A 70,112-nucleotide genomic window follows, 5' to 3' on the forward strand; every position below is an offset into this window, starting at 1 on the left:
TAAAGAAAATTTGCCTTCTTATACTTTTTTACACACAATTCTTACTGTAATATGTTCCTCCAGAATATTAGCGACAGGTGTTTGGGGCCCTTCATAAACCACTATGCTTCCAATTAAATGTTCCCCCAGAAGTTTCTCCAGGTTGCTTCTGAGTTCTTCTCTATGTGAGGAAGACAGCAGAGAGGACACTGACACTGTGATGACCGCGAGTTGCTTGCCAAATGCATTTGCTACAGGGCTGCCTTCACGCCTGCCTGGCATCTCTCCAGGCATGTCGTGATCCTGTCCATGATCACAAGCGGGCAAGGAAGTGTGTATTTCTCCTGCTCAGCAGTGCAGTTAACAACAGAACAAAAAAAGTGGGAGATGAATGTCTCTGCTGTGCAGTGTTGAAACCAGCTCTGCTGCATGGATAAAGCTCTGCTCATTCCCCTGGAAGATGTGTCTGGGGCTGAGCAGGGGCTGGTTTGGCAGCAGCATCAGTGCCCCATCCGTGTGTCTGAGGGCAAGTGGCTGTTTGCTGCGCTTGTGCTGAGCTTGGTGCGGTGGTCTGAACTCCACGGAGTTACCTGCAGGGTGATTTTTGCAACTGTAGCTTTGAAGTGAAAGGGCTGCAGGGAGCCTAAATCCTGAAGCAGGCCCCCAGGGGCCTCTTCTGCTTGGGCAGTTGTGCTGACTCCGCAGCCTTTTGCACGCTGAGTGCCTGTGAAGGAGGGAACTGTGCTGTTGCCCTGAGAATCACTGTGTGCAGGGCACACAAGTGCTTTTCTTGCATGTGAGCTTGTGTTTGGGGTGATGGCCTCCCGCTTGCACAGTCTTCAGCCTCCTGCAGAAAAATGTTTCAAGGAGGGCGCTGAGTCTCCCTCTCCTGCTGGGCGGCTTTGTGGCCACAGGGCCGCAGGGCTAGCGCCAGAGCTTCTCTTCAGTTCAGAGAAAGCTTGCTTGGTCCTGCCTAGGAAGGGGAGGGATGCCTACATGGACACACATGAGCTTACATGGCCTCTACTTGTCTCTGAGTTTTGTGGGAGCTCGATTAAAGTAGCCCTGTGGTTGGTACAGAGCCCTACTTTCACCAGCATGTGCTGGACAAATCCTCTTAAATTTCTTCCTGCATTTCTTCCCGCCCTGCTGATGTCAGCCCCTTCCTTTTGCTGGTCTGAGCGTTACTGTGATCACAGACTCGCCATCAGTCCCAAGGCAAGGCAAGGCGGCTTTACAACTGAATGGATGCCCTAGTCCGTAGAGAATAGGGATGCCTCCAGCAGCTGCTCTTAGGCACTCGGTCTCTGCAGGAGCTACAGGTTCTCCCAGCTGGTACCCTCTGGACGGAGCAGCCCCCGAAGCCCGCAGCTGTCTTCTGTCTAAAGGAACGGGTGCGCTTAAGTGTGATGCCTGGCAGGCTGGATTCTTGAGTTTATTTGAGAAAGAGAAACCAGGAAGAAAAGAACAGAAAACAAGCAACTTGTAGCAGCTAGCTGTACTTCGCCTGGCTAGAGGCCAGCATGCAGTTGTGCGTGCTGTGTTCAGCCCCCGCGGGACTGCGCCCCGTGGGCGAGGGCACTGCCTGCGCGGGGGTCACCCTCAGCTCCCGGCTCACCTTCCCATAGGGAGCAACGAGCTGTGGGCTGCGTGTGAGCTGGGGTGCCCAGTGTGGGTGCATGTCCCTGCAGCATGAAAGCTTTACACAGCTCTCAGCCCCGGAGCAGGGAACTGGAGCTGCCTCCTGCTGAGTCTTTCAGCTTTTTCTTCCCCTCTCTGATACACCTGTCTGCCCTGGTCCTGGTGCAGCCCTGTCCGTCTCCTTCTGGCCTCCCCCAGGAGGCCTGTGGGTGGAGGTTTGCTCTGTCGCCCACCTTCTGGAAAACACCCACTTGTTCTGACGACAAGAGAACCCAGGACATGCCCGGCTGTGTGCTGCAGCTGCCAGGGAAGCGATGGCATGCAGAGGCTGTCGCTGTTAGCTGACCCTGTAGCCTGATGACAGCATAGAGGCAACGGATGACGTGCAGCTGATGTCACTGCCAGCCGATTGTGACCCGCCCCTTGGTGGCAGAGGGCCAGCCGCCCCTCCCAAGGCCCAGGCTTATTGCGCAGCCCTGCGTGGTGCCGTGCTATCCTGTCCTGCTCCCTGCTGGGCACGGTCGTCTTGTCCCGAGGTACCCCGTGTACCCCAAGGGTGCTGACGATGTCTTGTGCCTGGGAGAGAAGGTCCAAGCACTGCTCAGGACTGGGGGAAGTAGCTGCTTACGTCCCCGATCTCGTTTTGTCTGAGGACTTGAGGCACGAAACCGGTTGCGTTCAGAATTTTCATGGAGTACTGCTCTTTGCAGATGTGTCAGGTGGGTCAAAGGCTTGTGAAGGGTGAGCGTTGAGAAGAAGTGAGAGACATGAGGCATTGGGACTCCTCGGGCCTTTTGGAGCCCTGGTGCCACCTCTGGTGGAGAATGGATCAGAGGAGTTCTCTTTGCTGCTGACGTCTTCCGCTTTGGCGGAAGTAGAGCTCAGAGGTAGCTGACGTCCCAAGGAGCAAGGGGCTCCAGAAGATGAGGGGACTGGAAGAGGCCAGGAGTCGGCTAGCTGAGCTCGGCGGAGGCACCCAGTGCCAGGCAGCCCTCCATGGGCTGCAAGAGAGCGTGGGCCAGGGGCACCTGCTCCAGGCTGTGCGGTGTGGGGGGACACACGCTGCCAGGAGCAGCGGCCAGTGCGAGAGTGTTGGTTTCTCTTGGGCGGTCAAGGCTTGTTGTCACCAGCCAGGTCAGGGCGAGATGTAATGTGCAGGCTCTCTGAGGTGGGAGCATGAAGCTGGCTGCCAGGTCCTTGGGCCATGTAGGCACTTCCTGATTTCTGTGTGCCTGTGTGTCCCTGTTCTAGGTTTCACTGCTCTGACAGAGAAGTTTAGCCAGAGCATCAGCATAGAGCAGGGTGCAGATGAGCTAACGCAAACCCTCAATGACTACATGGGTGACATTCTGGAGGGTAAGTGCCGTTCTGCAGGACTGTCTGCGATGGGGCCATGAGCCTGCTCTTTGGGAGAGGAGAGAGGTGTGCTGGGCAGCCTGCTGCTGCCTCCTTGTGCAGGCTGGGCGTTTCTGTGGGCCCTGAGGACCACCGAGAGCAGCTGGACTCTTGCGATGGAGGAAGCTTTTGCTGGTGTTGGGGCCCAGGGGAGTGGGGGGGCATGCAGCCAGTATCAGTGTGCAAGTGACATGGGGACGCTGGTGCTGACAAATGAGTGTGTTACCTTCCCTAGCTCCCTTTTGCAGGGCCCGGTACTGCAGGCACCAGTGCTGTGGTCCCTGTGACCAAAGTAGAGAGGCTGCAGCTGTGCTTTCCTGAATTGTGCCCCACAATGCACTGCTGCCCTTGTGCTCCTCTGGCAGCAGAGTGCCTTCTTCTGCGGCTTCCTTGAAGAAGGCATAGAGGCAACTCTTCTCTTTCTTTTGCCTGCAGAGCTGCTGGGCTTTGGAGGAGACATCCTGAAGTTTGCAGGTATATCTTTCTAAACGAACCTTAGCTTTGTCTGCTGCCACTGAAGAGGCATGCTAGGGAAGAGGACAGAGTGAGCGGCGAGCTGGCAAAGCCCAGAGGGGTGGCTCTGTTGGCACGCAGGTGCTCAGGGGGAGCTGCCATCGTGGGCCCCAAGCTGGAAGCTGCAGCGGGACGGCGCTGATGTGCAGGGGTTGAGGGGGGGGATACCCTGGGAGCTCAGGTTTGAGGCAGCATGTGAGGAACGAGGGGTCAAGAGAGCCCTTGCATCTCTGTGCTGAGCGGGAGTGGCTGTGGGGATGCCAGTGTTGCTGCAGACCCACTGCGTGCCCTGGTCCTCTGCCAGCATGTCTGCTGTTGTAGCTGGCCTGGAAGAGGGGAAGGCGTCCCTGTGCGCAGGGTGCTGTAGTTGAGGAGGATGCCTTCCCCCAAGTGCATGTCCCTCAGCACGCCTGCTGGTTTCTGCTGTCTGTGCAGGTGGGTGCAGGTGAGGGAGTGTCAGGTCTCACCAGAGCCTTCCCCCGTTGCCTTGGTTTCCGCAGGGGATGCTGTGCTGGTGCTGTGGAGAGCGAGAGAAACGCAGCTGAGAGACACCATCAGCCTGGTGTTGCAGTGTTGCTGGCAAATCCAGGAGAAGTACAGCATCCGTGACACAGCCGTGGGTCTGAAGCTCCGAATGAAGCTAGGTACGGGGAGTACTGGGTTAGCTGCGCCGTGCGAGGCTCCATGGCCCTGTGCAGTGCTGCAGGGTGCTTTGCCCCCTGAGGCAGAGTTGTGATGCCTCCTGGGGCCAGTGGAAGCCTTTTGCCTGGAAGGCTCTTGTGCGTTCTCAGGCAGCCGGTTACAAGCTGCCTGCATGCACCCTGAGCAGATGGCCAGCAAAGCTGCTGGTGTGCTGGGCCTCTGCGGTAGGCAAGCGCAAGAGGTGCCCTGGCCCGTGAAGACTTTGTCAGTGTCAGCTTCATTTGCCTCTTTCTAGACGCCCATTTCAGGCCCTCTGCCAGGAGGCCCCCGCTTAGGACCCCCTCCCTGTCGATACTCAAGCTTGACTCCATAAAGAGGGATGGGCACCTCCAGCTGAAGCAGTTGAGAGAAGGAGCCTGTCTTCAGGGCTGAGCTTCAAACTGAGCCTGTGAAGAGTTGAGCGGCGCGAGGCTGCGCAGGTAAAAGTGCTCTCTGCCTCAGCTGTGCTTGTCTCTCCCCAGGGATCTCTGCAGGGCACATGTCCCTGCTGACTGTTGGAGACAGAAAGGAGCAGCGCTTCCTGATCCTTGGCAAGGCCGTGGGTGAAGTCTGGCAGGCCCAAAACCTTGCAAATGCAAGTGAAATTATCCTGTCAGCCAGCTGCTGGGAGCTCTGCAACCAGAACCAGGTCAAGAGCAAGAGAGCGAAAGGCCAAGGAGTTGTGAAGGTGGGTGAGATGGCCTCTCGAGTGGTTTTGAGTAGCTGGAGGTGGCGGTGAGGGAGGAAGGTGTGAGGAGGCTGAGGAGATGGACGTGGAGGGAGCTGTAGCTGTAAAAGGAGGTGGGCAGCTGTAGCTGTTGCCTTTCCAGCTGAGGCTTAGCTCTGGACTGTGCTTGCTGGGTTTGAGGTGGGGTCAGGAGGGACTGGCAGGATTTGGCCCTACTGGTAATGTCCTCTGTGGGTCATGGAGTTGTTCTGGAGACGGGGGAGATGCTTGGCCGATGGCTGCGCAGCTCGTGTGCTGCCGATGCCAGTGTTTGTCCCGGCGCAAATCCAGCAAGGTGGCCTTGACACACGAAGATCTTCTCCCCTTCTCTGGGAAGTGACAGCGGAGCGTAGGAGGGGGCCTTGGGACTCTTGGGGAGGCCGATGGCAGTGCTTTTGCTGCGTGTGCCTTCAGGTTACAGGCATGCAACGGCTGTCTGTGTCGGAACGTGAAGACCTTTTGTCCAAGTTCACGCGAGCCCGGCTGAACTGCTGTTCTCCTGAAATGCCAGGTGAGTGCCAACTTTGCCTTGTTCTGTGCCTGCCCAGAAAGATGGGCACTGGCTTGCTGAGGGGCCAGTGAGGAACGGCCTCTGTCCTCTCCCCCTTGCAGTTAGGTTTTGTGCCTTGGGCCCTGCTGTGCTCCAGCGGAGGCACTGGCTGCTTCCTGCTGCTGCTTCCAGGGGACTGCTGTGGCTGAGCACCTGCAGGAAGAACACACGGGCAAAGGGCGAAGAATTTTTCTCCCTGAGTTGCAGTGCCAGCCCCTGCTTTGCAAGGCCCCCGTAGCCAGGCTCGTAGCGCCATCCTGCCAGTGACCGCCTGTATTTTCCTTGCGTAGGCATCCTGAGACCTGCTGTTACCTTGGCCCCTCATCGTACTCTGGGGAAAGTGCTGAGGAAGTACATCCCAGCAAGTGTTCTGCGCAAGGTATGGCCACAGGTGCTGGGAGGTGCCTTTTGGGGAGAGGGGAGAAGGAGATGTGCATTGCAGAGAGGGAGTTCTCAAGAAAGCAGACAAGGCAAAGAAAATGCCCCCTTCCTTAGGTGAGAACCTGGGGAAACGGGTCCACTGTGCTACACATGCCAGGAAGCTGCCCGCTGTGTGCTCCTGCACAGAGAGACGCGGGCGGCGGGAGGTGGATTGCCCTCTGCATTTCCTACTGATGTTGTTGTGGCCATGACCCTGTGATAAGCGAGAGATTCCTCTGGAGTCGCGACAGCATTGCTGAGGGTGGCCCCTTGTGTGCATACCTGCAGCAAGGTGTGGTGTTGTCGGCAGACATTTCTCTGCCTAGTGCTTTCTTGTCCGGTTCTGTGTCTGTCTTGCGAAGGCTGATGCCTGCTTGCACTGCGGGGAGGCTTTCTTCGTTCCTCTGATAGCACCTGCTACTGGCCCTCTGTGTGCTCTGCCTTGGTATCTGCTGCAGGCAGTAAGCACCCAGGGAGAGCGGGCCGCTGAAGGTGCCCTGCTCTTGTCTTCCAGATTGACGACGGAGAGCCCCTGGCGTGCTTATCCGAGCTGCGGCCGGTCACCTGCCTCTTTGTGAGGCTGCAGTTTGCTGCCAAGGTCAACCTAGCCCAAATCTGCAAGGCTATCCAGGACAGCAGCGTGCTGATTTCGGAGATCCTCCGTCCTCACAAGGGTGAAATCAACAAAATCTCCATGTTCGATAAGGTGAGCGTGGGGGAGCAGTGCCCCCGCGCCCAAGCGCGGGTGGCAGAGCGGAGGGAAGCGGCTCTGTCTGTAGAGCAGTGGGGAAAGGAGAAGCAGCTCTGCCTCGCTGCTGGGATTGGTACCTCTGGCCTGGGGTTGCCCTGAGGCTCTGCTGGTCTGGGCGGAGGCTGGAGCCTCAGGGCAGGAAGGGTTTGCTGCAGGCGTTGTGGCAAGGTGTGCTGCCTCTGTCCTGGGCAGGGCTGCACGTTGCTGTGTGTGTTTGGCCTCCCTGGAGGAAAGCTGCCCTGCGAGAGCGTTCACGCCTTGGAAAGCGCGATTCAGATCTCCACCGCCTGCTCCACAAGGCCGAGGAAAATTGAGTGAGTGGGGAGGCATGCTGCCCGGGACGGTACGGGGTGAGGTGGGCGGTGGTTTCTCGGAGAGACGTGCCCTCCAGCTTGGCCTCCACCGTCGCTGGGGGGAAGGAGGCCGTGCCCTGAGAGGTGGCAGATGGCCCTGGGGTGCGCCCCCCATAGCCAGGGGAGTTCCTGCAGCCACCACAGGCCACTCACGGCCCTGGAAGGAGCCACCACGAGGGCAGCGGCCTCCTGCGGGCCAGGGGCAGGCGCTTGCAGGTGCCCGGCGTGTGGAGCGGGACCAGGCCGCGGCGCCTGGCCCGAAGTTGCTGTCGCTGCAGGCGGGGTGCAGAGAGAGCCGCCTCCCCCCCCGCCCGCTGAGGAGACGTGCTGGGGCCTGCTTGTGTCGGGAGGGGATTTGGGGCACGTGGCAGCTCTTGGGCCTTAGGGGAAGGGTGCCAAACCGCCGGGCTGCTCTCCGCAGCCCCTTCAAGCTGGGGCTGTCCGGCTCCTGAGCTCTGCCAGTCCCCGAGGCCTGCGCTGCCGGGGCGGCTGGCGGTGCGCGGGGAGATGGGGAAGGGGTGGAGGGGGGCAGGCAGCACTGTGCACGGGCGCTGCTGAGTCCCTGCCACTCTGCCTGTGCGTCAGGGCGGTGTCCGTGGGGGTCACCAGCGGGACGGCGTTCTGCGGAGTCGTTGGCCACCGCGTGAGGCACGAATACACAGGTACGAGGTGTTTGTCTGTGGAGCGGGTGCCTGGGCTGGGTCTGTGGAAGGACAAGGCAGAGTGCCGGGGAAGAAGCTGTGGGCCATGTGCGCTGGGCTGGGACGAGGGCCTGGCCTGCGGCCCGTCAGGAATGACAGAGGCTGAGCGGGTCCCACTGTGGGGCGGGGGAATGGGCTCCAAGCCTTGGCGTTCCTCTCGGTCGTGCTCAGCAGGGTTTGGCTCTTGCCTGTGCTGGCGGTGATGCAGCCGTCAGCCTGGCAGGGTGGTGCGGGTTGGTCTCCTGGGTCCGTCAATGCGTGCTCTCTCTCTGCGGCAGTCATGGGCCAGAAGGTGAACCTGGCAGCACGGCTGATGGAGCACTACCCTGGGCTGGTGTCCTGCGATGCAGCGACCTACGCGGCCTCCAGGCTGCCCCAGTCTTACTTCAAGGAGCTGCCGAAGGCCAAGATGAAGGGGGTCGGCGATCCTGGCACTGTCTATCAGTACCTGGGGATGTCGGAGAAGCTGTGAGTGTCCTCTCTGAGCAGGCTGGCTGGGGGCGTGGTGGCACACAGGGTCCAGCCTTGGTCAGCAAAGAGGAGTTGTGCGGAAAGAGACCGAGCTGCCGCCCTGCCCACACCTCCCACCCCTGTGGCTGAGAAGATGGAAAGCCATAGCGTGGCTGTGCTTTTTGCCTGTTCCCCTTGGGGCCTGTTGCTGTTGGGAGAGTGGGAGTGATGCAGTAGGGGTGGAGAAGGCTCGTAGGTGTCTCTAGGCACAGAGTGGCCTGTCAGCCCCTGTCCAGATGGCTTCCAACTGTACTTTCTGCTCTGTGCTTGCTTGGTTGCGTGCAAGACTAATGCAGTGGTATTTCTGAACCACCGAGGGGGTTTTCTCTCAGCTGCTTCTAAGCAGGAAGCTCTTGGAAAGCTTTTGGTCAGTGCTGTTCCCCTGGGAAAGCGTGGCTGGCTGGGACTCACTTCCTGGTGGAACTTGAGCTGTTCCTCTGGGACAGGCTTTGAGGTTCTCTTTGGATGACGTTTTGAACATTAGCATTGGCCGTCTCTTTGAAACTACAGAAAAGCTTGAGCCCAAGATGCCAGGCGCTTGGTGTCTTGGCCAACTAAATGACCCTTGTGCTCCTGTTGCACGTCCTGGCTTGAACCGAGAGCTTGTTATTCCTCATCTTTACCTGGATAGCATCTGTTGCCCTTCTATAAATTGCTTCCTGTGAGCAAACCACAGGGAAGCAGTTTGCAGGACCAGAGGCTTGTTTTGCTTGTCACGCGTGGTAAAGCAGTCTGCTCGCCAACGGTCCTCCCTGGGTTCTTTCTCCTGTCTTTGCTTTTGGCCTCTGGTGCTTGCGTGTTGATACAGTGTGCTGTTGCAGTGTGGCCGTTGGGCTTGTTTGTGCCAAAAGTTTTGCTGGTGCTTGTTTGGTGTTTGCCCCCTCTCATGGGTGAGCATGAACTTTGGCAGTGGGAGCGTGGGCAGGATACCATGGCGCTCAGAAGAAGAGCGGTAGCTGGGAGTGCATCCTCAGCTCCACGCATGGCTCTCCATCCTCAGCTTCTGCCTGCTTCATTGACTTTTGTTTTTCTCTTCCTCTGCTAGCATATTTGGCCTGGATCTTATGGAGGAGAGGTCTGCATATGGCCCCTTGTTCGGTAGGTGAATGCCTTGCTCTTCTGAACACCAGTTTCTTGCCCTTGGTAGCTGTTCAAAGCAGTCTGGGAATGGAGAAGGTTTTGCGAGGAATGGTGTTGCCTGCAGTGGCCATAAGGGTTTGGTGCATCCCTTGGCTCGTAGCTGGTTCATAGGTTTGGGGTTGGGCCAGAGCTGGAGGTGGGAAGCAGGGTGAGGTGCCTAGTGCTTCCTGCTGTGCTCCACAGCTAGCATGGCGGGAGCTTTCAAGCATGCAGTTGCTCCCAGGCTCAGGGCTAAACTGATGCACATAGCTAGGATGAGGAAGGAGTTTTCCTTCTGTCTGTCTGCCTGCCAGCGCTTTTTTGGCGGTGGGTTCTCTCCCTTGTAGTCCCGAGCATTCATTTCTTGGCAGCACCTGGGCATCTTCCTGTGAGGAGTGCCTGCTGCTGTGGAAATGCCAGGGCACACAGGATGCCTGTAACTGCTGCTGCTGTTGTCAGCTGTTTGGGGGCTGAAGATGTTGCCTTAGCTGCAGGGAGGTGGGAAGTGTTCTGTTGCTTGTGGTGCACGGAGGAGATGTTCTGCATCTCTTTGGGCCCTAGGGGCCTGCAGTGAGTCAGACTGTCCCTTCTGACCTTGCCCTGGGTGACTGTGGGGAGTTGTGGGAGGATGCCTGAGGAGATCCCTTGCCTGTGGGCAGGGAGGCAGGGAGGGAAAGGGGGCATGGGAGTTGTGGCGTGAGTGAGGCAGGGAGGTGGGCCTGTCAGTGCTCTAAGGCAGGCCTGGCTGCAAAAGTGTAGCTGTTTGGGTGGGAAGGAGCCCTGGGTGCAGGCAGGCTCGCAGGGGCGATGGAGGGAAGGTGCTGTGGCAGCAAGAGGGAAGGACGCCCACGGCTGTTTGCTTTTGAGCTTGCTCCAGCAGCTTGCTTTCTTGTCTGCCTTCACAGGTCGGGAGAAGGAGATTGCCCTCTTTGAAAGTGCCTTGGAAGCCTACGTGGCTCGTCAAGAAAGCCACATCCTAGCATTTGAGGGCATGCTAGGCTCTGGAAAGAGCCATTTACTCACGGAGCTTGCCTCTTTAGGCCAGGCTGCTGGCCACAGGTGAGTGTTTTGGAGAGCTACCTGTGGGACACTTCCCCTGCCCATCCACTGATGTTCCTGGCATCCTCGAGCCCCTCTGCTAGTGCGCCTGGCCCTTGGCCTGCAGCATCCCAGAAAAGCCTCCAGGAGCCCCTGGTTAGGAGCAGCTGCATGCTCTCCCACTCCCTCTTGAGGGAGCTAGAGGTGGCTTGTGCAGTCAATGCTGTTCCTCTTGCATCCTTGGGCCAGGCCCAAAGGGAAGGAAAGTGCTCAAGCTGTGTGCTTTTCATGCAGCTTGAGAGCAAAGAGAAGAAAGCTGGGGGGCAGGGGCTGCCTGAGAAACGCTGCTTGCCCTCGGGCTTTCATCCCAAAGGCCCACTGGGGCAGCAAAGCCTTCCCTCCTGTGGTGTAGGAGGCAGATTGTGAAGCTGTGGAGTGGAAACACAAAGGCCCAACTTGCTCGGTCCTTGCTGCTTCAGCTGGCAAGTTGCTGTGCAAGGGGGGGAGTGCTGAGCGCTGTGGAGACACAGGGTCTGGTGGTGGCTCTGCCAGGGGCTTGGCACGAATTGCCCCTCTGTGCCCTTTCCTTGTAAGAAGAGGGAAAAGCTTGGCCCTCTGTGAAGCGCTCTGAGGTGTGTGGATGAAGAGTGCGTCTGGGGCTGTATGTCCAGAGTTCCCTTGCTGTCAGCCCTGGATGATGTGTCTCTTCTCTCCTAGTTTTGACTTGGAAGTCTGCAGCTCTTTGCATGCCTTTCTGAGTCTCAGTCCCTTTTGCTTTTGCATGGCAGGGTAGTAGCCGTGGAACTGACGGAGCTAAACCTGAAGCAGGTCCACTCTGCTGTCCGTATGGTGCTGGCCATGGCCCTGGGCCTCCAGGCCTGTAAATCCTGCGGTGCCAGACAGCTTGTCCTGCAGGCAAAGCTCCAGGGGCTGATGCAAGAGAGCAGCTACTGCCTCCTCAATGAACTCTTCTTCGTTAAGGTGAGAGGCGAGACCCTCTCTGGCCCTGGCAAAGGGCTGCTTGTGAGCTTTTGTCATTTGGAGGCTCTGATGGGGAGTCGCTCCACTCGCTGGTGGCAAGAGCAGGGGGATATAGCACAGGATTCTGTTCCTGGGTGCAGCGGGGGGGCTCCCTGTTGGGGGTGAGCTCAGGTGCCAGGCTGGTGCACGTAGTTCCTGATGTCTTGCTCAGCACCCTGGAAGGGGCTTTGAAGAGCAGCTTGGAGGTGGGGCTGATGACCTTGTGTTGAGCTGACTGCTGCGTGAGTGGTCTGCTCCCTCCTGAGATTCCCATCGTGAGAGAACAAGCTCTTCACTCCTCCCACCCCCAGGAGCTCTGCTAGAGACCCTCAGGCCTCAGAGGGCCTCTGTTCTAGGCACCAGGTGATGTCTGCCCTGTGTCTCCTTGCAACTGTGATGGGGAGAGGGATGATGCTGAGGCCAGGAGAGGCATTTTGCTGGGTTGGTGTTATGTGGTGGGTAGGTGTGCTGAAAGCCCCTGAAAGGCTGTTTCTCTGACTGTGCTTTTCTGGGCAGTTTCCCCTCTCGAAGGCGGTTTCCCAGATGAGTGGCACTCAAAGGCAACTGGAGCTGGAGGCGGTTTTGAAGAAAGTGCTGCAGAAGGTGAACTATTCTCTCCATCGTGGGTCAGAAAAGGAAAATAGCCCTGCAGGTGGAGGGTTCTGGAGGCGAGTGGTGGGAGCTGGCGGGAGGACGATGTACTTGAGTCATTGTCCTTCAGAGCCTAAGCACCCCTGCCCATACCCCTGATAACTTTCCTCCTGTAAAGTTGGTGGGCACATGCTTGGGAGAAGCAACTCTGTGTTTCTGTACCACCTTGCGCGAGAGACCTTGAAGTCTCAGAGAAATTGCAAGTCATTAAGATTCTGAATGCCTAAGTAGCTGGGGAGAGGAAAGGGACTTCACAGTGTTCTCTCTCTCTCGAGAGAGAGAGAGAGAGAGGCCAAAGTTGCTCCTGTGGAAGCTACTTGAGAACCCATCAGAATGCACCCAGAGCAAGCTGTTTGTTTCAGGCTGTTGAAGAAGAAGTCATCATATTTGTCATCGACAATGCCCACTGCATCGACTCTCTCTCCTGGAGTCTTCTGTGGAGTGTGCTCAGGGATGTCTCGATCTTTATGGTGATGGGCTTCGCTGCCGGTCACTGTAGAAGACAGAGGCTTTGCAAAGCTGCAGCAGACATCCCGAAGTTGCAGAAAACAACCTCTGTTCATCTGGGAGGGCTGAAGGCTTCCGCTGTGGTGCAGAAAGCCTGCCAGGCCCTTGGAGTTGCCAGCATACCCCAGGATCTAGAGACGTAAGTCGCAGGCAGGGCCTCTGAGCTCTTCCTGAGCACTTGAACCTGTGCAGGGAGCAGAAGAGAATGAACCCCTAGAAAAGGCAGCGCAGGGCTTCTGGAAGGGCCAGTGCCTCTAGCCAGTGTCAGATGCTCACAGTTGTGAGCTGCGAGTGGGCAGCTGCCCAGGCACAGAGCATAGGAGGTGTCAGGCCGCCTGTGTTGCGCTGGAAGGCAGGAAGGAAGTGGTCCTGCACCCTGGCATGGCTGAGGTGTGGCAAAGGCGTTTGTCTGTGTGGCGGGGCTGTGGGGGTGATTCGTTGGGGCCTAGGTTCTCCCTGGTGCCGGAGAGGATCTAGGCTGCTGGGGACAGGAAAGACGAGGCTTACTGCTCTGTGCCTTGGGCTCTGTCCACGATGGTTTTCCTGTGGATTCCAGCAAAGGCTGTAGCTTCTGGGTGGCTCAGATGCCAAAGCCAGTGGGAGTCGTGGCCCTTTCAGAAGTGAGGTGGAGCTGTGGTGAAGACGTTGCTTCCTGCGTTAGGCCTGAGTGGCTCAGCGCCCATCTGGAATGTGTGTATGTGCCTTACTTTGCCTGTGTCAGTGAGTGCTGGATCTGCTCCTTTGCAGGTTCCTGATGCAAAGAAGCTATGGCATCCCCTATTACTGTGAGGAACTGCTGTGCTACCTTAACTGCCACGACTTGCTCTTGTTCCACCCACTGGGGAAGGAAGAGAAACGAGAGGACAAGTGGGAGAGCCTCTTCAGTAAGCACCTTTGTGGCTGCCTGCCTAGCGGCTGTGGTGCATTTTCCACAGCACATTCTTGCCTGGGGGTTCCCCTGTGACCTAGGAACAGTCAGCTCTAGCAGCCATACAAAGCTTGGTGTGGATGGGGTGTGGGTCTGTACATGCCTTGCTGCTGGGACAGCCAAAGGAGAAGCTGGGGAATTTTGGTGTCTTTGAGAGGCCAAGCAACGGTGCCGTGGCAGCCAGTTTCAAAGGAGGAGAAGAGATGCTGCCTGGCACTAAGCTAAGCGCTGCTCTTGTTTTGAACCTGTATGAAGCGGGGTGCTTATTCTGGCCCAGTACTGTGAGTCCCGTGGCTGCAGTGTTCCTTGTGCACAGCCACACGGCTGGACTGATTCTATCAATGCCCCCCGGTGCCAGCTGCTGTAAGACCTGCTGGGGGATGAATGCTAAAGGGTTGAGGCTGGAGGGAGCTAAAGGATGTTGGGTGGGGAGGGATTTAGAGGAACGGAAAGAGGGCCAGAAGAGTTGAGTGGGTTAGCGAAAAAACCTGAAGGCAGGGAAAGGAAAATGGATCCCTGGAGTCAGCAATGCCTGGTCCGCCGCTGAAAGGAGAGCTCCTGCTGGGCCCATGATCTTCACGATATGGGTAGATGTCATTGGCGCACTTTACGTTCCTGCCCACACCCTAAGTGTTTGTTGGTCAGAAAAACCGTCTTCATCAGCAGGTGGGCCGAGGACTCAGGCTTTTCTGAGCCCCTGCTGTGCTTCTCCTCTGCCTCGTAGGCCAAAGCGTAGTTTGAAGCATGCGTCAGGAGGCAGGGAAGAGCAATTTCTGTCCCTGAGTGCAGTTGCTTAGGAAGTGCAATGTCTGGGGTCAGGGCAGGTGAAGGCAGAGCAGCATGACCGCAAGCTGGCTTTGGGGATCCTCTGGTTAAAGAGAGTGAGAGATTAAACACAAGAGCCCTGTTAGGCACAAGCAGGGCACATTTCTTTTGCCTGTAGCATGCCCCATGCGGGGGGGTTTTCATGGGGGCCTCTAAAGTGCTGCTGTCTGACCTGTGGAAAAATCCCTTCCTTCTCACTTTCAGTCCCACTCCAAATTCTTGGGCTGCACTGGAGAACTCTGCTCTCAAGCAGACGCATGTGTGTTGTTTATTAGGCATTGGAATGTGCATGTATTTACCTTGGCAAAAGGCAAAAAGGGTCCCTTGCAAAGAAGCCTGTCACCAAACCCACCCGGAGGCGAGGGACAGGCCTTGGAAACTTGAATGCCAAAGTGTGAATCCCCACAAAGGTGCTACTAAGTGAAGAAGGCAGTGGTAACACCACCTGGAGATGAATGCCAACCAGCTTGCCATGGCTCTGGCAGCAGCCCTGAGTGACCTGCCCTTTTGGATGAGCACTGGCAATGTGCCTGGCTCTGGAACGGTAGCAACACTGCTGCTTTCTGTCCTGAGGTGTTCCTTCCCCAGCTAGAAAGTCTGGAAGTTTTGACTTGGGAGTGTTTGGGAAGACTGCCTGGCAACAGGAAATGTTGGGGAAGGGCTCTGGAAGCAAAGGTATGCAAGGGCAGTGTTTTGCTCTTCTTAGCGACCGTGTTGGGGGCAGGCCGAGTGCATCTGCCCACCTAACGCAGGCCTTGTCCTAGCTAAGGTGGCTTTGGTAATGTTTGCAAGCAGGAAGTCATGACATGAATTGTCTCCCTTTGCTAATGGCTTTCTCCTGCTCCCTTGCTCCACTCAGCTTCTGTAATGGAGGCTTCAACCACTGCAGCAACGTGGAGCTCCAGCACGGGGAAGGACCGCAGGGTGTGCACCATCAGACCGGACGTGACCCTGCAGAACACCATGCTTCCCCCCACATTAAAAGGTGAGGGGCTGAGCCCCGCTGTGGCAACTGGCGGCGGTGCTGGGTCCCTTTCCCGAGGCATGAGCTGGAAACTCTGGGCATCCATGTGCTGCAGAGGTAGCCCTCTGCACTCTGGGACTCTGCTGGGAAGGTTGCTCTGGTCCCATTAGATTTTCCATGGAGAAACATGCCTGTGGCTGTGCGAAGTGGTTTTCCCCTCCTGGGTGTGGCCCACCTGGGAGCGTGTTGTCTGCTCTCAGTGAAGAATAGGAGAAAAGAAGTTCTTGGGGCCACACTGTAATGTTTCGCTCTTCTCCGCGAGAGCAAATGCATTGCTGGGGAGTATTTGACTTGGCTCTGATTGAGCTTTGAACTAGGCTTCTCACCTTACTGTTCTGTTTGTAAGTTGTCCAGCTCATGCTGCTCTCAAGACACTGAACAGCAACCACAGCCATCTTGTGAATCTCTCTTTGCCTGTTGTTTTCTGGGCTGGCCCAGAAATCCCCCTTTCTAGGGGGTGCTCGATGGGAAGCTGTGAATGAGCATGGCTGCCCTCTAGCTGAGCCCTGGCAGAATGCAGGTGGCAGAAAAGTCCGAGTTTCCAAAGTGTTCTTGTTGCAAGAGCTGCTTTGTCAAAGAAGGGAAAAGTCCTGTGTGACCAAGTGAAGGCAAGGGTTGTGGGGAGCTCTGAGTCGGCCTCAGTGGTGGGGGAAGGGCTCTCTGTCTGTGTGCCCTGTGGGCATAAATATACCCTAGAGCTGGCAAGCCGCGTCCCGGGATGTATGCATGTGTTGGATGGTGCCCTGCTCATCCGTGGTGGGGGAGCGTTCGTTTGAGCGTCTCTGCTTTCCGACGACCTTGTTTCCTGTGATTTGAGTAGGAGCAGAGCCGTCTTGAAGACATGTGCCCTGCGTTGCGATTGCCCAAGGGGCTGAGTCCCTAGGAAAGAAGGGGAAAGTCTACCATGTCGGGTGTTGCAGCTAATGCAGTCTGTGCAGCCTGAGCCTGGGGAGTGGGCAAGAGAGAGAGCTGTGGCTTGTTTTGGACAGGGATTGCGCTGGCTGAGCTGGACAGCATGAAGCCCTCGGAGCAGATGGTTCTGAAGTGTGCAGCCATCCTAGGGCCGCTGTTTAGCACCGAGCTGCTGTTCCACATGCTTCCCGGGTGGAGCAGGTCCAAGATGAACAAGGCGCTGAGTGACCTGGTGCGATGCAACATCCTGAAGTGGCTGAATGCTGAAAAGGTGGCAGAAGAGAGCAGTGTTCCCAGCAAGGGGTCAGGCACCTCTCTGGAGGAGGAGAGTGGTAAGTGGTGGTAGCAGGAGCCCGGGAGCCCTGTAGGCTCCTGCTGCTGCCCCCAGCTATGTCCCTGGTGGGGCTCCCCAGAGCACGCTGCACTGCCCCAGTGGAGGTGTGTAATGCTCAGGGCACCGTGGGTGTTAGGGATAGGTTGTTAAAAGCTCTGACAAGTCCATTTCAGATTAGCCTGTGCCACTAGCTTTGTGCTGGAGGGCAATATTGCAGTGAGCTGCTCTGAGTCCCTCTGCTCTCCTGCCTGCAAACGCAGCTCACAGCACGTGCAGGGAAAGGGGTATGAAAGCCCTGACATGCTTGCGCAGCCTCCCGCAGTGTGCAGATGCAGGATTTTGTGCGGTGGATTTTTATTGCCCCCTAGCCCAGGGGGGAGCATAGGAGGCTGGGAGTGCCTTGCAGAGCGGGCAGAAAGAGCTGGCTGTGTCTTGCTTCTGCTGCTGGCAGCATCCCCAGCTCCCACCTGGAGCGCAGCTGCACACACTGTCTGTTGGCAGGGAGAGCAGGCTAGCAGCCTGTTGCGCTGGCCATGCTAGTCTGAGGAAGGCAAGCTGGGCCCTTTCGCTGTATGGCCGCGAGGTTCTGAATGCAGGAGAGCTGGTTTCCTGCCAAGGATGCACTCCAAGGCCTGTCTTTCATTGCGCAGCTGTGGTGTCCCTGAGCTCTGGCCCCAGCTCTGGCTGATGGGAAGCCCCGTTGCCTTTCAGATGCCCAGAAGTCATCCATGGACAAGACCAAGAAGATGGCGAGGCTGCAATCTGGTGTGCTGGCCTTCTGCGCCCCGCTGCTGCAGGAGGCTGCCTACGAGTTGTGGCCGAAGGGACAGAGGGTGGCCATGCACCGCAAGTGTGTGGCCTTCCTGGAGAGGCACGTGCACAAGTGCCAGTGCTGCGGCGGAGGGGACTTTGTTGCCTTCCACCGCTTTGCCATCGGCAGCACCCAGGAGGCAGAGAGCTGTGAGGACCATGGCAGCGACTGCTACTGGCGCAGCTGGGAGGCCTCGCAGGCAACAAGCGAGGAGATGAAGAGGGATGAGCTCCCCACCACTACGGGTACGCTCTGTGCCGTGCTCTGGAGCCTGGGCCCTGCCCACTGTTGTTGCACACGTAATTGCAGTGTTCCTCTATCTCAAGGCCTGCCTGCAGAGCCATTTCACACAAGCTTGGGGATGCTTTCAGTGCAGGGCAGCTGCATTTGTAGGACTAGTTCAGTTCTCCACTGAGCACAGGTGTGCAACGAGAGACATGATGTGGCCACTGTGTAGAGCCTCTCTGCCCTTGAGTGTCCTGCTGCGTTTCCCCAGAATTACAGGAGAGCAGCCCATCTCCTTGCAGAGACCAGAGCCTCGGGGTGCACCCACGGCTCAGCAGGCTGAGGTGTATTTACTAGTGCATCTAGCACCCTTGGCCGAGCTGGGCTAAGTCTGGAGAAATAGCAGCCGCGCAGTGAAGGCAGATCTCAGGGGAAGGGGCCGGGAAGGGAGGTGCCGTCAGTGCCTTTGGCTCTCCTCTCCTTCTCTTAGTGCTCCAGAATGGCAAGAAGCAGCTCTTTGTGCATGTGCAGGGAGGAGGTGTTTAACCCCGTGCTTTCTTTGCAGATGCTGCAAATGGTGGGCAGAAAGAGAAGAGTTTCTTGGAGGAGACTTTTCGGTGAGGAGACAAGGTTTTGAAGATTATTTTTGAAGGCAGTGGGCTGAGGGTGTGCAGAGGGGACAAGCGGAGTCGCGCCAGCTTGGGCTGCTGGTTGTGACTCTGGCTTAGGAAAGAGCAGGCCCCCAGCTGTGGGAGCTGGCTTGAGATGGCCATGGAAGTGAGCATCTTTGAGGAAGCCTGTGGGATCCCAGTGATGCTGGTCACTTTAGAGTGGAGCAGCCCTGGCTTTCTAGCTGTTCGAGAGCAATGTTGCAAGCTGCGCAGAGGCAAAGCAGCCCTTGGGAGCAGGGTGGCTTGTAGAAGGTGACCGAAATGCCAGCTGGTCTCTCTGGCTGCCTAAAAGAGCAGTGTTCCTCCAGAGCAGGGTCAGCAAAGGCCCCAACAGGATCTGTGCTCATGCCTCCTTGCTACAGCTGTAGCCAAACAAATAGCTTGCCAGCGCTGAAAAGGGGAGCTGTTGCTCCTCATGCCAGTTCTGCCCTGCCTGAGCACACTGTCGGTGTGCTCTGGGGCCCCAGGGCTCCTCCCCCGAGTGCCCAGTATATTGGTCGACATCACTGCACTGGCAGGGAACGAATCTTGCCAAAAAGTGCCGTGTCAGTGAGTTGTCCTGGCTTTGCTTGCCATTAGGGGAGAGCCAAAGGTCTTGAGCGAGGAGAGAAGGCAAGAGTGGAAGGGAGGAAGGAGCACAGCGGGAAGACAGGGCAAGGATGGGGGGTCCCTGCCCACTCAGGAGTCGATGGTGTCAATTGTAACCTGGAATGCCCCAGGGAAACTCTGGGTGCAGGTCACCGTTGTGTGGGGCAGAAAGAATGAGTGACCGAGCTCACTCAGCATGCCTGGGAAGGCTGTGAAACCCATGGTCCCCGCGTGATGCCTGTGTGCACGTGGCCTCATGCTGTGCTAGAACGTGTCATTAGTGTAGGCTGAAAGAGCAGTGTTGGTGACGCTAGCGTGTTCTTTGGTGTCTTCTTTCTCCGTGATCTTGTCTCTGACTAGAGCGGCAGAGCGGTTTTTGGCTAAGACCAAAGGGATCTGTAAGGTGCCCAGCAAGACCCTGTGGACCCACGGTGTCGTGTGTTCCTGCAACTGCAAGGCCATCGTGGAGCTGGTGCTTGTGCCCTTGGCTCACCATCACATGGCAATGGGCAATGTTGCCAGAGCCTTTTATTATCTGCTGGAGGGTGCGGCTGCCTACTTGCACATCTGCAACAACTACCTGGTGAGTTGCCCTGCTCGCCAGAGCCCCTTTGCCCATGGCGTCCTCTCAAGTGCCTTGCCCTGAGCAAGCCCATTTCCCCACTGCAATAGGGCATGCCTGGGGGCATGCCTTTGTGGGGACTCGGGTATGAATAGCTGGGGTCAGGCGCAGAGTTTGCCTCCTGTTTGCCTCTCCTGTGGCAAGAGAGACAGGGCAGTGAAGCAGGCCCTTTGCGCAAGGTGCACCTCCAAAGAGGTGGTAGGAGGGAGTGCTTGTGCCCGTGGTATGAGAGGCAGCGTGACTGTGCTCGGGTGGGCATCGCCGGGCCAGATGCAGGCCCTCCTCAGAGAGATGCTGGAGGCAAGCGGGAAGGATGGGGCTGGAGGCAGGCTTGGCAGCGATGCTCAGCTACTCTGTGTGTTTGTTCAAAGGCCTTCCTGACCCTGAACAAAGCAGAAGCGCTGAGGAACTCGGTGGCTAAGAAAGGAAATGTGCTTGCGTGCTTTGAAGAAGCCACCTTCCTGAGCCTCCAAGGGGAGGTAAGGTGACAGGGAGGTTTTTGTGGGCTCTGCTGGTGGGTGGAGTTGGATGCCTTCCTGGGGGGTGGGGGAGGCTATCCCTGGCATTTCTAGCCACGACTGCTCTCAGCAGCCTTTCCTGGGCCCACTTCGCCCTCCGGCCAAAAGCAGTTGAGGTTCTGGCCTTGATTCCACCAGAGACTTGCAATTGGGTGTCTGCTGAATCGGAGCCCTTTGGGACCCTTCCCAGCATCCTTGCTCTCAGTGTTCCCAAGAGGGCGGGAGGCTCAGGATTCTCTGCTGTGCCTGGGGCTGCTTGACTGACCTGGGGTGACCTTTCATGCCAAACGGGACTGCCTTAAAAGCCCTTTTGCTGTGCAGGTCTGCTACAATATGGGACGAATGGAGCTGGCGAAGAAAAAGATCAGGAAGGCGTTGAGGCTGCTGAAGAGGAAATTCCCCAAGACCTCCACTGGCGCCTTCTTGCAGTTTGTGCTGGAGAAGTCCAAGCATGCCTCTCACAAGAAGAACAAAGACTCCTCCCTTCATCAGGAGGCAGGGTGAGAAGCAGAAGGGAAAGCGAAGGGAAGGAAGAGCCATTTCATAGCTGGTCGTGGGCATCTAGGCCCCAACCTGCCGAGGCTTAAGCCCAGGCTTTGCCTGATGCATCGGTCTTAGCAAGACGGAGGCACGAAGTAGCGAGGTTTGGGTAGAATGGGGAACGACGGAGCCTGACATTCCCGTGTGTACAAGCATTAGAGCGAGGCATGCATTTGCGTAAAAAGCAGGCTTGTATCGTGAGGGCTGCAGCTGTGTTTGGTGGTGCTGCTGAGAGCATTTGGTTTGCTTAAAGGCAGTGCAGATGCTTGAGCTTGGGACCAGTGCTCTGAGTGACCCGTTTCTGATGAGACGCTGGCAGGAAGGTCACGCGAGCAAGTTTGTCCGATTTTTACCCTGCGCTGCAAGTCTTCCAGAGCAGGGCTGTATGTCAGCACATGTTATGTGGACTGTGCTGGTGAACGTGTTTCCAAAGGCTCTTCTATGCATAAGTGTGGAGGCTGTGGGGTGTGCAGGGGGAAAGCAGCTGAGGGAGCTGGAGGCTAATGAATGGAGGAGCTGGGGGTTGTGATGGGGAGCTCCTGGGGCATTGGCATGGGGGCTGGTGTGAGTGGGAGCAGAGAGGTGTTAGCAGGGAGTAGAGGCTGGAGAGGGGAAGGGAGTGCGCTGGCGGGAGCAGGAGGTGGGCCTGGCGGGGTAAGTGGAGGCGAGATGTGGGAATGAGGAAGCTCGGAGGCTGTAGCCAGGGGCAAGCCTCCTGTGCAATGACCCTTTTCCTCCCAGGGCCCAGCTTTGCTTGGCCTGCCTGGGCTGTAGTGCCAAGACACCCTCTTTAGCAGTCCTGTTTCCTCAGTGGTACTGCTTGGTTCTCCCGCTTGCATCGCTGCAGCCCTCCTGCGAGGAGGTGCAGCTGCCCCCTCCGTCCCCCTGCTTCCGCCATCCCGTTGGACTTTGCACTGTGCAGCTAGTGGCTGTGGCCCAGCAGTTTCCCTTGTGTGGCAGGAGGGAGAGGCTCCCCTGGCTGTTCCGGCAAAACCACTGCCTGTCCTTACTGTGGCAGCTCTTCAGCCTGGAAAGCACTTGCAGCAGCCGGAGGCTGTCCCGCCTGGCAGGGCTCATGAAGGTGAACACGGCCGAGGAGTCCGAGGATGCGAGTCACGTGAGTGCCTTCTCTCTGCAGCAGCAGCAGACCCCTTTCTGACATAGCTCCTTTCCCCTGGCCTGGCAAGAGTACCACCAGGCCTGCCCGCAGCAAGAAGAGCCCAAAGATGACAGAGATGTACGTGTGCCTGCACTTTTCTGCATGAACTTCCAGAAGACGTGGGTTGCTGTTCCTTTTGGTTGTTCCTCTCCTTGGATTTGTTTCATAATTGTAAGCGTGGAGCTGGTTCTGGTTTTAAGCCAGCACCACTTTCTGTAGTCTGTCGTTTCCTTGTGGCTCTTGAGAATGCTTGTGTGCAACACACAGGGGCCCCTGCCTAGACACGGCTGCAGTTAGCAGTGGCAGTAGCAAGAGCCATTTGTCGGATGGGTGAGAGCCCTGGGAGTACAAGAGAAGAGAGAAGCTGGCAGTTGGGTTTATGGCCTGTCCCCTCTAGGCCAGAGAATCACCCTGGAGAGATTCAGTCCTGTGCATTGTCCTGTTTGGACCCTTCTAGGTCCTCTTCTCCTACCTGGAATATGCGCTGTGCTGCCAGAACCTGGGCTGCCGGGAAGAGTGGCTGCAATACGGGCGGACGGCCATGCAGCTTAGCGCTGACGTGCAGCTCTTTGGAGGAGGGGTATTAAACACTGCCAGCTTCGCCCAGGCCCTGTCCCATCTGACCCTCAGCCTGGGAAATCTGCCCCTGTCTATCGACGTAGGTAGGTACTGCCCCCGCTGCCTGTGAGAAGGAGTCTCTGCAGAGAGAGCCTGTGCGAGCCTGCTTGTTTTCTTCCCAGGCTATTGCGCCGAGAGGCTCTGCATGCAGCTGCAGAAGCCCGACCTGGACTACGTGGTTCTCAGGACGCTCTTCACAGCGCTCTTTCTCCAGATGAGGTAATCATGGTGCTGGAGAGACTGCTGGTTGCCCAGTGTCAGGGGGCTGACCTTTGAGTGCAGAAAAGTCTGATGGAGAAACTTGGATGGAGTTGTGAGAAAGAGCAAAGAAGGGAAAGCGAGGCAGAGAGGGATGCTGGGAAGGGGAGCAGAAGTGTCTGGAGGTGCTGACTGGGCTCCCACCCCATGGAGACGCTCCATGGAGGCTCATCGTGTTCCTCCCCAGGTACCCTGAATGTGAGGCAGTGCTGCGCAGGCTAGAGAAGCAGGTGTCTGGAGAGCACAGGATCGTTGGGCAGGCGTGCTTCTTCTCCTGCTGCTTAGACCTCTTGCTTGATGCTGGTGAGTCCTCAGTGATCAGGTCCCGGAGAGCCAGGAGGCTTGCAAAGACTCCCACCTGTTTCCTGGTCAGGCAAGACTGCCATACTGGACTTGTCGGCCAGAACTGGTGGCTTTGTCCAAGATTTAAACAGGCAGAGCCCCCCCAGGGCAGGCATAAAGGAACCGGCAATACAAGACTTGTGGAGTATCTTCTACCCTTTGGAAACACGGAAACAATTGTGCTGGCCAAAGTGTTTTTTCTCCTGATATAACAATGACCCCAGAGCCCCCAGCAATCCTTTTACTTCCTCGACAGAGTCCTTGGCCTTTTGGCTGTGTGCATGTGTGTTTGTCTCTTGATTTTTTTTCCCCTCCTTTTTTTTTTTCTTTTTCCATTTTCTACATGTGAGCAAAGAGTAATTTCACAAAGCTTTTAATTATCCTCTTTCCTTGCTGTGTTTTGAGATTGCCCTTTCTGAAACCTCTTCTCCGACTCACTCTGCTCTGGCTTCCCAGGAAGCAGGCCTAGCAGTGCTGGGATGTGCCTGAGCAGAAGGCACCTAAGAGCCTGTGCTCTGGGGTCCCTGTCATTGCTGATCAATGGCAGCATGCCTTTGTGCAGTGGTAGAAAGCTGCAGCTTTTGCAATGGAAAATGCTCTCAGGGGAGTTGTGAGTTCTCTTTTTTCCTTCCTCATGTTCTCTGCCCTTGCCTTCAAGGGCATTTCTGTGGAGCTTGAAGAGCCCTGAGGAGCTAGGGTAGAAGTTGAGCCCTTGCATCCTTCCTGTGCGGTTTGCTTGCCCTCTGAGTGGTTTGCCTGCCAAGAACTTCCCCGGCTGTGCTTGAGCCTTCTGCTGCTACAAATGCCTGAGGCAAGTCGAGGCCGGGGAGGGAGGTGCTGCTTCTCTGAGACCCATTTGTATTGCAGGGTGGCAGTACAAGTCATTTGAAGAGTGCAGGAGCTTCGTCGAGCAGAACGAAGCCAACTGCATTCTCAAGTTGCAGAGCAGCATCCTGCTTGGACTGTATTCGTGCCTGGCTCTTTGGTAAGTTAGAGACTTGCTTTGAGTGCGGAGAGGCCCAGGCAGTGATTGTGGCAGGGAAGGTGGGAGCTCTGGCCTTGTCACATCCCCCCATCGCATGTCCACCAAGGCAGCCATCTCTGGGGCACTGTTGCGAAAGGGGCCGGGGGAGCCGTGCACTGTGAGCAAGGTGGCAAGGAGCTCCGGGATGTGCTTCTGTGGAGCCCTGCCAGGGAAGGATGACTGGTGGCATTTGGCCACAGCCTTCCTTTTCCCCTTTTCTGCTCTGAGTGATGCTAACCAAGAGGAGCTACAACACACTGCAGTTCACCCCCCCATGGCCCCAACACGGCCCCAACATGCTCCCAGTAACTTCCTTTTCCTATAAGATGCATTGCCTCTGAAAGCCAGCTTGGGGCTGGAGGCTATAGCCTAGGAGACCTTTTGATTACTTCCTCATCTCTACAAAATGTGTGTGTGTGTGTGTGTGTGTGTGTGTGTGTGTGTGTGTTTTTCTCTGGACAATGTAGGTTTGCAAGGCTTGGGCAGTGGGACAACTTCCAGAAGCCCTTTGAAAAGGCCGAGAGGCTGCTGAAGAGAACTGGTGCCTCCCTTGTGGCCAGCCAAGCGTGCAGCCGGCTCCTGGAGTGCCATAGCCTGGTGCTGAAAAAGGATATTGAGCACGGATCGGCGAGGACCCGTGAGAGCTGCACCAGGGCTCTAAGGGTGAGGGATGAGGAGGAAGGGGAGGCGCATGTTGCAAGGGGACTCTAGGGAAAGCTGTGTTGCTAGCAGCAGTGGGTTGACCTGTGCAGGTCGAAGCAGCCATGACAGCATGGAGTCAGGGTAGTGCCAGAGGGTAGTGGGTTAGAGAGCAACATGGCAAAAGACTCCTCTCACAAAGGTGTCAGCAAGAGATGGAAAAGAAGGCAGTCAGGTGAAGGCGTTCTTCCTGGGCATGTGAGAATTCCCTTGTGGGAATGGTCGGCAAGAGAGGAGAAGAGACTTGCAGAGCCATGAGCTAGTGAGCTCTGCTGAAATGCCTGCTCCATATGAGGTCTTAGGGCTCAGGAGAGATTTGTGCGGCATCTCAGCCTTGCTAGCTGTGCACTCCTTGTCTCTTTAGGGCTGGTTTTTCTCTTTGGGGAATTGGTGGCCTTCTCAGTGCCAAGCCGTCGCTGAGCTCTATGACTTCTCCCAACGTGCTTCTCTGTTGTTTTCTGGGCAGCTTGCGGAAGAGGTTTTCTCTCAGTGCTCTACAAGCCCCGTCTTCTACCCCAGAGTCTACCACCTGCAAGCCTACATTTTCCTCATGCTGGGGAATGAAGAGCAGAGCCTGTTGTGCCTCAAGCAGGGCCTCCAAGCCTGTGAAGACTATGGCAACCTCCTGGAGAAGACTTGGCTGGAGATGAGCACTGTAAGTACTTCATCCGTGCCTTTGAGGTGCTTCCTGGGCAGAGGAGCATGCTGTAGCAGACGGTGGGCCAGACTGTGCTCCAGCAGGTACACGTAGGGAAAGCCCCCAGAGAGCTTCAGGGGCATGTGCTGAAAGTCCCTGGTGAGCTGGTAGGGGCTAGTAGCCCTGCTCAACAGGAGGGCAGAGACAGCTGCGATGTACCTCCCCCAGGTGGGGCTGGACTGACACCTGAGGAAGCAAGATGCCTCCTTCCCAGCATCTCTGCTTGGCTGAGGAGTGGTGAAGTTGAATCTTTCCCTGTTCCTTAAGGCAGCTCTGGGAGGCCAGGATCAACGTGTGCTGAGTCTGAATTTGCCTTCCCTCTCCTTCTCCTCACTGATAGACTTTGGCAGCCCGGCAAATTGGTTGATGGATGGAACAAACTCCTGAGAGAGGCCTTGGTTGCCTTCCCAGACAGAAATGACAGCTCTGGGGATCGCCTGCTCTTCTCAGCTCTCACTGTGGCTTTTTTTCTTTTTTTCTTTTTTTCCCCTTAGGAGTCGTGGTTCACTGGAAAAGGCCCCATGGGAGATTTGTGGCTGAAGACAGCTCCACATTTTCCCCAGCTGAATCAAGCAAAGCCAGAGGTCTATAGCTCCAGGTACTTGCTGAAGCTGCCAGCACTGCAAAGGGAAGATCCTTTCCCAGGAATTAAATACTGTCATCATTAGTCCAAACGCTTCTTCCTTTCCTTCTTCCTTTACTATATTCTGCATCATGCCTCGTTCTCTCCTTTCCCACAACAATGTTTGCACAACAGAAGATGAACTGAACCAATACGTACGCAATTAGTAAGGTCAATACCTGAAACAAAATAGTCTTCGCTGGTGTTTTAAGTGTTTTCCCAACCCTCCTGTCCATGGTGGGGCAAAGGCAACTCTAAGCCACATTTTGAAGAGTTAGTTACACTAACCCGTTCTTGGGCAAGAGTTCAATCCAGGGTAGCGTCCCAAGTACTCCAAAGGAAAACTGCAAATGGCTGTATTGAAAACAGTCGGAGCATTTTGAAGTTCTTAGCAGTTAGGCTTCCATCAAGTGAGGAATATGATAAATAAGGCACAAAGCACTGCAGAGAAGGTAATGCTCTGGGGGATTAGTAAATTCCCATAGTTTTATAGTTGTTGCCATGGGTTAATAGTATTCCTTCTTCCTGGGGAGAGGTAAAGCATCGGGCCATTTCAGGCCAGTCTCTGTGCAAATCTTCGCCAATTTGGTTCTCCCGCTGGAGTTTTACCTTTCTGCAGCCCCACGGGATTGGGGGTGATAGGCACAAGGCAACTAGAAGAAGCCTCCCAGTCACTGGCCCTGGTCCTCCTGGGTGACTTGAACCATCCCAATAGCTGCTGGAGGGACAACGCAGCAGGACACAAGCAAGCCAGGAGGTGCCTGGAGAGCATCAATGACAACTTCCTGACACAGGTGATAGAGGAGCCACTGGGGAGAGATGTTCTGCTTGACCTCGTACCTACAAACAAGGAAAGACCCCGTTGGCCAATAAGCAGGGCAATAAGTAGGATCGCAACCCTGGACTTCAGGAGAGCAAACCTTGGCCTCTTCAGGGACTTCCTTGGAGGAATGCCATGGGTTAGGGCCCTAGAAGGAAGGGGGGCCCAAGAGAGCTGCTTAATATTCAAGCATCACTTCCTCCAAGCTCAAGCTCAGTGCATCCCTAGGAGTAAGAAGTCAAGCCAAGGGGGCAGGAGACCTGCATGGATGAGCAAGGAGCTCCTGGCAAAATTCAAACAGAAGGAGGAAGTATACAGAATGCGGAAAGGGGGACAGGCCACTGAGCAAGCAGTTCTTGTGTGAAGGATGAGCTGTTTAGGGCTCTAAGGCAGGGCAGTAGTGGGGTAGAAATAGCATGCTGGGCGAAGTGTAGAGGCCTGTAGAAGTGGAGAGGCAGGCCAGGGCATAGAGGAGTCACAGCCTGGGAGAGTAAGAGAAGAGTTGCCCAAAGGTCCGTAACCTGCAAGCAGAGGCGGCAGAAACAGGAAACCACCAGCAGGCTCTGCCAGGGACTTCCTCTGGGCTCTTCCCAGCCCACCGGGAGCCACCAGAGGCTCCCGTGCACACCAGGACATGGCAGCCTGCAGTGTCACTCTGGGTGACGATTCATCTTGCCACAGTTTCAGAGGAGCACTCAGCATCCCTGAAACTCTTGTCCCGCCCTTTATAAAATACTTGGCGGTTAGAAGTAGTTCGATCACACTGGAAGACCCATGCTTAAATACCTCTCTCTCCAACAGCAATGCACACCTCCAGCAGAAGGTTACACTCTGTCTTTTCAATTTAGGTTTGACCAAGGGCCTGGCAGAAAGCAATAAGGACACTGGTGTCAAGCAATATTGGAAACAAAATGAAAAATTGGACCCTAAAAAGTAAATCGCTTGAAAAGACTAGGCATGCAAGCATGTGTTCACCTCCTTCTCCTTGCTCCAGAGAAGGCTGTGCCCATTCGTGCCCATCCTTTCCCTTCCCTCCTTAGCAACTGCAGGAAAAGAAGAAGCCATCAAAAAAGCACTACAACTCTACCTAGACGTACAGAACTTCAGGCCCTGCTCTTTGCAAAACCCTTTTCCTCCACAGCAGCAGACAGCACAGCTTCTCAGGGGGCATCACTTTAAGCTGCCAAGTCAGGAAAAAGTCCCATTTTCATAGCTTAATCAAAACCTTTGACAACTGCCCTTCCGCCGGACACTACAACAGCAGCTATTGCCCATCGACTTTCCCCAACAGCTCCACCACCCTCACCCAGAGCCTTTCGCCTTCCCACTATGCCACAACATCCCTGCACTCTCCAGCTGCTGCCTTGGCTTTCACTCGCGACCTGCAGCTCTCAGAGCTCAAGACCTTGCTGCAGCTGCCAGGTGGAGTCGCTAGGCCAGTTGCAGTTCTCTTCACGCAGGCGCAGTCCCTGGCTCTTGGCTGCTGCAGGGTTCAACTCTCCTTCATCGTTATGAGGATAGATCGCACCCATAGTCATGGGGTAAGGGGGGGTGGCCAAACACCCCCAATGGTAGACTAGCTGCCTTGCGCACTCTTCAGCACTGAAGGGAGGAGTTTGAGTGACTGTGAATGACTGCTTTACTCTTGCAGTGGGGGTCCCAAGGACAGATCCCAGAGCTGGGCTAAGAAGGAGTTAATTCCAGTCCACAGTGGGGCCCCAGCAGTGAAAGCAGGTGTTACCTCTCAGGGTCCTGATGAGGAGGAGACAGTCCTGACCACAGCAATTAACACTGGCCCAGCAGTGAGAGGAGGCTTTTGTTTCTCAAGGTCCAGGTGCCCAAGCAGGCCTTATCTTCAAGTCTTGACATCCTTCCTTTTGGAGTGTAAAACACAGGAATTCAGGCTACTTGTAACTGGCACCAAATGTGTATGGGGGGTGGGGGGGAAGCTGGGAGCATCCCCCCACACCAGTGCTGAGGTTTGGCAGGTGGACTTGTTGCTCATTAGGCTCCTTGAGGACCCCCTGCAGACCCCTGCCCTGTGGCTGTACTGCAGAGCCGGGTCATAGCCTCTTCATGCTGCCCTCCCTGTTGTGCCTCTGTCAATGCCTGAATAAAATCATACCCCCGAGCTGCATGTCTGTGAGGAGGCAGCTAATGCCATGGATTCATTACAAAGGATATACAAATGATTGCCTGAAGACTTCTGAAGAGAAGGGAAGAGTGTCTTTTCTGTCCTTTGTCTCCATTTCCTGCTTTTCCTAGAGCAGGAGAACAGAAAATGGGTAGCTCTTATCCTGGCTCCCTTTCTTCAATTCTGTTTTTGTCACCTTTGCAATTCCCCCCTTCCCTCGCTTCTCTCTGTCCTTTGCATCCTTTTCAGATGACAAAATCTTGCAAGAGGCAGCCCAGCCTGAAGCAGACCCCCACCAGGAACAAGACCAAGCAAGGGAGAAAACCTCTTTATTGCACTCAGCTTCTGATGTGCTCAGCTGTCACTTGGAATATACAGCTTTCAGGTCAAGTCATACATGGTGTGAAATACAGAAATAACACCGGAGGAGAAATTGTCACTTGTGTGCTTTCAGACATAACCACGACACATGAACCATTGCAATGTGACAAGCAGAGAAGGAGTAAGCAAGTTAACCATAGCTGGTAAAGGAGTATCTGGGGACATGAAAGCAATATGGGTTCCAGTATCATAAATGCAGAGTTCAATCAAGAGTCCCAGATATGTATTTCTTCTTTTTGCATCAGGCTATTCTCAGAGAGTCTCCAGTGTGAGAAGCTCCCTATCAAGCGCCAGAGCCACAAGCAGCATAAATCAAGGGAGTTGCCTCTTTCCAGTTTGTGGATCTCTGTCAGATTTGACCACTGAAGAAATGACCTTGATTTCTTCAGAGCTGGTAAAAGAGGACATGGCATTTAAAATGTGAACAAAGGCTAAAGGGAGAAAAGATTTCTCCTGTTTCCCCTGTTGCTCTCTCTTTTTTTTTTTTTTTTTGATGCATTCAGATGTGCACATCAAATTAGATTTCCCTTTTTAGACCACAGAGGTTCCTTCTATTGTTGATCCTGAAAGATCCTGAAAGGCCACATTTGTGGCCAGAATATCCACTGTCTCTCAGGGGATTCTGGCTGCATTTGAGCTGCCTGGGACACAGCATTGCAGGCAGTGACGGCTGAATGGTAGGCTTATTTCTCCGCTGCTCCCAGAGAGAGGAGGACTAAGGGATCCTGTGTCGCTGTTTCATTCCTCCTCTCTGCCTGGAGAGCTGAGAGCCTGTAACTCATGCTCGCTTCCTCTCGTGCCCTGCTGACTCATAAACTCCAATGCTATTGCCACAGTTCTTGAACAGAAGAGGAAATGCTGAGTGCCCAATACAGAAATGATCAGGAAATGCTGTAAAAATAGGGGAACTCCAACACCTGTGAGGATGCACTCTAGCAGAAGAGGGGAAGAAGACATTTGTCTCTGTGCTGTTAGCCTCTGATACACATGAATCTGCAGCAGCCGCAGGTGGTGGCACTGGGCATTGCATCAGCTGGAATTGTCTGTCTGCAGCGATGTTGTGTCATCGTATACCTGCACGACACGGAGCTCCACAGCACTTCAGGAGATGCAAACCTTAAGGAGAGACATGAAGTACCTTTCCTGTTGTTCGTGCTTTTTCAAGGCTCCTCAAAAGGTTTCTTAGGAAGGCAAATGTGAATCTTGCAGTTGTGACCACAGTCGCTTTGCATTGAACATTCTCCTTTACCTAAATTCTGTTGTTAGACATGTATTTGGTGACAGTCCCTCATCTCCTGTCCCTGTGAAATATATGTCTTAGTCCTGCTGCTTTTCAGTAGAAGGAAAGCGATTATGGTTTTGGGGAGCCCAGTCCTACAACCAGCTGCGCACAGACATGCTCTTGCCTCTGCTCATAGCCCATTGACTTTGTCCAGCTGACATGGGACTCCCGTGCAGGCAGATCTTGGAGCCAAGCTGCCAGGTGTGGGCCAGGAGATGGCGTATGGCCCAGCACTCCTCAGCCTCCCCCAGTGTCTTCAGCCCAGCTCCCCTCAGCTGGACACCAGCGCCAGCATGGGCTTCTGGGGGGGTGGGGGGCGTGCCCTGGCTGGTGGGGAGTGGGGAGCCCCCCTGCTGGGCTAGCGCCACCTCCTCCTCCTCTTTGGCCCCTCGGCCAGGGTGATGAGCTGTGGGGTGGGCTGCCCCTCTGGCTCATCCGCCTCTGGGGGCTCCTCCTCCTCCAGGGGGTCCACGTCCATGGACTGCAGCGTGACTGCGGTGGTCCCAGATGGTTCTGCCCACCTTCCTCTTCATCTGCAGTGCTGCCTTCCTGCTCTCCCACAGCCCCTCTGCCTGGCTCATGGCTGGAGCTCCCTGTGGCAGGCAGGAGTGGAGAGCTTGATCCTGGGCCCTCTCCCACCACCAGCCCGCTCCCAGCTCTGGAACAGCAGTGCTGAGGTCACTGCTGACACAGGGAGATCATAGTGACAGCACGTCTGGCTTGGTCCCTACCCTCAGCCTGGCTCTGCCCCGTGGGGGGATCCTGGAGGCTGGAGGGTGTCCCTGTGGGGAGGGGCCCATGGGACTGTGGGCTGATCTCCTTGGGACCTTTTCCGTGGGCTGTCTTGCTTGCTCGGGGAAACAGCTGCTCCAGAAGTCCCCCCAGCAATGGGAGGAAGGAAAACCACAGTAAGCAGAAGTCTTTGCCTTGAAGGAGCTGGTAACAGAAACAGAAAAGGCAGCTTGTTCGGAGAGATGAAAGAGCTGCCTGTCAGTGAATGGCTTTACTCAACATGAGCTGGAGGAAGAAATGCAATGAAAGCCTCCAAGCAGGGGTGGGAGGTGGTACCCAAAGTTCTCCTAAGTCAGAAAACCCTGTCTCTGGGAAGAGGGGAGAGTTTTGTAGCACACTGGGATGTTCTCATCCCATGGCAAAAGACAGGGCAGTTTGGGTTTATTCCCTCTCAGGATGGAAACCAGTCCCAGAATACCCTCCTCTGCTCTGGGATGGAAATGCTGCTTCCTGACAACCTCTGCTTTAAATATGAATATGCTGTGAGTGTGAGATGAGGAGGGAGAGACTGCCACAACCTGCCCCTGCTCGGAGTGGAGATGTTGGGGAAAATGTCACCTGCAGATTCCTGCAAATCAGGGGGAAGGGACCTCACAAAGGGACCCAGTGCCCCATGGAGATATAAAAAACCTGGGGGACTGGGGTGAGGCAGGAGAGCTGCAGTATGTAACCGCACCAGTGACGAGAGAGGCAACCCGCAGTGTGCAACTGCCCCCCACACAGTGGGGGAGGTGAGGGCAGATCTTCCCTTTCCAAATGATAAAATGGCTGACTTCTGCTTCTGTAACTAACAGGGTCCTCTGTCATTCAAAGCAACTTGCCATCATTTTGCATGATTTTCTAACTCTACTTTTTAAGCTTTGGTATAAATCTGGTGTCAAAGTTTGACACTTCTTTGGTGTTCAAAGGGAAGTCCAGACCATTGGGTTAGATGGAGACATCTGCACTGAAAGGGTCTGGCATCGGGTGAGATCAGTGTCATCCCTGCTGTCATCTCAGATGGAGTTGCACTTCATTTACCATGCAGGGAACGAAAATGGAGTGTGCCTAATGTTTAGAGAGTCCTTTGAGACATCACTTTAACATAGATATGTTGAAATTGGTGACTATTTGGGCGTCCAAAAATAGAGCATTTCACTGAAGCTGGTCACCCTGCTTTCCTCTGTCAGTCAAGAGAGCTCAACACCTCAGAGCGTGACTCACTGTGTGCAAAGAGTGAGGATTGACATGGACAGCCCTGGGCAGGGAGTGATTTTGGGGCCCTGGGCTCTGTGCCCCAAACACAAATATTGTTTTTAGTGGTGCTGGCCTGATTATAACATAAATTTCTAGAAAAAGTCAATAAAAATGAAATAAGAAAGAAATTAAGAAAGTGATCCAAAGCAAAGAAAATTTGGTTACAGTTTTCAGGTTTTAAACTTCTTTGTCTTCTTCTCATCCTTCTTTGCTTGGTTTTCTTTTCTGTAATATGGCAGTTGTTTAGGGAGATTTGTGTGTGTTTTCTTTTTCCCCCAAAACAAAAGTGATTTTCAGAACGGGAGTGGGATGCAGTGACAGAGTCATGGACATCTGGTGCCACTGTAGGTGCCCTGGTCCCCTCTGCCCTGCCTCCATCTGCAGCTCCAAGGGGCTCTGGTCTCCTGCAGGTCCCCTGTGAGAGCTGCCAGGCCCAGGCAGGTACCTCTGATACATCAGGACCTCTCCAAATGTCCCTAGATGCTTATGGTTAGAGACGTGAGCTATGCCTGAAAGGCTGAAGACCCATTTTCAACATTTTAAAAAATATGAACACACTTTCATGAGCCAAAATGACTGACTAATTTTAATGTCACTGTTTTCCCACAGTGAAATAGTGGAAATTTTCAGGAAGGATATTAATCTCAGCAGAAGAAATACTGATCTGCCCCTCAACTTGTGTTACCACTGCTCTGTCTATTATGCCGTGGATGTAATCTCACTGATCTTTCACATATTTCCACGTGTCCTGATTAAAGTGATCATTCCTAAAGACCCCTTTGCATCAGACTATCTGGGCGTATGCGCTTTCCATTGTTTTCCAGTTTTCTTCCTCCCCTTTCTCTTTATTCATTGAGATTCCTCTCAACTCTCCAGTTCCTGCTCTGAGCTTCAGGGAGTCTGAAGCTTGCCTTGTCTTTCAGGAGTTTACCGTCTCTTTAGCCAACTCCTTTGTTGTGTTTTCGTCTATCCTTTCCTATCTATCTGTCAAAAACATTTCAAGGAAGGTTATGCCTTGTAGAAAGTGGACCTCACTGGAGGCAGCTTGGATTTAACATACAGTTGAGGAGTGCATTCTATTTTTTATTAAACTGTATCATATATATATATATATATATATATATATATATATATATATATTTGTTTGCAATTAAGAAAAATCCTCCTGTGTCTGCAACTAGTTGTCTAAGGAAAGCAGGTGGGAATTGGTACATAGGAGCTGTAACATTCAGGTACAAACTCAAGTGGAAAAAGGTTCGATTTTAATAAGATTGCTGTTAAGTCCCCAGTGGCTGATGAGAGAAATGGCAGGGCTGGAGATGTGAGGAGGAAGGTTGTCCATACATGTCTCATATCAAAAATATTGCTTTTCCTATGTGTCCAGACTTCATTAGGAGACACTCCGGGTCAGTATGAATTGGAGAATATTGCTATCACTTATTCTGTATGCTGGAAAATAAAACTTAAAAAGCAGAAGACCTTTCTTTTTTTTATGTGCTCATTGAAATCTTCCTCTTTTAAATACAATCCTGAAACCTCTCCAACGAGCCACACAAGAACTGAAGAAAATTATGGGGAGTGACATGGCTTGTTAGGGCTTTTGGCATTTTAATGACCCCTCTGGTATATTTGGTGCTGAGTCCATGAACCTTAGAGACTGAGAGGAAACTGAACAAACCTCTCCAGAAGTTGAAGTCGGAAGAAAATCCCAAAGTTGCTTGGAGTGTTAATTGGTCCCGGAGAGGACCATTAGTCACACACCCTCTTGGGGGGTGATGAGAGCAGAAAGTTGGAGGCACTGATTACAGATACACAAAGGAAATATGCAGGTGGCTCTAATACCAAGCAAAACTTGTGTTTTGTCAAGCAGAACAGCCAAGGACTGACCTTGGGTACCTGACCTGACTGGGTAGGTTGACCATTCCCCTCACGTGTTGCTCAGGGCTCTTCCTGGGGGCAGTGTGAGGGTGGAAGTGTGCAACGCCGAGTGCAAGGCAATGATACAGTACCTCCTGGGCTCCCTGGGAATGAGGAGGCAGTGAGACCACCGTGCTTTAAGGAAACAGAACCTTCTCAGAGGCCTCGGTGGCAGAGACAACAACCATAGCCAAGAGGGCAAAGACCTTTGGAGGCTTTCAGCCTCAACAGTGCCCTTGGTTGTCTCCACCACAGGCTGCCCCACGCTTCTGCCTGTTTTCCTGAATTTCCCCACTTTTTACTGATGTCTCTCTGCCCTCACTTGCTTTTCCTTGAAACAGAAAACCAGGGGCTGCTCACAGACTCCCTCTGGGTGACCTGTTGCACTACAGCACTACCCTTCAAGTGACATTTCCATTGCCTAAGGTTGTGCTGGAACCCCACAAGCTGCAGTTTGTGGCTGTTTCCCCTTCTCGTGCTGTTTTCCACTACCAAGAAAAGCTCCATCATCTCTGGAACCACCTTTCAAGCAGTTACAGGCTCCTACTCTACTGCCCTTGGCCTCCCCTTCAGCAGGCTAAAGAAGCACAGGCCCCTCAACCTCTCTATACAGGCCATGCACTTTAGGCCCCAGTGCCATCTTGGCAGACCTCCTCTGGACCCTCCCTAGTTCCTCCCCATTCCTCTAGCACTGGGCATCCCACGCTGGGACACGCTATTCCAGATGTAGCCACAGCAGTGCTGAGTTGAGAGGGATAATAACTCACCATGCCTGGGTAGCCACTCTCTTCCTAACGCAGCCCCATATGCCGCTGGCCCCATTTATGGTGAGTATGCACTACAGGCTCATATGGCATCCCTCCTAATGTTCAGGTGCTTCTCCTCAGGGTAGCTCCTCTGCCAGTCAAGACCAACCCATCCAGATGCATGTGTTGCTCTGCTCTGCATTGAAGGACTTGACACTTCTCCTTGTACACCTTTATGAGGTTTTTCTTGGCCAAATCCCCAAGTTTCTCAAGGCCCCAAGATTTGTCATGGGAAAGCCTGTTACCAAGGACCTCACGTATGCAAAGACTTTCATTCAGGGCAGAGACATGCTGGCACAGGTAGCAGATGTAATGGTGAAATGAGGTTCTCACTGAAAGAGCAAACTCTGTAGTACCCAAGGGAGGAATAGTGCAGGGCTGTGCAGGAATGGCAGAAGAAGGGCTTGCTGCCTGAGCTGACTCTGCAGCACCTTGGGCCTGTGACAGAGGTGAAACAATGTCCAGGAGGGACAAGGTGCCACTAAAATTTCCTGGGCCTGGGCAGCCTGTGATTCAGCCACCGTATGGACAGCATTAGCAGAGTCCCTGTTCATATCATCTGGAGGGGTGAGAAGACATTTAGGGAAAGGCGAACTAGTGGGGTTTGAGAATGTAGACATATAGCGGAGACCATGGTGTAATGTGCCTCCCATTTATGCAGCATGCTTGGATGTAGATGGGATGTACTTTGCCTAAAGGCAGTGGTAGGATTTAATTTTTTGGGCACAAGTAGGAAACTGAGGATTTTGCCCAGCAACCACTCCAAAAGGGCTTGGTTTCCATGGAGGTCCCATGAGGCATCTACTAGAAACATGCAGTTGTATGGCATACCCCAGGCACCTGACATGGCCCTGCAGGTCAATTTTATGTCATTAAATCAAGTTTCTGGATCTGGATCCAGATGGGGATCTGGATGTATCTCATCCTCCTAGTGAGTGGAGCTCTAGTTGTAGTAGGCATCTAGTGTCATTTCAGATTATCAAGGAAATTCCCCATCTGGTCCACACCTGATGCTCTAGCAGGATGTGGGTCTCTTAGTTGCTCCATCAGACACTGGCACATGCCTAGGACCACCTCTATCTCTTCAAACGTCACCAGGTGTTTGTGTGTGGCAACAGGCTCCCACCCTCCATCTGCAGTGACTATAATTGGAGCTGAGACAATGAGCTGTGTTAGACATCTTAGACACCTGTGTTGTGCACACTCCAGCTTTGGCAAGGGGAATCCCACCTCCTGTGTGTTTGTAGAGTTCACGGGAGGGATCTGAATCCCACTCCAGCCCAGGGGTTTCTGACCTGCTATGAGATGCCCTGATTAACTCATCTGAATCAATACCTGAACCATGGGTAAATGAACTCCCTTCTTCTCCCTCTCTAGGTGTCCTGCCTAGTTAAGAGATGGGAATAGGGTCTTCCAGAGTGGGACATTTACATCTCTTCTAGATAAACGTCCTCTGATGAGATAAACTCTAATGCTAGAATTGGTCTCTCTTCAGTGTTTAGAGAGAGACCATAGATGATTATTTTGGTCTGCCTCAGTGAGCATTTACCAGGAGAAGGGAGCACAAAGGACAAATTAAGTCACACTTTCAGCTAGGCCATTGTTCCCAAGAGGGGCCAGTCTCCTGGGATGGAGGGAACTCATGGCAACCTGGCAGCGCTGCCAGGAGACAGCTCTGTCCAGGAGGAGCTGCTCTGTAAAGAGCAGAAGGGCTCTAGGCACTGCTTCCAGGTGCCAAGATGAGACAAGGAAGATGAGCAAGATAAGTGAGACAGAAAGAAGTCAAAGACAGACAGGAGTGGGAGGATGGCTGAGAGACCACTGGAGGAGAAATCTTCACAGTCCCTAACACAGTAAGTGTCTGACTGCAGGGCAATATAGGTGAGGTACCCTGAGGGGTCCTCTAAAGCTACCACTTCTGAAAGCTGCTAGGGTCTGTCAGGAAGGGTATCCCAGTTCCTCTTGTGTAGGGGAGGCTGTCCTTTAGAGCAGGGATTCCCTGTCACACTGTCACAGGGACAGTGCTACCGTCTCCCAGGTATGGCTTCAGGGCTGTGAAGCTGGGGTGTGCACACAGGACTGCCCAGGGCTGTGATTCAGAGCAGTGTCCCTGTGCCCCAGGGTGCTGTGTGCCCAGGACAGTGACCCGCCTGCAACAGTCAGCACTCAGCCTGGCCAGGGAACTCTCCATGGCACTGCAGGGAGAAGCTCTGTGTGGCAGGATCGCCCTCCGTCAGGGCAGGTTCATTCTCCCATTGAGAGGGTGCTGCATGGGTCAGGGCTGCCCACAGCTCCAGCTCACCCTGAGAACATTTCTGGAGGGGGCTTTCCAAGAAGAAGATCAAAGCAGGGATACCTAAAAGGGAAGGGGCTTTCATGAGTTTCTGCTTTCAGTTTTATTCTCTTTGGGTGGCATGAAATGGAAATGGATCTATCAGGTTTAAACAGGGGATTGAGAGTCCAAAATAGTGACAGTGAGAGAGGAACAGTTCTGGGAAGGACTCAGCAAATCCCTTCATCCACCGCTCAGCCTGCAAACAGAACCAGCATCACCTTTCCAGCCTCATCAAGGTTTGTCTCACCTGTTCCTTAGCACCTGCAAACACGGAGGTGCCCCTGGACAGTGTCCTGAACTGGGAGGTTTCTGCAGGGCAGAGATGAGCACCCAGCGGGTGGGATGGGGTCTGTGAGCACTGACAGGGGAGAGACGTGGGGACAGAGAAACAGCTCCCCGCAGGGACAGCTCCAGGCAGCAGTGTCCTGGTCAAAGAGTGAGTGGAAACTACAAACTTCATTGCCTCCTCTCCTCTCCCAGCCAGCACAGCCCTCAGTCCTCAAGGCTGTGGTGTCTAGGGCATGAGTCATTTCTTTGGCAGCCAGATATTCAGAGGAGGAGAAACTCCTGAGTGCCCCTCTGTCTCTCCCTGTTCCTTCCTCCTTTGGCAGAAATAGCGTGGTATTGCTCCATGTTTCCCCACCTGTCCATGCTGCCCTTGTCCTTCTTTTTTGGATTCTCTGGGCAGGGGCATTTCGGATGCAATTCAGACACCAACCCTGCATGTTCTGTCATGAAGATGCATCCTTGAGAATGAGGTGCCCAAGTCCCCCTGTAACCTCTGCGGCTCTGGGCAATGCAGTGTGGGGGGCTGGGAATGAGTCAAATCTCTCTTCAGGACACTGCATCTTTAGGACATTCAACTATTTCCCTAGGGTGTCTGGCTGGACTGCAAGCTGCCCTCCAGAAGGGCACAGCTCTCCCATTGTGCCTGGATGTTATGTAGGTACCCCATGGAAAAGCCACCTAAATAATGAGGCTACGGAAATGTTGCTGGGCAGCTGGAAGTGGGCAACTGGAATGAGCCTGAGCTGTTCCTGGCTAGAAGGGGAGTACTGAGACCTCCCTCAGATGCCCTGAGAAAGGGTGCTGAGTTTGTTGATCTGCACTTTGGAACTGGATTCTTCTGCTCTCAGCAGTGTCATTTCTTTTTAAGGTAACATGAGTGCAGCTGTCCTCCACCTCCCAGAGCTGTGACCACAGGGCAGCTGGGAACACGATGGGTGGACAGGCCAGCTCTCCTCACTCTGCACTGAATTCATCCTGCACTAAACTGAAACCTTTTGCCTCTCAGGAATCACAGCTGATCACTCTGAGTGCAGTAGCAATGCTGAGGATTTCTATCTCCTCATCGCAAATTCAGCTAGCACAAACCACAAGCTGAAGCCACGGAGCTCAAAGACAGTCCTACTGAGATGGAGGGAGATAAAGTATGTGTGTTTGCAGGGGTTTATGAGAAATTTTTGCTCACAGAAGTCTGTCCTAACTTGTCAACATCTCTTCTTCCTTGGACAGTCCCCCTCTGCCCCGAGGGAGCAAATGTCCAATGGCAGCTCCATGACTGAGTTCCTCCTCCTGGCGTTTGTGGACACACGGGAGCTGCAGGTCTTGCACTTCTTGCTCTTCCTGGGCATCTACCTGGCTGCCCTCCTGGGCAATGGCCTCATCATCACTGCCATAGCCTGTGACCACCGCCTCCACACTCCCATGTACTTCTTCCTCCTCAACCTCTCCATCCTCGACCTTGGCACCATCTCCACCTCTGTCCCCAAATCCATGGCCAATTCCCTGAGGGACACCAGGGCCATTTCCTACTCGGGATGTGCTGTCCAGGTCTTTTTCCTTGTCTTTTTCATTTTGGCTGAGTACTTTCTTCTCACCGTCATGGCCTACGACCGCTTTGTTGCCATCTGCAGACCCCTGCACTACAGCTCACTCATGGGCAGCAGAGCTTGTGTCAAAATGGCAGCAGCTGCCTGGGGCACTGGTTTTCTCAATGCTGTGCTGCATACTGCTGGCACATTTTCAATACCACTCTGCCAAGGCAATGCTGTGGAGCAGTTCTTCTGTGAAATCGCCCAGATCCTCAAGCTCTCTTGCTCAGACTCCTACCTCAGAGAAACTGGAGTTATTGTGGTTAGTGCCTGTTTAGTCCTCGGGTGTTTCATTTTTATTGTGCTGTCCTACGTGCAGATCTTCACCGCTGTGCTGAGGATCCCCTCTGAGCAAGGCCAGCACAAAGCCTTTTCCACGTGCCTCCCTCACATGGTTGTGGTCTCCCTGTTTGTCAGCACTATCATATTTGCCCAGCTGAAGCCCCTCTCCATCTCCTCCCCAGCTCTGGATCTGGTGATGGCAGTTCTGTGCTCAGTGGTGCCTCCAGCAGTGAACCCTCTCATCTACAGCATGAGGAACAAGGAGCTCAAGGATGCGCTGAGAAATCGGTTCAGTGGGTACAATATCAGCGCCAATAACCATGCCATGTGCATCCACTTATCATTCTCAGGGTATCTGGCATCAAAGATGTGTTCTTCATTTCTTTCTTGTTTCTCCCTGTTATATTCTCATAAAAGAAAAAAATTCCTGGTTCATGCCTCTTGTCCTCAGGAATCTCTCAGTTGAATCTGACCCAGAGACAGTGTTGAAGCAGGAAGCCAGGCTTCCCTCTTCATCATCAGAGATGGGGGAACCTCAGAGTCTGCTGGTCTGAGCTCCCTTGGATGCCCTCGGTGCAATGTGGAGAGTTTCCCTTTGCAGTGTCTCTTTCAGCATTGACACCAAGTGAGTTCAGGGGGACACCACCAGACTCAGACAAGTAAAGAGGGAGTGAGTAAAGTGAGTAAAGAGGGTCCTGTATCCATGAAGAGATCTCAGCTCCCCTGGCCACAGTCGGGGGGGGATCTCACACCCCTCTCCTGTGAGGCAGGCAGACAGCTGTCACCGTGGACTGGTCCCTTCCCTCTACGGCTCTCCAATGCTCAAAGCGGAGCAGGACTGGAGGGGAGGAGAGTGTGGATACAGTCTGTGGGGACAGACCCTCTGCTCCTCAGGACCATTCCACCACTGCCACAGCAGGTGTTTCCTTGCCACAGCCTTTGTGTGGGGGCTGCAGCTTTCCCGGAGACACATCAACTCACAGCAGCAGGACTTTCTCCTTTCAGAGCTGTTCTCCTCATTTTCACACTGTCCTGCTGTGCTCTGATGTGTGTCTATGGCCCAAGAGTTCTCATTATGTGGTGGTGGTAAGGTTGTGTTTCCATGTAGATTCCTGTGAGTACAGGCAGACCAAGTAATGGGCCCCTTTAAAATAAAAGGGGATCTCCACAGAGAGGTGACTCAGGTCTGGCTTTTCTTCAGATGGTGGAGTCAAAAATATGCCCAAGGAATTGCACCACAAAAGGGCCTGCAACTCTGCCGGTGTACCCCGTGGGCTCCAGGGGATGAGCTCAGAGTCCCAGTGTGATCTTTTAGGGATTGAGAACTGGATTTGGCCTCATTTCTCAGCGACCAGTGCCAGTGGAGATGGTGAACGGTCTCTGAAATGCCTGCCCGGGTCTGTTCCACATGTGACATGCCTGACGATAGATGCCCATTCTTCTGGAGAGGAATCTGAGCCACTAGGAGAGCTCAGGGGATCTCCAGGGACAGCGTGTGCCTGGGGGAGGGCAGTCAGTGGAGCCTCACAAAATGAGGGAAAGTCCATGGTGGAGTAACCTGAAGGTAAAGCTCTAAATCCAGGTATACATGGGGAAAGGAGGACTCTGCAATCCCCAGAGGGGCAGTGGGGACCCAGGAGGCCCAGGGAAGGGGCACTGGAGAGTGATTCATGCACCCTCAGTGAAACATGACAGGATGGAGCTAGTGCCCACCCAAACACATCTCCTGCCATTGCAGACTCCCTGGGGTCACTCTGAGCACCATCCATGAGCACAGACACATGCCAACAGTGTCAGTGGTATTGAGCCATGTCTGCCTGGATCTGCTTCCTGCCCCAATCAGCATGGCCAGTGCAGGAGTCACCCCATGGCCCCGTGGTCCCAAAGCCTGCTCACTCTGCAGAGCAGCCCCAGTCCAGGGCCCTGCGGGGAGCACCGGGGAGGGGTGCAGGATCAGCCAGCCAGGCCAGCATGGACACACTCACCTGCGGAAAGGCTCTCTGGGGAGCAGGCACGTCCCAGGAGAAGAGCAGGGCAGCATTCAGAGACAGAAAATGAGAAGCAGGTTTCTCTGTGCCCCAGCTCGGGGCAGGCTGCCAGAGGGGCTGTAGGGCCAGGGCTCTTGGGCTGTGCTGGGCAGCGGGGTGGGCACGGAGGGGCTGCAGGCAGACAGGGAGGGGGATCTCCTGGACACAAGAGCAGGGGAGACGGAGAATGACTGGCATCATTGTGGGGCCTCCTCCCCCTTGCCAGGAGCTGCTCCCCTTGTCCTTGGGCCTTGCCTGAGTTATGCTGTGGACATGTCTGTGCCCAGCCCTGCACCTCTCAGGTGCTGACATGATCCTGTCCCCGTCCTGCTGACCTGACTCCCTGTCTCTACCTCAGACCTACCTCTACACTACAGTCAAGAAAACCTTGGCAAGGGAAGCTGGGATCTTAGCAGATCCTAGAGAAGGTTGTAGGTACAAACAGTGACCGTATATGCACAGCAGGAACTCTTGCCTGACAGCCAATTCATATGTGTAAAGAGTACTTTGGATTTGGACCCCCTACCCAGGTAACACTGCAAGCAGAGTCTTAGCTGGATAGAAAAAGCTAGGGCAGCCACTTGGGTCTGATTTTACGATGGGCAGCTGGGAGAGCAGGTCTCTCTGCATTCAGGTCAATTGGTTATGCACCATTTGTGACTGGGTTCCTGCTACAAAGAGTGTTGTTGGGAGCAGCAAGAGCAGGGCTGCTCCATAAAGGAAGGGGAGTTGGGAGGCAAGGGTGCCGGCAAGGCAGGCAGGGCAGTGACCCACCAACAAGAGGTGCTGTCCCGCAGCACCCAGACAAGAGGAGCAGAGCAGGTTTGGGGATGGTAACTGGGCTCAGGCACAGTCCAGCAATCGCCAAACAAGACTGTAGGCCTCTGACCAGCCCTGCTTTGTGTGGGAGTTTGGACTGGAGACCTCCAGGAGTCCAATCCCACCAAAACTCCTTGACGACTCCATGAATAGAAAGACCCCAGCCTGGGGGGAAGTGGGTGTCCCGCTGCCTGGCTGGGGCTGGATCCCCGGCTTGGGGAGAGGAGGGGAGGGCTGGGGAGCTGAAGTGTGGCAGCTGTCATGGTCACCTCCCTTGCAAAAGGTCCCACACTGCCCCTGGGCAGACACAGGCTGTTCCCCCATCCCCATGCTGCCCTCCCAGCAGGACGGGACATGTGAGGAAGGGCTCAGCCCGCCCTGTGCTCAGGGAGAGCTCCCCAGGGTCGGCACAGCTTGGCCTGAGGCACCTCCAGCTCCTCAGCCTCTGCTGTGGCATGACTGGCATGGGGACAAGAGCTCCTAGGGCTGGGCAGAAGGAGCCTGGCTGGGAGAGCATCAGGGGGAAGATCCAAAGGTCCCTGGCTCAACCCCGGGCTTTGGAAAACTCCCTCACACACCCCAGGATGATCCATCTGTTCTTCCACCATGCCCTGTACTTCCCTCCCATTAGCCAAAGCATAGTCCAGCACTGCCTGGGAACTCTCTTCCCCGTACGGAGGAGAGGGAGGACATTCACCAGCCCCACACTGACGTTTCCACCCCTGGCCTTTGCAGTTGTCTGTGCCTGGGTCTGCCCACTTGCCTTCACCACAGTCTCGGTTGCACTGGAAGCCCATGAAAACCCCAGTGCTCCACCCCGAACCTGGAGCCTGGACAGTCACAGAGGCATCACCTGTCTAATGCCCTGGTCGTGCAGCCAAGGGCAGGGGTCTTCACCCCAATTTCCCTGCTCCTCCCCCTGCTCCTGGCATTACTGCTGCTGTGCCTATGTCAACCCTCCTCCTGCCAGACTGGCCCAGGGCCCGAGGCAGCTCCAGCTCCCTTGAGGGCTGCACTGAATCCTTTCAGGAGCGGGCTGAGGTGGGGCTGGCACTGCCAGGGTGGGACGGGAGAGGGCAGCTCTCCTCTGCCACTCTGGGGCTGCAGCTGAGTCTGGGGCTGGGTACAGCTTTTCCCAGGGGAGCTCCCTGAAACGCCAGAGGTGTTTGCCAGGCACCCTCCCACTGCACAGGGGAAGCCAGAGCGCCAAGGAAAAGATGGAGCTCCAGGATGCTGGCCATGCCACGCAGCATGGGCAGGAGGTGCCCATCATCCCCCTGCAGGGTAAGGCCTTTGGGAGCTCCTTCCCCAGGGTCGCTGTCGAGAGCCTGAACTCCCAGCTTGGCTGCGCACACCCTGGGGCTGTGGGGGTGGCTGCACGCGCTGGTGGTGCCCCAGGAGCCCCGACTGTGATGGTGTGCTCCTTTCCCTCCCACACTGATGTGCTCTCTCCCCCTCAACCTGACCTCCCTGCAAACAGCACATACGCAGGGGCTAGTTGAGCATGCGCCAACTAAGGCTTGTCTAGTATGCAGATATGACTATGAGTCAATCATCTCCCCCTCAAAAATAGGGGGCAGCCCAGAGCCCATTGAGCTCTCCTGCACGGCAGCGGGCTGCACTGCAGAACCTCCTTTTGAGCAGGGACGCCTCTCAAGGTTACTCCTTGAGGTTGAGAGATTCCTTACCTGCGACAGATCCTCAGTAAGTGATTAATAGCATGCTGAACTTCTGAGAACTTCGCAAAACTTTGGTGAGTTATATCTCTGATTAATTGTGCACATAATCCCTAGGACATAAGACTAGGATTGGATCCAGCCACACCTAGGCTCCTCTCTCAAGGAGTTTAGAAAGCAAGGGGGTCCAGTCTGAACCTCGTGACTCAACGGGAGGGTCTCCGTTGTGCATGCATCTGACCCTGTCCTTCATGCAGTAAATAACTGAGTAAACCTTGCCAATCAAACCTTGTTAAATCGTTCTTATTCACGATTGAACTTTGTTCAGTCACTGTCTTACTGCAATAAATGTAGTGCTGTTCCCTCTTATGAGTGAAGTGCATCACTCCTTTTACAACAAATATTGATAAAAGGAAGAGCATTTTAGAGATTCCTTTTCTCCTTTGCTGCATTCCACAGGGAAGAAAAAAAGCACAGAGGAAGGGAAAACATTGACATTGCTTTATTCCTTTGCAGTTGTTTCTAATCAGCATTTCATTTTGTTAGGGTGTCTGAGGAGCAGAACTGCCCTTAACAGCTCTTTTAAATTTTGTGTATTAGCATCTCATTTCCAAAGGGAATTCTACAAGGGAGAACTCTTTATAGCAAAATCCATCTCCTCACATGAGACCCCAGGGAAGCTATGGCATTTTGGGTGACCAAAACTCAGCCCAGCAGAGCACTTGGGCCCTCTTGGGCAGCTTGGTCATCCTGCTCCAGGCGGGTCCTTGTGCACCACAGTGAAGGATGTGGTGGCCCTGGGTCTTCCCATCCAGGCCCACAGCTCCACCGGCAACACAGGGTTAGGGTATGCAGGCAGATGACTAGGCTCTGCCTCAGGGTTGAGAGAACTGAACAGGATGTGAGAAACTAGTGGCTATGAGAAATCACTGGACACTGCAGGGAACAGAATGAGACCCTGCCATGTTCCAGACAGCACAGTGAGCAATGGCTGGATTTCAGCGGTGGTTAAGGGAGAGTTATATGAGAAAAGGACAAGCTTCGCACATAACTGGCATATTGGGGATCCTTTGGGGAGTAGACTCTTGCAGCACCAGCAGTACTGAGGTAACGATATCAGAAGCACCACATGAGTCAGGGGTTACCTAGCTAACAGTACCAGAAATATTAAACTTGAGTACATAGGCAGTAAAACTGGGACCAATGAAGAAAAAAATACTTAGAGATGAGCTGTTTATTTCAAAGGGGATAAAGCTGGAGAAAGCGAGGGATCAAGCTGCATCATGGAAGAAGCAGCATGGGAAAATGGAGGCAAAGGGAATAAAAGGGGCCAGTCATGTGTAAGCAAGCTGCTGGCGGGGACACTTGTCTGGCCAGGCTGTGTACCTGCTCTCTGCGGTGTAGCCTATCATTGTATTAAATCCTTTTCCTAGCTCTTTTCTGGGTGAGCGTGCTCACTGTTCTGCGTGAGTGCATGTGTGGAAGGCTTGCAGACGTCAAGGCAGCCAGCTACCAGAGACACCGTGCGAGGGTGTGTGTGAGGTCTCCTGCAAGCTTTGAGTCTGATTAGCTGGTGAGCAAGAACAGGACCAGGCCGTTTGTATTGTTCATGTTTAAGAGTGCCGCTCACGTCTCTGTGGTGCCTGTAAAGGAACTGTGCCCTGCCAGAGTTGATTTTTGGTGGTCAACCATGTCCGTACAGAGTGTGTGTATGCCTCTTGGAAGTACGTGTCCCGCCTTGCTGCTGGCAGGACCAGGGAACAGAGAACCGCAGCAGTCTCCCTTCCAGTGGACCAGGAAGGAGGAATCCTTTATTCAAAAATCCACTGGATCCAGTGTCCTTTAACAGCGCAGGCCTTGGAGGTGCTGCAGCTACTTGATCTTGATGTCGAGGTCCCGCTTCTCTGTCACCTTGTGGTTCCCAAAGGACACAGAGGCTTAGGCTTTGGGGTTGCAGCATGAAGGACCAGCTTTGGCACACATCGTTCTAGTTCCCCACTATTGATTTAAGCAATACAAATACAGAGATCTTATAAGTGTTTGGTTCAGTGATCCCCTAGAGTCAAAGGGAGTTTTGTTTTGTTTTGTTTTGTTTCTGATCAGACTTTCCATCTGCCAGCCTTTATCATAAAAGTGGCTGGGGTTGGACAGGCAGTGCCATATGATCTACCCTCCATTTCTAAACCATCCACAGAAAGTAGCACTATTTAGTCAGTCTAAATAGCAGGGGCAATGGCCACTGTTTTGTTGGTGGTCCAGAAACAGGACAGTTGTGCTGAGCAAAACTCTGTTGTCTAAGGATCTGCTACACATTACTCAACACATCATCATCATGCCCAAGCATAAAAAAAAAGCTGGGGGATATTTAAGCCAAATAACTATCTCAAATATCCCAAATCTGTTTTCTCCTTTTGCACAACAAACATTATTCTCATGGCAGGAAGGTATCTGGGTTGAGAAACTTTTTTGAGCTCTGTCAGGCATTGCACAAACATCTCCATAGCTGGATTATTGCCATTTCTGCCTGCTCTGAGACTGGGCACAAGATAACACGGGCACAAGAATAAGGTGCCCTAGCTGCAAGCTGATGTGTAGATCTGGGCCAGCACAAGGCCCTGGCTATTAGTCTTTAAATGGTTTGTCCAGGATTTTGTGAGAGAGGTGCCCAGTCTACATGGAAAAGCACCACAAATGTAAAAGCTAGGAATGCTTTTTGTATCGGGAAAAGATCTTGAACGTCAGCCAGCACCAGTGTTTCACACCTGTGGTCGAACCCCAGAAACAGGGAAGGGCTGTATTTGCTGTGATGTGTAACATGTGCAGGAAACTGGAACCAATCACATTTCTCTCCTGGAGGAAGCACTGGAAGTAGCGTGGGATGAAGAAGGGGTGGAAAGGAAAGCGTGGTGAGAACGGGAGTTCAGGAGGGTCACGAGTCTCGGGGACTTTCTGGGGTTGGCTCCACCCGCGCGGGCTCGACGGTCTCCATGGCGAGGGACAGTCTGTGACACACCATGCTGTGTCTCTATGGTCACCTGGAGGGGACACCCTCCCTACCATCTCTATGCTCAGGTGGCTCCTCTGGGCCGGCCTCCAGCACTTCTCTATGCTCTCCCGGCAGAGGGACACACTGGGATACCCCCTCCAGCCCCTTTCTTGGGCTGCTGATGGAGACAAAATTTCAGGGCCACCCGCTCATGGCGGACAATGCCAAAGGCTGCGATGGCCCCTGGGTTATTCGTCCACTTCTGAAAAAAAGGCCGCGGCCTCCCGGGGCTCCCGTGACGTGCACGTGCGTCCCCTTGCGGAGACTCGCCCAGGCCCTGGGGCAAAGCGGCGCCCTGTGGCAGCAGCGCCCCAGCAGCAGCGTTTCCCCGCCGACGCTCCCCTGCAGCACAACTCCCGCAGTCCAGGGCCAGCCCAGCGCCACTCCCCCTCGCTCCCCGACCCCGACGCGGATCCGCCTCACTCCCTGCCCCCAGCCCCATCCGGCAGCAGTTGCCACAGGCTCCGGCCACATGAGCACATGCCGGGCCGCAGCGTCGCTCCGGGCTCCCTGCGCAGCAGCCGCCAACACCCGCCGCTGCCGCAGTTGCTTCTCCGCGGCCTCGAGAGCGGCGCCGCGGTGGGGCCCAGTGGGGGCGGGGCCGGTGGCACCAGGGCGGTGGCCATGGACACACAGGCCCTGCCCCCAGGGGGCCGGAAGTGTTGCCTCCCATGGAGCATGCGCACTGGCGCAGAGGAGGGCGGTGAGGGGCGGGACGGGGACGGGGCGGGGCTGCCCGGGTCCTGCGGGGAGGGAGGGAGGGAGGGGGCAAGAGGTGGCTGGTGCCACGCGGGACAGTGTCTCCCGGTGCGGGGCCGCCCGGAGCCTCGAGCCACAGCGCCGGGAGCTGCCGCGCCAGGGCCGCGGGCCACGGGCTGGGCAGAGCGAGCGGCTGTGCGCGTGGGGACAGCCAGAGGCGCCGTGGCCCGGTGTGTGCGAGCAGCTGCTGGGAAAGGCCCGGCCCGGCCTGGGCCACCTGCGGCCCCGCGGGAGCCCCCGGCTCTTGCGCCCTTGTGCTGGTGGCCCCGCGGCTCAGTGCTGGCTGTGGTGGCCGTTTGTCAGCACCGTCCTGGCCGCGAGGGGAGGGCACGAGTGCAGCTGGGCTTGTGGTGGCTCCAGGCTGGAGGTGACAGCAGGCGTGGTGGAGCCAGCAGAGGTGCTGCTGGTGCTGCCTGTGGGCAGAGTGGTGTGAAGGTGCTTTCTGAGCTTCCTCGCAGACCTGCTGGTCTCTCTGTGGGCTTCAGAGTCTCGGGCTCCTTTCCCTTCCCCCCACCGCAGCAGCAGGGATCTGGAAGCAGAGGCTCAGGAAGCTCCTTGCCTTTGGTGTCATCCCTGCCTGGAGGTTCCTGCTGAGAAGCCCCTGGGGAAGTGTCGTGGGGGGCGAGCGGGAGCTGTGAGCAGCCCTGCCCCACGCAGCCCCTCTGCATGGGGAATGAGCCTGCCCTGCCGGGGCCGCTCCTTCCCCCTGAGCTTCCGCAGCCCATGTTCACCCTGTTTGTAGTTACTCCTGGATGTTGCCAGGAGAAGGCTGGGTTGTGCTTTGTGTCTGCTAGGAGACCGATGCTGGCGAGTTGTGACTGAAGGATCAGCATGAAATGTGCCTCTGGCTAAAAGCTGGACTGGAGCACACAGGCATTTTTTGTCACCTTGGGTTTTGCCTTCTGAAGTACCAGCATGTGCTGACCGAGAATGGATTTTGATAGGAATGGATTTGCACTTAAAATCGACGCCCTGATTTTTTTGTAAGTCAAATTCGGTAGCATATTGACAGCCGATGTTCTCTGTATGACAGGAAAGGTGCAGTTAAGGATATCGGCTTTGTTCTGCGGACGCTTTGTACATCCGATACCCTCGACGCTTGGGCCGCTGGCCAGCAGAGCACCAGCACAAGAGCACCGTGATGCAATGCTGCCGCTTCACCGTGGAGCGTGAGAGAGTCGGTGCAAGAGGGACAGGGGCTTCAGCCAGTGCCTGTGGGGTGGCCTTGGCCCTGGCACAGTGATGCGCCCAACATGCTGCCAGCAGCAGCAGCTGTGCAGATCTGAGCATGCACTGATGCAAGAAGAAGAAACATGTCCTGAGGAGTGATGTTTTAACTCCGCATTTCAGATACCATAATTCATATTGCTGTCATGTACCCTGATAGCAGTTTTTTCATGACTATCCCTTCCCTCATGTGTGTTGCTTCTGTGTGAAAGTGCACAAGTGATAATTTCTGCTGTTTTACTGTCCCTGTAGTTCACACCCTGTAAAGCCTGACTGGAAACCTGTTATTAAAAGTGAGGGCTGGCTAAGATAAGAAGTGGAGCACAATGAAGACACCTGCCTTGCTCTGCCCTGCTCCTGGAAGTGGTCTGCTGCAGGCTAGGCTGCCTCTTGGAAGGCTTTGTCATCTCAAAAGTGATCATTACAGCAGTGTGTCCCTGGCAACTCTCGGTGCTAAATTCCACACGGATGCAGAATTGGTTCACTTTTTAGGTCATTTTCACTGTACAGGTTTTGGAAGGAAATGATTTCTTCTGTTTGTGTCTGAGAGGGCTTGCAAGCATTTCCATACATAATGTTCTGTTGTCTTCCCTCTGCTGTTCATTCTTGTATCTCTTTTTGGTTCTCTCCCTCCCCACTTAGCCTTCTCGCTCTTAGCATGCTGCTGAAGCAAAGGAAAGGAACTAGGGGGTGTGGGGGGGGGGGAGGCGGGGGGGAGAGAGGGTGCTTAAAAGGTGCAGAAGGCAGGTATGTGAAACTAGGGAGCCCTTTTAAAAGATATGGATTTTCTGCTCTCCTGTTATTGAGAAAATCAGGAAATTGAGAGGAAGAAGAGAAAAGAAACTTTTTTCTTAAATAAAAGTCAGTAGGTTGCATATTAAACGCAATTAATTAATGGTATTAATTCCATTCCCCCACCCTTCAATCTCAAGGGCTTAGTTTCATTCTGGCTGTCCCAGGGGCACGATGGAAAAGGGCAGAGTCAAGAGGCTGCGGCCTGGCTCTTCAGTGCAGCCGCAGGGCAGAGGGCTCGAGGGTAGTAAATGAGCATGGGGAGAAACAAGCCCATCTTCTGAACCTCAGCACTCAAGTTCAGCTTTTTTTTTCTCTTTTTATGGTAGCAGGTTGGGGGTTGATGTCACATCGAGCTGAGGGGGGGTGTAAAACCATGCTGCAGCAGCACATGGTCCATCGCCTACAGTCCTGCTCTCAGCCCATGCCAGTCCTTGCAGTTTTGTGATGAGAGGGATTTCTGGCTGAAAACAAACCCCATGAGTAGGAAGAGGATCACAGGAGAGGGGAGCACCTGCTTCGCGGGCTGGCCTGGGGTTACAGCAGCTGGAGGAGAAACCTTGCTGAGCACTTTTAAAAGCAGAGAGCCTGCCTTGGTGCCTAAAGGAGGAAGGCTACGTCCTGTCCCACATTGTCCTACATCCTGCTTCCACAAAAAGTGCGACCCACAGCAGAAACCAGTTTTGAGGCTCACCAAAGCATTTCTCAGCCTGTGGCCATGCTTTGTGCTGGTTCATCCCACATGCCTTGGATCCTGTAAAAATGCCAACCCCCAAACCCCAGATTCCTGCACAGCTCTGCCCACTGCAGTGACCTGTCAGTGCAGGAGCGCAGAAGTGACGTCTCCAGTGCCCCATTTGAGATATTTCACAGTCTTTGGCACTGTCTGGAGACATTCCTGAAGAATTTATCAGAAAATTATGGAAAATAACTGCAGTGAAGGCAGGTGGCTGCTTTCCAGGATGTGAGGGGAAATCTCTCTGCTCTCTCCCTGCCTGTGCCATCTCCACAGCAGTGACCTACTGAGCCCCCAGATGACACGAGCTGAGGTCCCAATGGGACGTGCCACATCACAGGGAGGTCTCCCCGGTGTTGTTGTGGGGACCCTCACTTCCCTGTGAGGCCCAAGCACTCCTGGGCACTGCTCACACCCTCCCCACAGCTGCCCTTCATAGTGGCTCCATGGCAAGGAGAGGGGACAGGAGGCAGTGGGGCCACGTTGGGGCCCTTCACCAACAGACGGAGGAGCAGGGGCATGTTGGAAAGGAGTTTTGGGTAATGAGATGGGAAGAGCGTCCTGTTTCTCTGGCTGGAGAGGTGAAACGAGAGCAAGAGGGCAAGCAAGATGGAGGACTGCTGGATGGACACCATCAGCCAGGACCACAGCTCCTTGTCCCTTGCGCTCCTGTGGCTCTCCACCAAGGGTAAGGGCTTTGGGAGCTTCTTCCCGAGGTGTCGCACAGAGATTGTTAACTGCCAAAACTGCTGTGGATCCCGGGCTGTGGGGGTGGCTGGACAGGGCTGGGGGCTGCTACGAGAGCCCTGCCTGAGGGTCCCCTCTGGGTCGGGGGACAATGTGGCAGCCAGGACTCCTGGGTCCTGGGGATGGGGCTGTCCTGAGCCCCAAGGCTCTGTGCGGCCAGCTCCATTGCCTCTTAGGGTGGGGGGGGGGGGGCATGGGAATCCATGACAGGTTTCCCTGGGAGTGGGTCCCCGTTTGGGGTCTGGCTCTGAGAGGAAAAGGGTCCTGCATCCCAGAGGTTGAGGTGGCCTGCAGCTCCATGGGGCTCTCAAGACCCTGCTGGAAATGTGCATATCCATAATGAAACCTTCACCTTGTAATAACCCCAAGTCCTCTGTGTGTTTGGGAAAATCTCTGTTCCTTCCCCCTCGATCCTTCCAACTTGGCGCAGCATGTTTTGGGCTCAGAGATGCCATCTTCAGATGGCCACAGATCCTGTCCTCCTGCAAATTGGGCTCAAACCTCTGCACCCAAAAGAACATACATTGGAGAGAGCAGATTGAAAACAGGCAGAGGTGCAATCCCCATTCAATAGGTCCTGGCTGACGCCAAGGTCTTTTCTCTGAGCTGGGGTGGGCAGTGCTGGGGTGATCCCAACACAGCCATCTCCCCCAGCCCCCTCACGACCCCACACCACCGCTACCTAGCCGAGTCCTAGGGCTGCTGTGGGCAGCGGGCCAGGGCAGGAGGGGCGAGAGGACACTGCCCTGCCCTGCCCTGCCCTGCCCTGCCCTGGGGGCAGCAGGATGCTGCCTTCGGGCTCCGGTGCCATGGCCAGCTCCAGGGCCCCCATGCCAGCGCCATGGCTGCCACCAGCACACGCCCCAGCACTGCCCACCCACGCCCCGCACGGCCCCCAGGGCGCAGGGCAGCCAGCAGCCCCACGGGACCCCTGCCGCACAGCCCCGGGGCCCTGCACTGCCCGCCCACATGGCGCTGCGCTGCCCCCAGGCCCTGCCGCGCCCCGCGCTGCTGCCCACAACATGGCGCCCGACCGCGGGGGAGGGGGCAGAGATGCCTGCCAGGACAGGAGGGCCCAGCGTTGCAATGGCATCACCCCAGTGCAGCCCTTCTATTGGCTGGCAGGAGGAGGAGGGCGGGCATCAATTTCACTGATGGCTCTGTCAGCCAACTGGAGTCCAACATGTGGGGAAAAAAAAGACGTCAAAGAAAGAGGTGAAAGAGGAGCGGGAGCAAAGCAGGCGAGAAGCGAGCGGGCGAGAGGGTTTGGTGGGGGCTGCGGGCGCGTTCAAATGGCGGCAGGTGCCCTCTCGCCGGGGCAGGGCAGTGGTGCTGGCGACGGGGCTGCTTTGCTGCAGGAGCTGCAGCAGGGGCTGGTGGGGCCGTGAGCAGGGGCCAGAGCGACGTGGGCCAGAGCGGGGAGCTGCCCTGCAGCCAGACGTGGCGGCCTGCCCCGAGCAGCTGGGCCGGGGCGGCTCGGTGGGGTTTGGGGGCAGGAACCTTTGCCCCTGTGGTGGCTCTGGGATCCCTGTTAAAGCGTTTCCCTGAGGTGCTGCTGCCAGCGCAGCCCCAGGTGCTGCTGGGAGCTGCGTTTGGGAGGTGCTGGGCAAAGTGTGAGCAGGCTGCTGGTGTCCTCGCGAGGTGCCCTTCCCAATGGTGTCTTTTGTTGTGAAAACTGCATTTCCGAGTGTCTCTGAGAGAGGCTGGCCCCACATGTCATGCCATGCTTTAGCCATTGTTTTTGCTCCCTGCCTCTTGCTTTGCGCCGAGACCTGTGAGCCTGGCAGCAGGGTGAAGGGTGTTTGCAGAAGAGGTGTGTAAGTGTGAGCTGTTTTGCTTGTCAGGGACCTTGAAAGTTGATGAACGGCCAGTGCTTGCGCTTGCTGTTGTTCCTTCCATGCTGCTAGGTCAGGGTGTAGAGTTGCTGAATTGTGTCTCTGCTGGTTTCACCAACTGAGATGCCCTGGCCTGAGTCCTTCCACGTGTCTCCAATTGTCAGGGCCTAAAATAGGAGAATGCTTGTTGTCCTGGATGTGTAGAGCATTTTCTGGTTTTGTTCATCATTGGGGAAGGAAGCAGATTTGTGAGTTGCTGGAAGCTTCTCCCTGTGCCTGGGACATGAGGCCCTGCTTTCTTCAGTTTCATGATCGCTGCTCCCCTGCAATCCTCCCATTAGAAAATGTTGCCAAGAATTACTTGCAGGCTCTTCTCCAATTCTTAAGTTTCGTAGGCTAGGTGTTGATAATGCATCCAGAAGCTAATCTTTTGGTGTAGTAACTGGTAGGCAATGGGTGTTTCAGAGTATTGTGAGTATTATGAGGCCATGATGTGAATCTGTGATGTGATGATGTGGATCAGGGAGGCCGTTCAGTAGGTGGCTCAGCCCTGGAGGATGGCAGGGGGAGCTGCAGGTGGCAAGAACCCCATGGTCAGGGTGTGGGTAGTGAGGTCAGCACTGTCTACGAGAGCTATGCCAGAAAATCACCAGCGTCAAATCAATTCTTTGTAAGTAGCTGATAGGCCAGCAGGAGGCAGATGACTGGGCTCTTGCTGATGAGGTCATTTCTACTTGAGTACCTGAAAGGCCATCTGGAGGAAGAAGGCTTGTCTGTTGCTTGTGAGGTCACTTGTGAGTGATGAACTGATTGGATCTCAGGAGCTCTGTGAGTGGAAAGGTGTTTCTGAGGTCGTTTCTACCTGAGCAGTTGATAGGGCAGCAGCAGGTCCACATCTGGGATATGTTTGGGATATGCTTATTTTTGAGATGATTTCAGGCTGAGGAGCTGATAAGGCAGGATTTGTCTCATGGCTGGGGAACTTATAGTGAGGTAGTTTCTATCTTGGAGGCTTCTAGGCCAGTGACAGAGACATGGCCGTGAAGATGACTGTGAGGTCATGTCTATCTGAGTCCCTGCTAGGCCAGCAGCAGGCAGTTAGGCATGGGCGTTGCTTGTGAGGTCTCTTTTGTCAGAGTACCTGCTAGGCCAGCAGTAGTTGATGGCTGGGGAAGTTATTTGGAGGAAAGTTCTGTCCCTGATAGGCCATCAGCAGGCATGCGGTGGGGATACACACTTGTGAGGTCACCTCTATGTGAGCAGCTGAGAGGTGAGGAGAAGACACATGGCTTGGATGGTGGTGGTGAGGTCACTTCTGGGTTTGTTGCGTGTGCTCAGAGGAGGGATTGTCCCCTGCAGAGCTCTACAGCAATACAGAAGTGCAACTCATTAATCAAGCAGAAGTGGATGTTCCACATCATCTGACACAAATTGTATTCCACTCCGTCATCATGAGTTAGTACTGCTACATTTCAAATGCAGATGATGATCTGTGGTGAGCATGGACATGGAGTTTGCATTTCCACTGTTGCTAAGTAGAAGCTTGCAGCCTCCTCCTGGTCATCTAGGGAGTCCAGCTAGACTTTTCAGGCTGCTAAATGAATCTAGTGCTGGTGTAAATGAATGTAGTGCTGGTGTGAGCAGTGGTGTGAGTAATCTCTTCTTGCCAGGGTGTGTGTGCTTTAGAAATTGCCCCTGTCAAAAGAGCAGGGAGCTTGTGAGATTCTCCTGCAAGGTCTGAATGCTGTCTCCCAAACACAACCCGGGATACAGACATGGTGTCAGCTGTGCCAAAAAGAGGGGTAGAACGTCTTGGTAGCCCTGCTGGCTGTGCTCTCACCAATAGAGCTCAGCACAGAGGGGAGACATTTGCCCCTGCCTGTTGCGACTCTGTAAGGCCTGCAGAACTGCCAGTAACACTCCGATTCTTTCTTTCTTTCTAGGTTGCTCCACTCATGGAGGTTCCCAATGCAGTGCTAGAGCCGCTGAGGCTGGAGGCAGGATGCCAGGCTGTGTCCCTGTACCTGTCAACATCTTGGCCAGTGTCGTGAGCCCTCTCTGAAAGCAGCTGCAAGTGACTGAGAAGAGGCTAAGTGTGGATGCGGAGGCTTCCATAAATGCGCCTGTCTTCCCTTGGTGACTTGGGGTGTGGGTTCACCTCCTGGTACCTCTGCTGTGCTGCAAATTCCACGTCCCACAACTGCTGTTACTGCCAGCCCACTCAGCAAATGCTACGGTGCCCCCTCCTTTTCCTAGGAGGTTGTGGTGCCATATAGGACAGGTCCAAGAGCCTTATAATAGATGCCAGCATGTCTTGAGTGCCTTTGTGTGAGTGCCCCAAAGCGTCCATAGCTTGACCTGAGGAAGTCTCAGAGCTCTTGGGCTGCTGGCTCTGGGAGGGGTGAAGATGTGCCCAGGGCCAGGTTGCCCGTTGCACCCAGCCCTCTGTGCTCTGTGAAGCCAGCTGTGGAGCCCAGATGCTGCTGCAGAGGCTGTGCAGCCAGGAGAGCTGTAATTTCAGCAGCCGTCCAGTGTGGGTCTGTCTCATTGCTTGGGCCTCATGTCAAAGCCTCTGCACCCTTTTTCCCTTCCCCGGGGCTCCTTGTCCAAGTAACTGAAGGAAAGGAAGGGAGGTTCCTTTGGGCTCAGGAGGCCTTCCAGACTCTCAAGTGTTTCTGCATTGTATCTGTATCTTTTGTATTGCTAAAGAAAATCCCCATGCCCCCATCCATAGCAGGAGGTTTGTGAGGGGATGGGGGTGGAAAGCAGCAGCCTGCTGTGCCCAAAGCAAGCAGGATCCTTCCCTCTGAAAAGAGCAGCATCACCCAAGGAGGCAGCTCTGTGCCTGATCTTGTGCTGCTCATTTGCAGAGGCCTCGTGAGCCTAGAGTGCCTTGGCCACCTTGTGGTGTTACCACAAGAGCTTCCCTGAGTGTCTGGGTTGCGGAGCCAAGGGAAGGCAGCGAGCAGAGCAGTGGCTGTGGAGTGTGCAAGTGGCGAGTGTCCTGCATGCATCTCTTCTTGCTGGCACTTGGTTGTATCGAGCAGAAGAGGCAGCTGTGTGGGGCAGAGGCAGTGTGTTTGTAGAGTAGGTGGCAGAGCAGAGGTCTGGCGTCAGGTTGATGCGTGGTGCAGTGCCGAGTTGATCTGAGAGTGTCAGAAAGCCTTTGCAGTGCAGCTGCTCCCTCAGCTGATCTCTGTCCCTAGAATGCACTAGAAATGGAAGTGGCATGCTGCTGTCATTGTGTAGGTGCTGCAGTGCCAAGGCTCCCAGCTCGGACTTGATGGTACTAAAGGAAAAGCGAGACCAATTGTTCCTTTTGTGATTTGTCGCCAGGGTGCCAGAGCGGAGCTGTCCCATGATCTGGAGAGAGACTTGCCAGGAGATGAAAGCCTTTTGCAGAAGACTGTTCTGTACGGAATGATCACAGCGTAATCGAAGGACGTTATGGTGGCCCAGGTGAGCTTCTCCTCTGTGAAGGTTTGCACTTTTCAGCTGCCTTGTGAATCGGTCTCAGATAGGGCAGCAGCAGGCAGGTCGATGCCATTTGTGCTTGTGAGGTGAGTTGTGCCTCTGAAGCTGGTAGGCCAACAGCATGCATGTAGCTTTGGTGATGATGGTGAGGTCTCTTGTGTCTCCATGCCTCATAAAGGGGGAGCAGGCCCATTGCTGCTGTTGGTGCTTTTGTGGTCAGCTGTGCATCAGTATGTGACTGGCGATGAGCATGCACATTGCTGCTGTTTGTGCTTGTTTAGGTCAATTGTGCCTCAGTCGCAAAGAGGCCAGGAGCAGATATATGGCTTCATGGCTGCCTGTGAGGTCACTTCAGCCTGAGGACCTTACAGTCCAGCTTGCTGCATATTGCTGCTGTTTGTGTTTGTGGAGTCATTCAGCCTCAGTATCTGCTAGGCCACTAGGAGCCACATTGCTCCTTTTTTGTATTTGTGAGGTCACATCTGTTGAGTGCCTGATAGGCTAGTGCTGGTGAAGTGGCTGCAGTTTGTGGTTGTGATGTCACCTGTGGCTGAGTGCCTGATAGGCCAGTGCTAGTCTCGTGGCTGCAGTTTGTGGTTGTGATGTCACTTGTGGCTCAAGCCTGATAGGCAAGTGCTGGTCCTGTGGGTGGAGTTTGTGTTTGTGATGTCACTTGTGGCTGAGTGCCTGATAGGCCAGTGCTGGTCACGTGTGTGCAGTTTGTGGTTGTGATGTCACTTGTGGCTAAGTGCCTGATAGGCCAGTGCTGTTGATGTGCCTGCAGTTTGTGGTTGTGAGGTCACATATAATCTGTACGGAGTGAATGTGACGGGATGCTCTATTTCTAGTGCCAGCAGGAGAGATGCCCATGTCAGCAGAGTGCCCTGGACTCCAGGCATTGTTTTCTGGCTCTGTGCCTCTCCCCATGGGCAGCAGCGAGAGCATTTCAGCCAAAAGTCGAAGATCTTTTGGTCGAGGAAGTCTAAATCAGCTGGAGCATTTATGCTAATATAGCTTCTGTCAGAAGCTGTAGAATACAACAAGCTCTCTCTGGAAAGAAAGAAAAAAAAGGGAGTTGGGGGGGAAACAACCCTCCTGGCTAGTTACTGGCTGAAGTGGCTTTGTAAGGTTTTTGTGAAAGGGAAAATGCATGTTGAAAGTGAATGAGAGCCTTCAGTGTGCCAGTGGCTGTTTTCGGCATAGTCTGAACTCCCTTCTCCTAGGGGTGACCTTTGTAGTGTCCTGCCGTTTGCAGTAACGGTGGAAGATAAATTCCTTGTGCACCCTTAGGAGCCCTTTACTTAAATTAAGGTAGAGTTTAGAGAAGACTCTTAAATAATCCCTTTATAACTCTTTGGTGTGTGTGTATGGTTTTTTTGTTTGTTTTCTTGTTTGTTTGTTTTATGATGGCAGAGCTTCCAAAGCAAGTAAGCAAATCACATCTTTTCTGGACAAGGCCTGTTCCACTGTTTTTATCAAGGTAGTTTCTTTTCTGGACCTTCTCTAGAAAACTGGAGGTATGTAACTTGTGAGGGTGTCCTGAACTGTGCCCTGCAGAGAGGTCAGGTTAAATTGGTTTGCTGACAAACAATTTTCTTCTGTATCCTGCAGTTTGTAACAATGTCATGTGTACACATTTACTATTGCCCCAAAGAGTGGTTTTTTATTTTTTTAATCCTGTTTGTTATTTAAAGAATAGTTCACAAGTACTTCTTTTTACGTGTCTGAGGTTATTATGCAGATATATGGGTTTTGTAATTATTTTTGAGTAGGTGCTGGAATTAGGGGCCTAATTTGGTCCAGTGTGGAGTCTCGACATGAAACCCCTAGCAGCTGCCTTGCTTCTGTGCTCATGAACTTTCAAATGATGATATTCAAAAGGCCTGTTTTTCAGAGTTCGGGCTTCCTGCTCAGCAGTGAGTGTTAGGAAGCTGTCTGCACTGTCCCCCATAAACTGGCAGCCCCGTACATCTAATTGTCCTTGAAAGTTGACTCGTGCTTTTTCTCTTAACAACACTTTGCCTTCCTTAAGCACACTTGGATGCCAACAGCCATATTGCAGCCAGTCGAACGCACACCATGGTGTTCCGATTGCCTGATTCGTGTTGTCATCTGTTTCCCCTTGTGTTGTCAGCTCAGTTCGCTTTGAAACTCACCACCTTCAAGACCTTCCAGGCTCCTGTCCTAGGTGACTTGGTGTGGGCAATGCCTGCTGTGGTTGGCTCCTTCCTCGGAGATATTCAAGCCATCTGGACACAGTCCTGGGCAACATGTGCTAAGTGCCCCTTCCTGAGCAGGAGGGTCGGACTAGATGATCTCCAGAGGGCCCTTCTAACCTCAACCATTCTGTGATTCTGTGAACTCTAGGATAAAAAGCAAAGATAAATTCATATACTTCAGGAATCTCTGTGGATGTCTTGTTTTTTTTTTTTTTTTCAAAAAAAACTTGTCCTGGGCCATGAATCAACATGTTAACAGAGAGACAAAGTAGGCCATGAACTAAATTTAAAAGTACAGGTTTTCTTCTTGTCTTAAAATATGCATCCATTTTCTCCTCTCTCTTAGACTGACAGATATAGGCCTAAACCAGAATGTGCCTCTTGTGAAAACAGGTAAAACTAGATGGTTGGATTCCAGCAATGCTTCCTTGCTTTCTGCATTGTAGAACTGCGTGCTCATCTTTTGTGTCCATGCAGAGCCTTGATAAAGTTACTGTGTAGGCACCAAGTGTGCATACGTCAGATTTTCTGCATGTTTGTGACTGACCCTTCTTGTTTCTTGTCATTAGGAAAGCTTGGATACGTACTCCCGAGGAGAACTGATGAGGAAATCGCTGACACTCAAGATGGCAGTGCAGGTTAGTTCTGGCTTTCAATTTTCTTTACTGTGTTCTGGCCAAAAGCCTCCTCTGAAACAGCTGAAATGAGTTGAACTACTGGATGTTTTTTTATCTATTCACATTTCTGTATAGCCTTAGTGCTTACAAGCCATAGTCAGGGACTCCAGGGCCCTGCCGGTAAGCTCCGGACAGAGAGTCAGTAAACAAAACCAGTCCTTTTCCCAAATGCTTATAACCGAGCACAAGAGAAAAGGCAAGAGGTGGCTGTCAAGAGGTGGGAATACAAGGAAATGCACAGTCCTGCTTGAATGATGAGCACTGCTCTCCCTGCAGCAGTAGCCTGAGAGTTTTCATGGGTTTTGAGCAGCCCAGCAAGAATTTTCAGGAGGTAAGGAAGACTGCCAGGTGCATATGAAAAGCTTCTCCCAAGCGTGAAGGTGGCAGGTGAGAAGAGAACATGCTTCTGCATTTTTGTATTGAGGGCTTAGTCAGTGAGAGGTGCTGTCAGGGCCGGCTCAGAATTCAGTGCTGTTTTCTGGGCACTCAGTGGGAACTAATGGAGGAAGGAGGGTAATTCATGAAAGGCCTTAGCAACTCTGTTTGCTGTGAGAGAAGACACTTGAAGGGTTTCAGGAGAATGCGCTTTGTGATGAAGGGAATAAGTTCAGAAGATGATCTTTAGAGCAACTTTCTGAATGGATGTGAGTGGCGCATGGCTGTACTTCAGGACAGAAGAGGATGTTGCAGTAGTTGAGCTGATCATGCCTTGAGGAAGAGGGGTAATTATGCAATACCTCGTGAAGGCAGTACCTCGCCCATGTTCCGCAGCCTGTGCAAGACTTGAACAAGGGGAATAAAAACCTATAAAAAGGTTCAAGCCCAAACTTGTATGCATCATAATTATCATCCTGTATGCATCGTAATTAATTGAAGCTCTCTCAGGAGCTCCCTTCTTGACTTGTCCTGCTGTTTTTGGTAACAGCTGTGAATACGAAGTTCAGGGGAAATCAGGGGCAATAGATTCACAAATACAGTTACTTTGCAAGGCTCTGGCCTATCATATGCCAAAGTCAAGCTGCATATAAGTACCATGTGCTTTTTTTTTTTTTTTAAACTTCCCAACAAAGATGGAATTTTGCTCTCCCAAGGAAGAACATGTAATGCAGTTTGGAATCAGATGCACGACAAATACATATAATGGGCTGGAAACGTCATAGATCTCACAGTACCTTCGGGGGTAGACTGCACTTGATTTTTGACTTAGTGTGACCTAATCTTGTTTTTGTTATTGCCTTTGAAATGCTTGCAGATGGAAACACGCAGTCTACAGCAGCAATTCCCCATCCTCCGCTGCTGCTGATGAGCAACATTCTGCCCAGGAATCTACTGCAGAGGAGGAGCAAGTGCCTGACTGTGAAGCATTCTCCTCCCTGCTCTTGTAGAGAGTCTAAATGGTGGCAATACTTAATGCGCTGGCATAATATGTGAGTTGTTGGCACTGGTGGCTCTTAACTGGGCTCTCTACCATTGGACTTTTAGAATTGATTCTTTAAGAGCAATTGGATTTCTTTGGAGAGGTTAGGCAGAAACTCTAAATAGTTTAATGTAAAATTCTGCTGCCCCTGCACTTTACAGTAGGCTATTCAGAAAGAACCCCCCCTAACAGAAAATGTATAAATAGAGGCAAGGATGGGGTTTCTTTGCCTTGCTTTAACCTAGGACATGGGTTCTGTTGAATTTATCTTTAGGTAAACTGAGGCATCAATACATCTGTGTGCTTGAAAAACTTCTGCCAACGCTGAGCTTTTAGAGTAGTAGTAAAAAGCCAGTTCTTAAGAATTTTTAAAATGCAGACTATATGGAGATTCAAGGTAGAGGGAATCCCTTGCCATAGTTAAAGGCTTAGTGACTTGTGTGATCAAAGGAAAGTCTACTCCAAAAGTGTCCTGGTTCAAAAAGGTGCTTTGGGGTTTTGTTGTCTTTGAGTGTTTCATGTACATGTGACCTTGATTAGTGAGTGTATAAGCAGGAGAGGGTTATCTGTTAGAAGTCAATTGTAATCTTTTGCTTGAAAGACCAGGTGTTTCCCTTCGTGGGCACAATATCCGAAGATTTAAGAGTTAGCTGTATATATTCTCTATCATCAGCAAAACTCAATTCACAGCATGATGAAATAGAACTTTAAATTCTTCTCTTTCAATAAGGTTAAAAGTACTGCAAATAAGGAAACAAAAGCCTTCAAATGTTTTGCTGCTTTCTTCATTGACATTCTCTTGTAAACAACAGTAGGTTAGCTTTGCTAGTTGGTGTTTAAGTATTATCTGGAAATGCAGAATACCTTTTTCTTCCTCCCACCTTTACCCTTTCTCCTCAGCTATTGCCGACCAATTCTGGGAGACAAAATCCAATAACTTGCAACTTTTTAAGAAGGAATGAAAGGCTTTGCTATCAAGTCCTGCTTGTCTATCTGGAGATACATCAGATCCATGGACTAGTGGACTGAGTTTAGTGAACTGTTAAAGATATGAAGTGGAAATGGGAGGAGGCAGATGGACTGTGGGGAAGCAGCAAAAGTTTGTGGAGAAGCTGCAAGGCTTTAGATAGCAGGACAGCATGAGTCGTGATATTTGATGATGTCATTTGAAGGAACGGCAAGAAAGGCTTCAGGTAGAGCCTCAAAGATGTCAATGTCTGAGGTACTGCTACTTGGGCTGAAGGCTTTGAACTCTTTGAGGAGGCCTACGTTAATTGTTATATCCTAAATCCATTTTCTTCTCATCCTCTTTGGAAAGATAAGGTGGAACCTTTGCACCTTGGCTACTGGACATCAGAGAGTGACATGGCTTCCCCCAGCCTGAGGAAATGGAGGACTGTTTCCAGGGCCAGCACTGACCCCTGACCTGGGGGCTTAGCCCTGAACTACTGGAGCCTTCTGTGAGAAAAGGGACCCGCTTTGATGCCAGAAACTCTTGACATGCTGGAATTTCAGTATTCAGTTTTAGAAGGAATTTACCAACAGTATCCAAGTTAAGCACTTTCAAAGCCTTTGATGGTAAACACATCCAGTTAGGGTTTGTGTTTCCATGTTCAGGAAGACATCACCAGCTGGAGAGTAACCTGTTTCATCTTTCAAACACCTTCCTTTAAGGCCTGCTCTCAGAAGCCTGGAAAGTGAAGGCTGTACTCCTCCTGAAGTCTGCTGATGGAAACTGAGGTAGTTGTTGTCTTCCTAAAGTCGCTGAAACACAAGATGGGATTGAGCTTCGTAATTTTTCAAGCTTTGGCCTTTATGAAGCAAGAGCTGACACTGTAGTTAAGGCGTTGAAGTGCTCAACTGATTTCTCTGCTGAACAATGTAACAACTCTACTTTGCAGTGGCAGACTGTGGGAAGGTATGCTTTTAGTGAACACATCATGATTGCCTTTTACATTGCACTCATTGCATACACCGGGCGCAGGATATAAACAGCCATCTCAAAGTCACTGCAATGATTCCCCTAGGCAAACTTCCAGATCTGTCAAGCCTGTGTGTGTGAGAACGTGGGGTAGGCTGGGTCCGAGTGAATCTTGACTCCGAAAACACTTCAGAAAAAAGTTTTCAGTATTGTTTTCCGGCTAAGCAAATGTTAATAGATTCAGGTAGGGTACCCTCATGATAACAGTATCCAGTTGCTTGGGAAAGCACAGCATTCAGGTGCTTCATCTTCACTTAAGTGCCCTTGAAACTGGAAAAGGAAACTCAAAACAATACCTATCCATCCATCTGAATTGGCAAGCAACAAAACTTGTGCATATGCTGGACTGTTCTGTAGTAATGTTGTAAATGGAGCTTCCCAGGAGACTCCAAAAGCCTCCCACCTTACGTGGACATGTGGAACATAAATGAGAGTTGGTGTTGTCTTCTGGTCTGCCTGTGTGCTGGTGAAAAGGAAGTTTGTACGAGAATATTGAGCCATGTAGAATAGGCTGCTATGTAACTAATAGCTCTGTATCTATGCAAACTAACACATGTAAACACATGTAAACAGGATGTAAAATGTAAACTGATGAAAACTGTATCAACCAGATAGATAGTACATGGAGACAAAGTGTCAGAACACACCTACCAAGAGAAACCGATGACTTAATAATAGGGTATAATTTCTGCTCCGCTTAAATTACAGACCTAGCTACACAGACAGAAATAGACCTTAACCTCTGCCTGACCTCAGAGCTACTGAGATGTAAGTCACTCCTAAGGAGCCTCACAGCTCGGTTTGTGTGGGGTGTGCTTGAGAAAAGAAGCCGAGCCTGGCTGCACTGGTGAGGCTGGGTGCACTGCTGCACCCCCGGGACTGCTGAGTTTTCTGCTCAGGATGGACTTGTGCCCAAGTCAGTCTGGAGCACAAGGCAGGAAAGGTGAGGGCAGGCACTGTCCTGTTCGCCTGGTCATGAATCATAATCTCAAAGGTCATTTTGTCAGAGGTGACCAGCCTTCAACCTGTCTGAAGAGCTCCCCAGCTCACAGCCTGCTGCCTCATTTCCAGAGGCTCCTTCAGACCAGGTCTCTTGCTCGGGAACGTCACAAGCCATTACCTGTACGTGGTGCCTCAAGCACATTAGCACATGCTGTTGGTACATGGGGGCACTGACTAGACATTATTGGTAGATGAGCAGAGAGGCAACCATCAGATAACCCAAATGGAGATCTTCCTCTTGTGTGACAGATGAGCCCTCAACCATGTAACATGTCTGCCCATACTGTCACAGCTCTCAAATGTTTCTAGTAAAGGTCCAGCTGCTCTAATACAGTGAATCTTCTGTAAATTCTCTCCCTGCCACCCTGGAGCATGGTTTCTGAAATACTCATGGATAGCTGGTGCCGCTTGCTGGACCAATACGCTCACTGCCAGCCTTTCATTAACATTTTCCACAGACATCCCTCCATAGCATAAGAGCAGACTTTGCCGCAAGCAAACTAGTCCAAAAATCGAGTGTTCCTCAGACTTTTGCTGATGCTAGTACCTTTTCTGAGATAACCCCCATTTGCCCTGCAGTTCTTAGAGCTAAAACCAGATTTTGGCATGCCATTTCACATGCTGCCCAATCATTTGTATTATTATAATCCCAATTCGGATCTCCTCGTGGGCAAGGTAGTCGGTTATCATCTCAGTCTGCCAATTCCCTATCCTTTTTCCAATATCCATTCTCTATCCCCTGGCTGAAATATCTGTTGAAACAATACTTGAACATCCCCCCAACAAATGGGATGTCCCTCTACTCTTGTAGAAAACAGTCGAGCTGCCTTTTCCGGGTCCTCCCACACGCAGGGCATTTGCTGTGCCCATTGAAGTAGATCTCCGGGAGCCCACGGCCAAAAAACGTAGGCATGCAAGACCAGTGCCAGTGCTCACCAGATGGGAAACTCGCTGTGTCCTATCTGGGGTGCCAAACAAATAAGATAATCTGTTCCATTTTGTTTGCTCTCGGGTACTGGTAATGAGGAGCAGGAGTTGTATTTCTAAGTTTTTAAGTATTACTGCTGGCAATAAGGTCCTTCTTATGCTCTCAGCCAGGTAGTGAGAAAAAGTGATTTCTAGCTAAGCTGTAAAGCCTTGTACCTGCTACTAGCCTAACAGATGCGAAGGCAGAACTGACATCACATCTGCATGGAAACCATGTGCTTTCTGCTGACCTATAAGGTACAAGAGCACAATGACCTGAAAACAACAAAGAGGAGCGATGCACTTACTGTGCCACTATGTGGTGCTCAGGTAGAAGTAACCTGACAGGTAAAAAGAGTAGACCTTGTGACCAGCACAGACCTTGTCTCCTGCAATGCCATGAAACAGAACTAACAGCAAAAAGTGACAGACTTAGCACAGGAATATTGATGCACACAGCAGAGGGAAATTACATTCTAGCACAAGCCCTTAAAAAGGGTACTGTAATTCTGTTTAACCAAAATTCATATTTAACAACAAATGATATGGTTTTCTACAAAACGTCTCATGCTGCCACATGCAAACTCCTGTTACTTAAGTACATCCTGTTTGGGTGCTTTTAAGTTTTTCCAATGCCTCAAAATTACTTGGTATTTTTCACTTTCAGTCTTGTTAGATATATATTTTTAAGACAACACGCATAACTGCAGCAGTTCCTGTTTCTTTGTCTTCACCTGCTATAAGATCCAGCATGTCACCAATTTTCACCTGGAAACAGAGAGAGAAGATGAACGATCATAAATATTTTCTGGGGAAAGCAAATTCCCACAGTTTTCGTGCAATTTTAATTTTGTTCCTTTCTTTCCATTTATTATTCTTATCTCACAGGAGAGGAGGAAGGAAGGCTCTACTAGTCCTGTTATGGATCCTCCAGCTATGATTTTCTAAGAAAGCCCAGGCACTAAGCAATAAAATGTCTCGTCATGACCCTCCCTGCCAAGGTCTTTACCCTTCCTCTCTAAGAACCAATACCTAGCTCTGTGAAAAAGGTGTAATGTAGTAATTTTTAGTTATGATAGATAGTACTGACTGATGTTTCCTACCAACCTCTTTTGTATCAGCACAGACATAAAACAGCAAAATTCAAAATTCTCCCTCCTTGCTTAAAAACAGTTTAAAGTATTTTAAAGAACAGAGTACCAGTCAACTATTTATGCTCCTTTCAAAGTTCACAAAAGACAGCACTATACCTTTCAAAAACTAGCCCCAGCTTGAAGTGATCAGGAATTAAAACTCCTCTTCCTGTTGCCCTCTGACCACAGGAACTGGATCACCCTCGCACGGAGGGTGTGTAGGACTGCGTTTGTCGCCCTTCTGGGAAGTTCCGCTGAGAAGCAGCATGAGCAGCTGGCTCTCCTACCCTCTGACTCGTCTTCCAAATACTTTCTTTCCTGCTCTATTACAGATCCAATAACCTTTCCTGAGCAAGCCCAGTTTCCCTTTCTATCATGAAACATTCTTTTTCTTTAATCATGTGCCTGCTCCACCAGTATCTTTCGTAGATTTAACGATTTCTGCTCCATCAACCGCAACTATAATTTCCTTCAGCAACTAATAAAGTTCTGTCCTTGCTGCCATCTGCCTTCTCTCCACTTTCAACCTTAGTTTTTACTCTCTAATACCGCATGTCTCCTATCTTAGGGATAGTGTCTTACCCGGGGAACTACTGTCACTCACACACAGAGCTGGATGTGGTCTTAGCAATGCTAGTCACCTTTGAAGAGCGATTTAGTGGCTAGCTCTTCTGACCCAAGTAAAAGGAGTGAGAAGAGGTCACGCCTTGGCTATTTTCTTGCACTGTATTAGAAGTATTAAAATTTCAAAAAGTCTTACACTTCTACTTTTCTTCCATAGTTTTTCTCCATTCAGCCTGAGTTCATTATTGTAGAATGCATCTTCTACTTTACTGAAGGAAAACAAGGTTTTATTGCAGCAAAGGAGGTTTTCGAACTATGTTAAGTATAGGGATTTTTCTGTCCATAGGGGTAATGCTTCCAACAACATCTACTGGTTCTTTTAAAAATATTTTTTTCATAGTTTAAAAACTTGTGTTATACATGTGTTTATAGTTGTTACTTGGTTGTAATGTTTTCTAAGTTATTTAGTATTTTGATTATCAATACCGAATATCAAGAATAAATTTTATTCAAAAACTCCATTGCTGGGTCACTAGCAGCACCCTGCTGTATTAAAATTGATTGATAGAATAGAAAACATGCTTTTTGTGCTATTCTTCGTGCTGTCTTGCATTTTGCTCTTTGTTCAGACAACTGAAGCAACATTCTTATTTCGGAGTTTCTTAAGGTGCATAGTCAACTGGAAATCAAATATTATTTTCTATTCTTTTTTAATTAAGGTGGTTTCAGGTACCAGACTTCACTTCCTTAACCTGCTACCTCAACCTCTCAAGTTCAAGTAACTTCACAACCCTTTTAAAAAATGTTTCTCTAGGAAAAAAAAAAATCACAATTTGTAAGGATATCTGACTGAATATATACAAAGTGGTGAGGTGTACAAAACAAATAATACAGATTTTTTATTATTATTATTATTTCTGTGTGTTATAATAGGTTTAGGTGTTACTTTGTAGCATTAGTCGGTGAAGATGTTTCAGGCAGAAGTGCAGTACACTGACAGTGACCCTTTCTAGTTATTTGCTTATTCTAAAGATTGTGAGTATGATCGTAATGAGTATGGTGATGAGGTTTTCAACAATAAAAGGATACTTAAATAGAAAATAAGGATGTTAATAACAATACCAGGAAGTCCAGAAAAATTACTTGCATTGTTTTGGGGTTTTTTTGAGGAGATCTTCTACAATAATTAAAGTCAAGTCACTATCCCATTGAACTGAACAGAAAGCAAACATTGGCTCTAATAAATGCATTTTAAGGTTCTGTTTTGGAGTAGTATATATGTAGTAGTTCTGTTGAACTGAATTTGAGTTGCAGTGTTTTTTTTACAAATGGGGGGAATCTCATATATCCTAAGGATAAGTGTAATTCTGAAGTTGCCGAATGCGGCACTGAAGCTAGGAAGGAAAAGATCTAAGTTAGTTGGCTCCCAACGGACAACCCAGACTTCTTGGTTCTCTAGGTTCCCTTCTGCCGTCCAGCAGCAGAGCCAGACACCCTGGAAAGCATCGTGTTCCCCGAGCAACGGGCAGCTCCTGGACAGGCTGAAAACAGGGGTGTGCCTATGGTCCGCTCTCCTTCCGGGCCCGAAAGGGCTGGTGGGATCCTCTTGAGAACGGGCATTTGCGCTCATTATTTCAATGCCTTTATGTGTTTGGGGGGGGGTCCTTCTTCTAAAACATCGCGCAGGACAAAGTTTCCCGGCTAGAGGTGCCCCCACCCGCCGGCACTGCTCCCACCTGCCCACGGCTGCCCTTGGGCTCCCCCTCGGAACCTGGCTGCTGTGATGCAAAGACGTGGGAATTCAGAAGGCTGGAGGGAGTCAGTTACAGCTGGGGAGGCGGAAGGATCGGGCACTCGGTGCTTGGCCCGGCTTGTTTCATGTGACGTACGGCGGAGACCCGTAGACGAGGAGCAGAACTGCGGACACTCTACTGTCCGGTGAGTGTCCTATCTGCTAGATTAATTAGTCGTCCTCCTCTGCTAAAGATTAATAAACAGACAATAATTACGGTTGGCTGAGGGCGGACTATGCTTTAATTATCTAGTGTAATAATATTGTCATTTTGTTCTGCTAACGTTGTGTTACGGGAGGGCACGTGTAAGAGAAGGAGCGACTTTTTCATGTTATTCTTAAGTATGAAGTAAAATAACAGCAGTTCGATACACAGAGCTTGTGAAATTTAGCCAATATTATCTCCTTAGAATAGCAGCTTTTTTGGTGTTCTCATCATTTACTTAGCTTTACTAGGTTACCTTTACTTCAAAGAAATTGCTGTGTGTCTTTCACTGCGTGCTGAAAGTGAGGAGATTGAACTTTTTTTCCCCGTACTCTACGGAATATTTAATGTTACTAGCAAACACACGTATCTTATCTTTTGGCCAAAATGTAGGGAACAGTTCACCTCATCAGACACACAAAAAAATCAAGTAGAATACTTTTCACTGAGGCCTGTGAGTTTTATATAGGAAGCAATGTACCACCATGAAGCTGTAAAAGGAATAAACATCTCATAATGCGTAATGTCTAAAAACATGTATTTTTAATAGCAGGTTCTTACAGTTGATAATGAAGAATTAGAGACATTTCTTCCAGCCTACATGAACATATTAATATTAAAGTTTTTAGTAGATAATCTGCATTCAAGAAACAGCAGCTACACACTTATCCATGCGTTAACGAACTGAGCAATACCATCTTGTGCAAGCATTCAAATTACTGAATAACAAACCCTTCTATAAAACTGGTAACAGTATTTTTTATTATATTACAGTATATTAGTTAAGATAATGATTCATTTTAATTTGTAATTATAATACGCTTCTGTTGTGAAAACGGAATTGTATTCTATATGTGGTATGTATGCACTTTTGTACTTTTAAAAGAATATAAATATATGTATACTTATATATAATAGTCATATATAAGTAGGTATATATGTATATAAATAGTTGTAACTTGAAAATGATCAGTCAGACTTTCTTAAAGAATGATTGAGGGGGCAGAGAACTGCCTTGATCACAAGATTATTTTTATTATGTATCATCAGCAAGATTTCGTCTTTGTATTGTGTTTTTATTTGGCACCAAATATAAAATCTGGTATTTTGAAGCTTCATTAGTTCTGATGCTCATTGGACCATTTGCTTTTAATTGCATGCTGGCAGTTTTCAAATCAAAAACATA

General features: G+C 52.4%; 1 pseudogene; it reads left to right on the forward strand.

The window, feature by feature from the left end:
* The first annotated feature begins 2,012 nt into the window (after positions 1-2,012).
* LOC136996285 (adenylate cyclase type 10-like) lies at positions 2,013-28,480 on the forward strand (annotated as a pseudogene).
* Positions 28,481-70,112: the final 41,632 nt, after the last annotated feature.

The sequence above is a fragment of the Apteryx mantelli genome, unplaced genomic scaffold (genome assembly GCF_036417845.1).
Source record: "Apteryx mantelli isolate bAptMan1 unplaced genomic scaffold, bAptMan1.hap1 HAP1_SCAFFOLD_33, whole genome shotgun sequence".
Taxonomy (NCBI): Eukaryota; Metazoa; Chordata; class Aves; order Apterygiformes; family Apterygidae; genus Apteryx; species Apteryx mantelli.